The sequence below is a fragment of the Ictalurus punctatus genome, unplaced genomic scaffold, assembly GCF_001660625.3.
Source record: "Ictalurus punctatus breed USDA103 unplaced genomic scaffold, Coco_2.0 Super-Scaffold_100056, whole genome shotgun sequence".
Lineage (NCBI taxonomy): Eukaryota > Metazoa > Chordata > Actinopteri > Siluriformes > Ictaluridae > Ictalurus > Ictalurus punctatus.
The window spans coordinates 505,404-570,044 of NW_026521088.1; the positions used below are offsets into that span (position 1 = coordinate 505,404).

Genomic DNA, 64,641 nt, shown 5'->3' on the forward strand with positions numbered 1-64,641 from the left:
ACAAACATGGCTAACAAAAAAATAAAACAAAACGACGGATGATAGAACAGACATTGGATGATGATTCAGGTACTGGATGTATTTACTTTCAAAAGAGTGAAAACTGGCAGAGATTTATACTGCTAGGGTAACAAACAACAGACATGCCTCTTACAAAATCGTCTCCATTTGCAATACAGAAAATCATTACAGGCATAGCAGGAGCAGTTAAAGATGTTAAAAAAGCTAGGATCCGGACAAATCCTAGTAGAATGCTCCAAGAAAAGCCATGTTGAAAACATCATGCGTGCAAATATGCTGGCAAATGTACCGATAAAGGCATTTTATCACCCATCATTGAACAGCAGCAAAGGAGTTATATGCACTAGAGAGTGATATGACATGGATGAGACTGAAACAGCATCAGAATTCACTCAACAAGGCATGATGAATGTCAAGAGGATCATGATCAAAAAGAAGAACAGATCATTAAGACAGGCACTTACATTATGACTTAATAAACCCCAACCCCCAGAGAGGATTCAGATAGGACATATACGAGTGTACGGTCAACGTTGTCGTCTTCTTAGTAACACTCACTTCCTCCATGTTGCCCGTTGTGTCTCGCACACATTGAGAGAAAACCGCATTGATGCGTCTTCTCGTTAGAAAAAGAAAGCATACTTTTACAGTTTTAATGTGAGATCACAACAAAACCTATTTTTTACAACACGCCTTTTGAACGATGGTTCTAAAAATATGTCTATTTTAATATTTCCTTGTTACAGGATAATGTACATAATTGTAATTATATACCTGGATAAATTTTATTGGTTGTGAACTTTTTTAATGTCCTGTCCGTCTTCTTATAAACACTCCATACCACAGAGCATCACTATCAGCTGTTACATACTATCACACTTGAGTTGCATCCACGGCCATATTTCTTCAATCCTGGTGGTTTTATCGTCACAATTTTTAAAATCTATGAACGGATATTTGGAAAACATGTTAATATTAAGTTTATTATTTATTATATTTTTAAAAAGTATGTAATTTATTTATTTATTTTGACTCTTGGCTGAGGAGGAGAAAATTGTCATAATTAAGGTATAAAACGTTCTGGTGTGCTTTTATAGGAAAATGATCTACAATGGGGTGGTGTGAAACAACTGAGGCGAATCAAGCATTAAAAGGCACATTTCTGAGTAAATAGTGCCAGCAAGTGTGTGTGCTCCTGTGTCTCTATGACCAGCTGCCTTGTACTGCTCACATTATTGTGTCACTTTCTTTTCAGGATATTCTACATAACCATTAGTTGATGGAAATGCATGTTCTCTTGCCATTTCTGAAAACCAGTCAATGGAAACATATGTAGTAATTAATATTTAGAAGTTATAATCAGTCATTTTGGCAGAAGTTACCTCAAGTATGTACTCCATTCCATCCAAAACATATTACTAATGCTGTGTCACTTTGGATACTTTTAGTGCGAGTGGTGTGCTCGCACTGGGAAGTTTAGTGAGATGCGTTGTACTTCTGAGACTCGGATGATGTATTAAATTTACCAAAAAAATGAAGGGTGGGCTACTGGACACTTGTTTTTCCTTTCAGTTGTGGTTTTACTGTATATGGTGCTTCCTGTGGGTGCTGTTTTGGTGCAGTTCAGTGACATGAAATATTGTGCTACTTATTTGTCATTTCTGTTTAAGATAAAAAAGTTAGGTAACGTTTCAAATTGAACACTAAGGTACTACATACTGAAGTACACATGGTATACTATCTAGGGTCGGGCTGATTTCATGATTGTGGTGAATTTAACCCTTGTAACGCTAGGCAGAGGGTTTGCCTCACACCTCCAGGGTCGGGGGTTCGTTTCCTGCCACTGCCCTGTGTGTGCAGAGCTTGCCTGTTCTCCCCGTGCTGTGGGGGTTTCCTCCGGGTACTCCGGTTTCCTCCCCCAGTCCAAAGTCATGCATGGTAGGCTGATTGGCATGTCTAAAGTGTCTGTAGTGTATGAATGGGTGTGTGTGGGTGTGTGTGTGTATGTGATTGTGTCCTGCGATGGACTGGCACCCTGTCATCCACCATCCAGGTCCATGTTCCCCATGACCCTGTAGGATAGGTTGTATAGAAAGGTGGTATACCTCCTCACCTCCCCAGAGCCCTGAGTTCAATCCTGAGCTTGGGTTATTGTCTGGGTCTTGAGTTTTGCATATTCTCTTGTTTGTGTGGGTTTCCTCTGGGTTCTTTGGTTTCCTCCCACTGACTGAAAACATACAAATAGGTGGGTTGGTTATAGCTAAATTGATATTAATGCATATGCACTGTACGTGTGTGCGTGGTGCCCTGTGCTGGTCTGTTATTCCGTCAAGGATGACTTCTCCCACTTCACGCACAGTGTTCCCAGGATAGGCTCCGGACCCACCTCGACCCCGATCATGATGCAGCGTTTACTGAAGATGAATGAATAAATGAATGAAGAGCAAATATAAGAAAACATGCATTTAATCATTCAAAAAAAGGTTCATCCATCTCGGGCATCAATCTCATTTTTATCATGTTTCTTTGCAGAAAAATGGCTGCATTTTGCTCTTAAATGAGAAACAGGGTTGAACGCAACAGGGTTAAGTTTTGTTATAAAAAATTTTTAAATTACAGAACATGGTTTTCTTCTTCACATGATCTTCAGGAAAGTCAGATGATACAACATCCTGTTGAACATGTGACTTGTGGTATATTGCAAATAATTAATGGGGTGAATGTGAACAATCTCACACAAACTGCTTAATGACAATAAAGTGGAATCTAATCTAATCTATTTGAACTTGGGGAGGAAATTGGAGTACTCGGAGGAAACCACTGAAGCACGGGGAGAACATGCAAACTCCACACACACAGGGTGGAAGCAGGAGTCGAACCCCCATCCCCAGAAGTGCTAGGCAAATGTGCTAACCACTAAGCCACCATACTAATAATGATTATTATAATGATTTAAAGAATAAATTTCGTAGTAAAGTGTCGTTACAGTGGACTGGAACGGGTAAAAAGATTGGGAAAAAAACAGGTGAGTACAGCGGTTGTTATGACTATCTTCAAAATGTTTTTTACCGTCGCTTAAATATTTGTAAATGTAATCTCTGTGGGAATTAAATCTTTATTTATATAGCATTTTTCTAAACCTTATTTACAAGATACTTCATGCTAGATAAATCACAATTCTTCATGACTAAAACTGACACATGGAGCAGTAAAAGTACAGTAGGACTCAGATGGGGCAGAATGCATCAATGCTAATGCCTGACTGCTTGGTTTTTATGTTTTCTTACATTAAAAAATGTTTTTACTGAAAAATTCAGCATATTATATATATATATATATATATATATATATATATATATATATATATATATATATATATATATATATATACAGAGAGAGAGAGAGAGAGAGAGAGAGAGATAAATAGATAGATATAAAATACTATTAAATATAATACAATTCATTTCAATTCAATTCAGTTTTATTTGTATAGCGCTTTTTACAATAGACATTGTCTCAAAGCAGCTTTACAGAAATATCAACACGGTATACAGATATTAAAGGTGCGAATTTATCCCAACTGGCGACGGTGGCGAGGAAAAACTCCCTGAGATGTTTTAAGAGGAAGAAACCTTGAGAGGAACCCGACTCAGAAGGGAACCCATCCTCATCTGGGCAACAACAGATAGTGTGAAAAAGTTCATTATGGATTTATATGAAGTCTGTATGGAGTTAGGAGCAGCCGTAGTCCCAGCAATCTGGATTTGGAGTAGATGAGAGCTCCATCCAGAGGCAGAAAGGATCAGGATCTCTAGTATCTCCATAAATTCATGTGTGGCTCGACAGAAGGAGAGAGGGAGAGAAAAGATTATTAGGACTGTGAATTAGCATAATAGAGTCAGGCTTGAGTAAACAAATACGTTTTAAGCCTAGACTTAAACACTGAGACTGTGTCTGAGTCCAGAACACTAATAGGAAGACTGTTCCATAACTGTGGAGCTCTATAAGAGAAAGCTCTTCCCCCTGCTGTAGCCTTCACTATTCGATGGTACCGTCAAGTAGCCTGCATCTTTTGATCTAAGTAGGCGTGGCGGATCATATAAAACCAAAAGGTCGCTTAGATACTGTGGCACGAGACCATTTAGTGCTTTATAGGTTAATAATAGTATTTTATAATCAATTTTATAAACAATACTTTTAAAAAAGTTATCCAACAGCTACAGCTATCAGCAACGTGAATAATGAACTGCCCCCTGAAACTTAAAATCTGGTTGTGCCACCTTTAGCAGCAATAACTGCAACCAAACATTTCTAATAATTGGAGATCAGACTTTCACTTACTTCTAGTACTTGGACTTACTCCTATGCTTTGGATCATTGTCTTGCAGCGCTTGAGTTTCATATTATGGACTGAAGACCGAGAATCCTAATTCTCTTTTAGGATATTCTGGTAGAGAGCAGAATTCATGTTTCCTTCAAGACCGTAGGTATAATGTACAGACATATATATATATATATATATATATATACACACACACACCATACTGTGCATATATACACACACCGTACTGTACATATATACACACACAGTACTGTACAGATATACACACAGAGCACTGTACATATACACACACACAGTACTGTACATATACACACACACAGTACTGTACATATACACACACCGTACTGTACATATACACACACACCGTACTGTACATATACACACACACCGTACTGTACATATATACACACACCGTACTGTACATATATACACACAGTACTGTACATATATACACACACCGTACTGTACATATATACACACACTGTACTGTACATATATACACACACTGTACTGTACATATATACACACACAGTACTGTACATATACACACACAGAGTACTGTACATATACACACACAGAGTACTGTACATATATACACACACAGTACTGTACATATATACACACCGTACTGTACATATATACACACCGTACTGTACATATATACACACACAGTACTGTACATATATACACACCGTACTGTACATATATACACACTGTACTGTACATATATACACACACAGTACTGTACATATATACACACCGTACTGTACATATATACACACACAGTACTGTACATATATACACACACAGTACTGTACATATACACACACACAGTACTGTACATATATACACACAGAGTACTGTACATATATACACACACAGTACTGTACATATACACACACAGAGTACTGTACATATATACACACACAGTACTGTACATATACACACACAGAGTACTGTACATATATAAACACACACAGTACTGTACATATATACACACTGTACTGTACATATATACACACAGTACTGTACATATATACACACACCGTACTGTACAAAAGTCACATTCAAAGAAATGCTGTAGAGCAAACATGCCTTCAACAATAATCCAATGAAATGTTTCTATATTTTTTAAACATAATATAAAAATCAGTAAACAGTAAACAGTAAATATTTGTTGTGATGACCCTTTGCTTAAAAAATAGTAGTCTCCCATACTATTAGTGCAGTTTTATAAGGAAATGAGATGTAGGTTTTATTGAGCATCTTGTAGAACCAGTCACGGTTCTTCTGGAGACTTTGACTGTCGCACTTGTTTCTTATTTTTGCAGCAAAACCCAGCAGTCTTCATTATGTTGTTTTTTTTTTTGTCTGAAAAGTGTCTCTTACATAATATGCTGCTTTTTTTACTGACATACAAACATTTTTCTGTAACATTTAATTTTGTGCTGGGAAACTAATGTTTAGGAATCTGAAATGTTTTTTGTACTGACTGGATAATGTAGAAGACATATGATGTCTAATGTCCACCAGCTCCGTGATGTCATCATGGAGGAGTGGAAGAGGACTCCAGTGGAACCTGTGAAGCTCTGGTGAACTCCATGCCCAAGAGGGTTAAGGCAGCGCTGGAAAATAATGGTGGCCACACAAAATATTGACACTTTGGACCCCAATTTGGACATTTTCACTTAGGGGTGTACTCACTTTTGTTGCCAGCGGTTTAGACATTAATGGCTGTGTGTTGAGTTATTTTGAGGGGACAGCAAATTTACACTGTTACACAAGCTGTACACTCACTACTTTACATTGTAGCAAAGTGTCATTTCTTCAGTGTTGTCACATCAAAAGATATCATCAAATAATTACAAAAATGTGAGGGGTGTACTCACTTTTGTGAGATACTGTGTGTGTGTGTGTGTGTGTATATATATATATATATATATATAAAAATTTTAATCAGATATATGAAACAGTTTGGTTTTGTGTTTACTATCTTGGTAGAAAAGTCAGCTATTTCTATATTAAAGTTTACTACAAGTTTAACTAAAGTTTGCTACAGTGAATAGTATAATCGTATAGAATTTAACTAAAGCAAATAAAATTTCCTAATTGTTCTTGTTTCTAAGATATTTTTGAGAATGAAAAGTATTGTTAAAGTTGTTATAAGCTGAGAGAGGTGAGAGAGAGAGAGAGAGAGAGAGAGAGAGAGAGAGAGAGCTGCTGTGAGGAAATGCAGCTGACTGAGCAATAAATAAATAAATAATCATAAATCTGACCAGTGTGCAGTGCTGCTTAGGCAAAATATAAAGTAGTTTGGTTTAATTCTGGTCAGCGATGATTTGTTCTTCATAGCCGTCGATGTGTGATGAAGTTAGGAGTTGTGTGATTTAGGAGAAAGAGGGTGGGAAGAGTTTTTGGGGAGCCACAGATGGACATAAAAGGGATAAGAACCGTTAGAGATCAGAAAAAAACGGTAATAGACAGAAATGTGTTTTATTCTGTTTGTTGGCAAGGGGGAAAGTGAGCAGTGAGGTAAGTGTGTGATTATATGCCGTGACTAACGGTGAAGTCGTGACACTGTGACACCCGTATCGAACACCTCTACATGCAGCTAGAACGGAGATACTGAGGATGTATGCACCGTTATAGGAAGATGACAGTAATTTACCATTAACTTGTGTAAATACGTTTTGTGAAAAGGACAGTTTAGAGGGAGGATTTTCTGGTTCCTTTTACGAGACGTGCAGATGTGTCTCACTGTCTCTTCATCTCTTTTGATACAGGAACACGGAGGGAGGATACATCTTCTGATCCGCCGTTTGCTGCCGACGAGCTGTACTACAACACCGTGGAGAGTGACTACGAGGATGACGTCCACATGCCTGACCAGCATGAGGAGGAGCAAAATGGTGGTGATGAGCATGAGGTGCCTTTTAGAAGTCCTTCGAGAAGCCCGTCCCCTTTACCAGGCCTATCTGCTCTAAGAATCACACCCTTTCCTGTAATAAGCCCATCCCCTTTGAGAATCACACCCCCTTTTAGAAGCCCATCCCCTTTTTGAGATTCTCATCCCTTTTAAGAAGAACATCTCCTATAAGAGGACCAACCCCCGTGAGGAGGCTATCTCCTATAAGAGGACCAACCCCCGTGAGGAGGCTATCTCCTATAAGAGGACCAACCCCGTGAGGAGGCTATCTCCTATAAGAGGACCAACCCCCGTGAGGAGGCTATCTCCTATAAGAGGACCAACCCCCGTGAGGAGGCTATCTCCTATAAGAGGACCAACCCCCGTGAGGAGGCTATCTCCTATAAGAGGACCAACCCCCCGTGAGGAGGCTATCTCCTATAAGAGGACCAACCCCCGTGAGGAGGCTATCTCCTATAAGACCAACCCCCCGTGAGGAGGCTATCTCCTATAGGACCAACCCCGTGAGGATCTCCTATAAGAAGACCATGCACTACGACAAGCCCACCCACTTCTGTTACTCCTGCATCTGTTCCTCACGTCAGTGTCAACGTAACTTTGTGGTTAGATGTAAGTGTTGATTAGACTTAGATCTGGGTTATAATCTGTATTAAGACCTGTTATGTCCCCTCCATTTTCACTGAGTAGAGCTGAAACCTTTACAATGCACATCTGTTACATTTGATTTTTTGTTGTTGATATAATAACAATTTACTTTTTTTTTTGAAGTACCATTACTTTGTTCTTTTATACTGCATGAGCAAAATAAAATAACTTAATTAAATAAAATAATAATAAAAAAAATCTTTTGGAGAAATGGGGTGGGCTTTATGTAAACAAGTTAAACATCTAATATTGAGTCAGAAACATGTCAAAGAATCATATTAAATCATGAACATGTGAAACATATGATACTGAATTTGTTAGAAAAACTATTTTCCCTTGCTCCCAGCGGCGTGAAACTCACTGTATAGTGTAGCGCCCCCGTGTGTCTGCACACACAGGAGGAATGAAAACACGCTTTGTCAGGGCACTTTTGAGGAAAAGTGACTTTCTAGACTGCAAATCTCACATTTTCCCCCTTATCATACATTATCATCATATAATGGATTTTAATGTAAACAATCCTATTTCGTATCATTTTACATCAGAAACCTGCAAAGTATATTATGTACAAAATGTCATATTGGAGCAGGTCACCGTCACGTATCGTGACGGAGCAGAGATAGGACGGATGCAAGTGCAGGATGAACAGTTGTTTATTTGAAAGAGGGACAGGCAGACAAATTCAAAACGTGATCCAAAACGTAATCCATAAACATGCAAGAGATCAGGCGATTGGCAAACAAGCGTACACGGGGCAAGGCAGGTATCTAGGTCGTGGTCACGGAAAACAGGGTCGATAAACAAAACAAGAAACGAACTATGACGAGGGACTGGAAGCGGATAATCCAGCGCGAACTAACTCTAAACATGGACCGTGACTATGACTATGACTATGATACGAGCTAAACTAACTCTAAACATTTAATCTTCCGCGTTGTGTGCTGGGAGGCGCGCAGTATATATGCGGACATGATCAGCGTCTAAACCGCTAGCAGCTGAGAGCAATTCAGACCCACGGAAATCCCAGCCAATGACAGAACAGGGAGGAGACAGAAACATAAACAAAACACATGTGTCCAGATGTCATTACAGTCAACAACAGAAAAGCAGGTGCTCGCACATTCACGCTTAGAGCACGCTGCTTCAAGGGGGAATCGTGACAGAAACCCCTCCCGAGTGCCATGAGTCATCTCACTTCATTGGCGGCCCCGGCCCCCTGGGCTGAATGTCCCAAACAGAGCCAGGAAACTGCCCAGTGTTCTTGGCGGCGTAGGGAGGCTGAGCGACGACCGCAGCTGAACAGGGAGGCTGAGCGACGACCGCAGCTGAACAGGGAAGCTGAGGCTCTGAGGTTACCAGGTGAACCTTGGGCATGGGCGGAGCTTGGCTGTGCGTGTCAGCAGACTCGGGTGTCAGCAGAACTTGAAATTACATGAATTTCTCAAAATAAACAGAAAAAGCAAGCAGAAATCTGTTTTTGCCTAACAACATTACATTTCAATTGCCCAGGTGAAAATATACAACAAAACTGAAGGCATGCTGCTTAGGTATAGAAACTGTAACATACACAACACAACACCACATGAAATCTCTCTTACAAGAAATGCATAACACCATCTCTACTTGAGCAGATTATTTTTAAGTGAATGTACTCGTGCACTGCAGGCATCAGCTCCGATGTTCATGAACAGCCTCTGAATCACCTCAAAGGTGTATTTGAAGTTTGTGGGGTAGTTTATGTTACGTGCATAAAGCAATCCCATCAAGTTGACAAATGCATTTGGTACATCACCAAGATTGCGTAGAACGACAACTTCTTCCATTACAAGGGCTACATCACGGCAGTCACACGGAATAGGGTCCATCGCGTCATCCACAACTGTACTGATTCCAACAGTCACGCCCTTGATTAACTCTTCTTCAGAATCTCCCCAACACCTCTAGTACTTACGCAAACATTGATCACATTTGGAATAAAAAATAAACTATAGGCTAATGCAACCGAGGCCGAATTATGAGAAACAGAAATGATTGATTAATTGCTTAGCATTAGCAGTCTGTTAGTTCACCTCCCGATCTGAGTCGTTCTTCTTTTGTCACGTCACATTTGATCAGTTCACGTCTCAAGTTAGTTAGACATAATATAGTACTATGAAATGTTTCTGACCCAAAATATTACGAAATATGATTGTTTACATTAAAATGCAAAAGTTGATGAAAAAGTATGATAAGGTGAAAAAAGTGACATTTTATGTCTAGAAAGTCACTTTTCATCAAAAGTACAATAACAAATCTAGTTCACTTTCATCCTGTGTCCCCTTACACACTTGTGCTCTTTATCCGCTCAAAACGCTATACAGTGAACGAGAAGGCGCTAGGAGCAAAGGAAAGTGGTGTTTCAAACAAACTCATATAATCAGTTGCCCGATCTACTCCAATTCGATTCTTTTCACATATTTACACATAATATAGTACTATGAAACGTTTCTGACCCAAAATATTACGAAATATGATTGTTTACATTAAAATGCAAAAGTTGATGAAAAAGTATCTCTAAAGCGCCTGGACTCCACCAATCCACAGTCAGACAGATTGTGTACAAATGAAGGAAATTCACGAGCATGGTTACCCTCCCCAGGCGTGGTCAGCCAACAAAGATCACTCCAAGAGCAAGACATGTAACTGTCCACGAGGTCACAACGGATCCCAGGGTAACTTCTAAGCCACTAAAGGCCTCTCTCGCGTAGGCAAATGTCAATGTTCCTGAGTCCACCATAATGAGTACACTGAACAACAGTGGTGTGCATGGCAGGATGGCAAGGAGAAAGCCCCTGCTTTCCATAAAGAACATTGCTTCCTGCATGCAGTTTGCTAAAGATCACATGGACAAGACCCAAGGCTACTCGAAAAAACGTTTTGTGGACAGGTGAGACCAAACTAGAACTTTTTGGTTTAAATGAGAAGGGTTATGTTTGGGGGAAGGAGAACACCGCATTCCAGCATAAGACCCGTATCCCATTTCTGAACAATGGTGGTGGTAGCGTTGCAGTTTGGGCCTGTTTCGCTGCATCTGGGCCAGGACGGCTTGCCATCATTGATGGAACAATGCATTCTGAATAATACCAGCAAATTCTAAAAGAAAATGTCAGCACATCTGTCCGTAAACTGGATCTCAAGGGGAAAGTGGGCCGCGCAGCAAGACAACAACCCTAAGCACACAAGTCGTTCTACCAAAGGATGGTTAAAGAAGAATAAAGTCAATGTTTTGGAATGGCCAAGTCAAGGTCCTGACCTTGATCCAGTAGAAATGCTGCGGAAGGACCTGAAGCAAGCAGCTCATGTGAGGAAACCCACCCACATCCTAGAGATGAAACTGGACTGTAATGAGGGATGGGCTAAAATTCCTCCAAGCTGACGTGCAGGACTGTTCAACAGTTACCGGAAACGTTTGTTTGCAGTGGTTGCTGCACACCGAGGTCACACCAGATACTGAAAGCAAAGGTTCGCATACTTTTGCCACTCACAGGTATGCAATACTGGATCATTTTCATCAATAAATAACTGACCATCTGTAATGTTTTTGTCTGGTTTCTGTAATTAGGTTCTCTTTATCTACTTTTGATACTTGTGTGAAGATCTTACGATGTTTTAGGTCCCGGTAATGAAGATGTATAGAAAGCTCTAAAGGGTTCACAAACTTTCAAGCACCACCGTAAGTGGGATGTAAGGTCATGGCAGAAGAGCTCTTCCGCAAACACAACTCCGATGTGACCGTGGAGCATGGCGTCTTAAGCCTAGACGAATCGCGTCCAAAAGACCAGGCCTTAGCTCTGTCTTCAGCTGGAAATGGTTAGATGTCTCCGCCAGAGCCGGTTAAGCGAAAGGCACTCGAGTCTCACAACAGCCCTTTTGTCGCGCCCATGCCAGATTTCTTGTTGTCCGGCGGAATGACCCGGTCACCTTCTTCCCACGGACGGGTTTACCACCACGCCGGCCTGCGGGTAGCGTGGCCGAGTGGTCCAAGGCGCTGGATTTAGGCTCCAGTCTCTTCGGGGGCGTGGGTTCAAATCCCATCGCTGCCACGGTCGTTAGCTCACGGTGGGTGATGTCTCGTCTCCAAAGGCTTTGCGCAGGTTTTTCTCCCACGCTTTCATGCTATACACCACGTAGCATGCTGCCTCACGAACGTCGCAACTCATGCCCCCCTTTTCCACAGTCGTTGTGTATATCCAGGTAAGGATAAAAGTTACATTTCCATCCATCTTCTATACCGCGTAATCCTACTCAGGGTCACGGGTAAAAGTTACATTTTCCAAAGAAATTTAACTCGCTGGGACGGGCAGTCCATAGGTAGTCGGTACCTAGCCGCCCAAGGATTGGATTGCATTGCGACGGCTCGACTATGGAGTTGTCCCGTTCTGTGAGACCTTTGGGCCGTCTCGCCGCATCGTCACCCTTCAGTTTATATGACGGCACAGCTCATACCCCAAGACTTGAATCAGATCTATTTGAGAAGCAGTCATCCAGCCGGCGAACATGAAACCCTCATTTGCATAGTTTTCGTTAAACGGGGCGGGCCTCGGACGAGGTGGCCGAGAGGTTAAGGCGATGGACTGCTAATCCGTTGTGCTCTGCACGCGTGGGTTCGAATCCCATCCTCGTCGCAAGCTTCTCACGTTGCCTCCTCTTTCCAGCAATGTCTGGCTTTGTTGCAGTCTGTCTCACACCTACAAGGCCTACAACCGGGAAGCTTTGTACAGGTCCCTGAGCTGGCACTAGAGAGGGTGGAGAAATGTGAAGAGCTAGCACTGTGGCTATGTGTTTCGCGACCGTGAGCTGTATTTCAATGCTTTTTGGCCACAGCTGCTGTAAGGCTCTTGCGTCTCTGGAGGTCCGTCAACGCAGAGCGCATTCCGCAGTCCAGACGACAGGGGCGAAGAACCTGCACCGAAACCTCTTTTTTGCTCCACACACCGGGATGTAATTTCATACGCGTGAGCTATGTCAGCAAGAGGTTAAGGTGATGAGCTGCCAGTCCGCTGTGCACAGCCCATGTGGGTTTGGACCCTATTTTTCTTGTAAAGACCTTGCTTAAGCGCATTCTGTAAAGGAAGCGTGCATGGTGCAGACACTGTTGGCGTCTGCATGAGCAGTTAGTCTGAAGGGGAAATTAGGGTCAGGTGTTTTCAATCAACGGGATGACAATCAGGTGTGAGTGAGCACCCTGTCTTATTTGAAGAAGTGCATGGACTCCACCAATTCACAGTCAGACTGATTGTGTAGAAATGAAGGAAAATCAATCAATAAATCAGTCAGTCAATCAATCAGTCAATCAATCAGTCAGTCAGTCAGTCAGATGTTTGTTTATACTATTTAAATAGGCCCCATTTGGTGGCATCTGTTGCTTACAGCCATACCACTCTGACAAAGCCTGATCTCAGAAGCAAAGCAAAGTTGGGCCTGGTTAGTTCTTGGTTGGGAGACTGAATGGGACTACTAGGTGCTGTAAGCTTTTCATTTAGATAAGTGTTTTAAGCACTTTACTTTCTCCTGACATTGAAGAATATTCATTACTACACCAAAGCAGCCTCCAATTCCTACAGTTTTCTCCCATACATGATAGATGAACTCTAGTGCTACCTAGAACAACCTCCTGGAACTGATCAACTTTATTAAAATCCGGTGGAATTGGGCCATTTTCATGTTGTTTTTCAAGACAATTTTCATATCCAAATGTTCAGCAATTACCATGAAACAGTCCATTTCTGAAAGTCTCCGTATAACCTGTTATAGGAGATGGTGTGGAGTTCTCAAAAAAAAAAAATTATTTATCCCAGGAAGTTTTCAAACAGAAACCCAGACAAGAAGTCAAGGCTTCCATGTTTTTTGACATCCTCAGAAAGATGGGTTAGCCCATGTACATTGTAGATAACAAATTCAGGACCATACAACTCACTAAAATGGTTTACAAATGACACTAGCAAACTGTGAGCAAAGTCATTAAGAATTATACAAAGAGTGGATTGGAGAGTATAAAGATAGCAACAGATAATTAAAATTGCTGTACATTGGTTATGACAGCACATCAAGAAGAAACACTGGACTTGTGTATAACAGAAACTGTCGCAATTTTGTTGCTTTCCACCTCAGTCTTTCTGAGAATTGCCTGGGTTTCCTAGCAAAGTCCTCAGGAATATAACGTCTCAAGCTAACAAGTGTGTCTGAGATTATAACACTTTGGCGAGCAGACAAAAGACAACATAAAGGCCCTGAAGCAAGCCATAAGTCCAGCAGTTTTCACATAACACCAAGACATACAAGGTGCATGTAATCATGTGGAAAGCATGATACCATGCCAATTCCTGCAGCTTTTAAAAGAGATGTTTCAGTATGATGGTCTTCATCAGACATGTTGATAAAAGACTCATCAGTCCTACGTGGGCTGTTGATCTCAGGAAAGGTCATTCTATGGTTGATGTACACACCAGACTGGATGCACTTGTCACAACCTGAATAACTGGTATGTGATTTAATTCCCTTTATAAAAGCTCTAGCTGGAGCATCACACAGGATAGATGTGACATTTAGGAAAAATTGCTTCCCATTTATGGCAAATCCCTTGCTTAACCCTTGCAGTTCACTGACTATATCTTTCAAATTCACCAGTTTGTGATGATGGCTTTGATTTACCACAGAACAGAGCAATGACAACTGGTTTCTTAGTATAACCCTGCAGTAACCCTATAATGGGCCAAAACTACAGAGACGAACTTTTAAACAGTGGTAAGCCATCCATGTTCAGTTGAAGTTCGAATTCATACTTCTCTAGAACAATAGACCAGATTCTTTCCATGGTTTTGGACAAAGCTTTAAGAATACCAAAATAATGATATGTGCCACCAGCAACACTTTGGATATTAGATGAAGTTATCTCGTCATCTTGCACTGCAGCACCAAGATCATTTTCTCCTAAATGACTTCCAAATGAAGTGAGCATTACATTGACCTTTTTTACTGCTCTTTTTCTAACATTCCATCCATCCATAATTTTGTAATGACCTGTCTGGTGCTGGTTCCAGTGTTGACTGTCGCACATTTAAAATCTGTATCCCGTGTTTATATGTTTCTGTAAAGCTGCTTTGAGGCAACGTCTATTGTAAAAAACGCTATACAAATAAAATGGAACTGAATTGAAGTTACAGCATGGTTTTGTACAACCAAGAATATAAGTCTGTCTCCTTTTCCCTTTCCTTATCGACAGTAGGAAATGCAACATACACATACAAATATAATATTTGTACACATGCAAGACCATATAAGGCTGCTTCAGTAAAAAAAAAAAAAAAGAGGGGGGGGGGGGGGTCAATTAAAATGAAATATGCAATTACCCATTATATTCTTGGTTTTAACTAGAGATGCACCGATGTATCGGCCGATACCGAAAGGCTATTTTTCATCTATCCATAATTTAAAAATATCTGATAATCCGACAGCACAAAAACTCTAGAAATTACTCAGAAAGTATTGGCGTTTATGGCGCTTGATGATCAACCATGCTCTGTAGTGAAGGACATGGGATTTCAGCGACTGAAAAAACACCTTGAGTCTCGCTACACTTTACCGATGCGGCGTTATTTCACATTCGTCTGCTTACCGGAGTTATACAACCGTATGACAGATCATATTCACGAGCTTCTTCTTCACCACTCCGCGATGAACTTCACCACAGATGTTTGGTCTTCAGATGTAAGCCTGACGAGTACGCTTAATCTCACTGCTCAGTGGCTCCATTGTGATTTTAAACTTAAAGTCTTGCTTCATGCACAAGAACTTCCCGGTTCTCACACTTCATAAGAAACACCTGCATCGCGTTGTAAATCGCGCTGCTCGCAGGTGAACTCTCGCGATACTCCTGGGCAGAACGGGAACTCACATTCCTGCTTTTTAAAGGGCCAGCGGAACATTTTATCCCTAGATGAGAAGGACATCTGTGCATACTGCATGGACAATACACTTAATTAAGGGCTTTAATAACCAGTTTCACAATTGGAAGGTTGTCTTCTTTTTCACCTGGTTATTTATATATAAAAATATAAAGTATTTAGCATATTTGTATTGAGGTACTTCTGTTTCTAAATAAATAAGCATTATGTCATCAAATCACAAGTCTGTTTTGATTTAATGGTCAAAAGCTGTACTATTTGACGAATAACCTAAAATCACAAACATGATACTTGTAAATAAAATCATGTCATATATGCAGTTTATTAGATCCTTAAAGTAAAAAGACAGCTAAATAGTGAAAAACATAATTGTTGGATTTATATGAATGCATGACAATAACTTGCTAATAGTCCATCAACTTAATTGGCATGTGCTCCAGTCAGTGTTGTTCATGGGGAATTTATTCTACAACTTCTACAGTTGTAGTGAACTTCTACAGTGAAAAAAACCCAATCCTTTAAAAAACAGTTAATGAAGCTGAGGCTCGAAGGCGGGTCGCTGGCATAGAAAGTCTGCTGTTACCGCTGCAAGAACCAGAAGTCACTGACTGCAAAACTGTGTTTACAAGAAGAGTCACTGCAGTCATCAAAGTCGATGGGATAGAGATCTGCTGGGCTAGCGGTGTGGATGAAAGGGCTCTTGCTTCATTTTGTGCTTATTTTGTCTTCAATTCAACATATCCATCTCATTTGAAGAACACTCTGATTTTTCTTCAGCAATATGTTTTGAAACTTACTGTGGATGGTGACAAGCCTCTACCTACTCCAGTTACCAGAGTAATCAACCTCTTACAGTAATATCTGCCAAAAATGCCTCGTCTATTGTTGTCCTAAATGCTCTGGGAGAACGATTGTCAAATTAATCCAGCACATTGGTCTCATTCATGCACGAGGCAAATTTTTCAATAACTTATGGTCTTAATGACTGTCGGAGGACCTTTTCAAAGTATGAGTCCTTTAGATGTCATATTTACCAAAAGCATAAAGACACTGTATTACAACGGACTATGGCTGATGATCCTCAGCATTTGCGATGGTGCAATGACGATGGTGCTTTTGAAGTTTGCAATCCCCTCGGGTCTAAACGTAACAAGCAAAAACTGTGTGCAATTTACTATACAATTGGAAATATGGGTACAAAGTATTACTCTCAGTTAAAACATTCATTTAGCTTTACTTCCTTTTGTTATCATTATTATTCATACTGTGTGAAATGTCAGGATGAGTGGACTGTCCTCTCACCAGGTGAGGAGGTTGATTACCAGGCACTAGATATATACAATGTAGTTGACAAATTATTTATTAGCACTAGATATTATTGCTGAAGACAAAACAGCCCCACTTTATACTGATTTTACTCCTCACCCTTTAATCTATCTTTCTTCTTCTTCTCCTTATTGTTATTATTATTATTATTAGAGTAGTAGCCTAGTAGTATTCATCTTAGCATAGGATTAGGAAGTGATTTCTAAAAACTGTCAATCACACCTTCATGCTAACGCTGTACATGATGTCAATGGTTCACTACTCCTCTCTCTCTCTCCATAGATACTTACAGGGACCCTCGACTTTAAGTCTTTTTATTGCAAAAGCAACTGCTAAAATAATTATGTGCAGATGAAAAAAAAAAACGTATTAGGTTAAGCAAATGTTCTGAGTTCTTTTTCCTAGCAGTTTTTGTCGTGTATATGTATTTCATCAGCGCTACTATGAGTTTCTTTTTTTTTCCCTCCGGTAACAATAATATAGCCTTATTCTGTTTACTCAGAAAGACTATAACTTTATTTACAGTTCCTCTCCTTAACTTCAGTCACTTCCTCACTGAAACCTATAATCAGAATAACTCCAAAGCCTAAGGTCTAAGCCTAAGTCTCCACTCTAAATCATGTGTCTAGAACACAGGCTCTGAACTCTTATCTAACACATTTGGTGTTTTATCTGCTCTAAAGCACCCACCTCAGCTCGTGCAGGCCGCTTAATTAGCTGATGACTTGAATCAGGTGAGTTTGGTGCAGGTTCTAATTGAACATCCTCAGGAGTGTAAAGAAGCCTCTCTCTAATATCTTTCTTACCGGTTCAACTCCAACTTCATCACCACCCCAAGAAAGCACTGCATGTTAGTAGTGTTCAGGGTCAGTATATAAACTGATAGTCTATTCACACACACTAGCACTACTGCACTTCACATCCAGTATTTCCTTCTCTAATGTAGTAGGTTCATTGGTAACAGGTTTGTCTGATTAGTATTCTGTTAACAATGTCGGTGTGTTGGTTTGGAGTTGTAGTTTGTGTTTGCCATGTTTGTAGTCTGAGGTGCATTCTGGGAAACGGACTCGCTGGTTTGCTGTGACATGACAATGACACTTGAGAGTTTACTGTTCAAGACTCAGAATTACTATACATTACTATAATTACCATCAAGCTGCACATGACATTTTATGAAAGTAGTACTATGTTTTTTCTCATTTACGGGTACCTCATACAGTCAAAAGGTTATTGAATTTTAATTATTTTCTTAAAAATAAAATAAAAAAATGTAAAAACTGAGTTGTGATTAGTTGTGAAATTAGACAACACTTGCAGACTCGTCCTCTGAGGTGAAAAAGGTTTATTACAGAAAGATGGTTAATACAGCATAGAAGAAGTATCCCAGAAGACAAAAAAATTTACATGATCATTCTGTTTACAACGTTTACAGCCAGGCTCTTAATGCATGCTGTTACCTTCTTGAGCATCAGTGAATGTTTGCACCTTTTGGAATAGTCGTGTACGAGTCCCTCGGTTGTCCTCAGTGTGAAAAGATGGATCGGAACATCATATAACCGCTACTGGAAACGGCTAAAATATGCAGTAAAAGCAAAGTATGTGAAGGACCTGGAGGATTTTTCTGAAGAACAGTGGGCAGTTTAACTGCTCAGGACAAACAAGGGACTCATGAACAACTATCATAACACATAAAAAGAGTCCTGGATCATTCAGGTAACGACACACAATATTAAGAATCAAACGTGTGTAAACTTTTGAATGGGGGTAATTTTGATTAATTCAGCTATTATCTTGTGGACTATATGTAAACATCTGTTATGCCATACTGCCATACTGTCTGGATGTTCCAGTAGGAATATAAATAAGCTCCAATTAGTCCAGAATGCAGCTGCTAGAGCCCTAACTAGAACTAGAAGATACGACCATATCACACCGATATTATCAATACTGCATTGGCTCCCAGTAAAATCTCGCATTAATTATAAAATACTCTTATTAACCTATAAAGCACTAAACGGTCTCGCGCCACAATATCTAAGCGACCTTTTGGTTTTATATGATCCGTCACGCCTACTTGGATCAAAAGATGCAGGCTATCTGACGGTACCTCGAATAGTGAAGGCTACAGCAGGGGGAAGAGCTTTCTCTTATAGAGCCCCACAGTTATGGAACAGTCTTCCTATTAGTGTTCGGGACTCAGACACAGTCTCAGTGTTTAAGTCTAGGCTTAAAACGTATTTGTTTACTCAAGCCTACCCTGACTAGATTCTGTTCTACTACTTCGCAGTCGTAATTATCTTTTTTCTCCCTCTCTCCTTTCGCCGAGCCCCCCACGAATTTATGGAGATACTAGAGATCCAGATCCTTTCTGCCTCTGGATGGAGCTCAAATCTTCTTTAATTCCAGACTGCTGGGACTACGGCTGCTCCTAACGCCATACAGACTTCATATAAATCCATAATGAACTCTTTCACAATATCTGTTGTTACCCAGATGAGGATGGGTTCCTTCTGAGTCGGGTTCCTCTCAAGGTTTCTTCCTCTTAAAACATCTTAGGGAGTTTTTCCTCGCCACCGTCGCCACTCAGTGTCTTGCTCAGTTGGGATAAATTCACTCCTTTAATATCTGTATACCATGTTGATATTTCTGTAAAGCTGCTTTGAGACAATGTCTATTGTAAAAAGCGCTATACAAATAAAATCGAATTGAATTGAATTGAATTATGTGAAATAGCTTATTCATGGCGGTACTAAATTAGAAACTTAGGATTTTTATGATCAATCTTATTTTGTAAAGAGTATTAAGATTTTGTAGATACTGCAAGTGGTATGTAAACTTCCGACCGCAACTGTATAGCCACCCAGCTACCAACACACACACACACACACACACAAATTCAACCATTTAAAAACAGCAAGGACTTTTATAAACAATCAAAAATAGACTACAATATGTACATTTTAACAAATTAACAAAGAGTCCACAGTTAAAACACTCTAAATACCTTCTTTTTGCAAAAGTTTTCAAAAGTCTGCTCTTGCGCCCGCACTCTCGATCTGATGCCAGCTGGAGCCACCTCTTCATGGTCCCCTCAACCTCCATCTCTGCAGCTTTAGCCGTGAAGAGGTTTCTATGAACATTGGAAGAAAGCAATGCATATCGTAAGCTTATTATGAATCCTAAGCATTAATTACATTTATACCATGGTCAGTGTGAATATTGGATTCTGAATGGCTGGAAGGTGTGCATTATAACCGTTTATTGCACAGGTAGTTCCAGTCAGTTTGATCACTGTGAGCATTTCTAAATCAACGCGCAGCCTACATGCACACACAAAACACACACACACGCACAGACACTCGAGCATACAGAGACATTCGTGAACACACATTCGTACACACAGACACTTCTTGCCGGCGCTGTCTGCAACTTTGTCTGCAACAAAAAAAATAACTTTGCTGGTAAAAAGTTACATTATATTTCTCAGCAATGAGGTGTTACCATCACTGTTTGTGAAGTAATTCAACTCTCAGTTTTACTACACTACTGCTGCGCAACACTGACTATGTTTACATGGACAGCAGTAATCTAATTATTGACCTTACTCTGAGTAAGATAATAACGTGAATAAGGTGTTTACATGTGTTGCGCCACGCCGTCCGACGTCCCTCCAGAATTTCACATATCAACATACAGTTCGTCTTCGTTATGGTATAGTATACAGTTTTGGGTGTTTTTATTTAATTTTTTTATGAACGCTTTAAGCGCAGTTATTTTTTTGTCATGCTGTACGTGCAAATAGACAACTGCTTGAAGCCGTGAACTGCATCCCAAACCATGCACTTAGCGTCTATATAGTAGCCGAGATAGATGTATTTTCCCCACTACAGGCCTATAGTAGGCAAGTATGCGGATTGGGACGCAGCCGTGCTCTCTTGTTCGCCGTAAAATGTTGAGCACTGCCATGTGTGTACGTGTCCTGTCGCAAAATGCGGTGAAAACTCACACAACGTTAATAATGTGATTCAGGTGTTTACATGTCTGTAATACACGTTGATAATGCGACTAAAACAGGAGTACTACACGTCTTAATTCGATTAGTGCTTACTTCCAGTAATGACTTTAATCATGTTAAGGTAATTAAAAATTGCTGTTTACATGGTAGTTTCTTAATCAAAGTATCGTCTTAATCGGGTTAACAGTGGATTATTGTGGTCCATGTAAACGCACTGACTGACTGCTGAGAGGCACATGATGCAGGAAATTCATACATCATTAATCTCTCTGTCTCTGATAGATATCTGTCAATTCATTCAAATAAATGTAATCTCATCACACTACTTTATCTCTGTGTCTGATTTATATCGGGCAAAATTCCAGATCTTACGACCTAACTAATAGAAATTAACTGTCATTTTAAACTTCTAATCAAAGTTTGTGCTTCTAAAATCAATGACAGCTTTAACTTTATTAATTGTGGAAAGACCATGGTATAGGCGGGGTAATCCATGGCTAGGTGACGATTTGAACGAGTGGTTCATTTCCTCCACATCATGCACTAAAATCGTTTAATGTACATCTAGCCGTGGATTACCCCTTACATATCATCTGAGAGAGACAGCTAATTCTGTATGTAAACAGATATACTTACCAATCATGACCTCTCCAAGTTTGAGAGTGGCCAGTGAAGTCTTTCCATCGACTCCTGTCCAATTGAGGTTCTTTGCCAGGGAGTTAGCAATCACCCTCTTCAGTATGCGCCAGGTGCAGTCGAGCACATCCGCCCTGTCAATAAGCGCCAACCAGTTTACCCGAAACCGATGATTTTTAAAACAATAATATAATATAAAATATAAATAATTAATAAGCATGTATTGCCTTGTCAACTGTGTCAGTGCTTCTCACTACTCCTGCAGTTACCCTGCCCTGTGTGTTTTCCATGTTTTGCTCCTCTACCAAAGATTAGGTCATAACTGTTCCCTCATATCAAAGTGTGTCACCTTGAGAAAACAAACACTCTCAGTAGCTGTGTAATTGTGCAAGCAATTGTTAACAAAAAAAGGAAAAAAATTCTCACCAGTTTTTGCTTGCAATCTGGGCTCTGTTGCATCCTTTGTTCCAGACTATGCAGTTGAGGAAGATCTTGCAGGGCAGTAAATCTTCATCAATATCCAAAGACTGCACCTGGAACACCTGTAGTTGAAGCAATCTCATTGGTTTGTTGGTCCAGCACCATCTCTTATTTAGTCAACACCTCCCTCAGCATGGCTATGGTAAAGAAGTTAACAATATTTACAAATGATACACACTACAAAACTGTACAACTCCATCCTCAGTCTTATTCCTAACCTACACAAATTCCAGTAAGATGGCTGAGTGGAAATCACGGTTAATTAATACTCACAAAAGAAAGTCAATCAGAAAGCAGGAGAATACTTGGTACAGCCGATACTGAAAAAAAAAATTATTGTATCATTCTTTTTAAAATTTTAGTATCAACTTGGTACAGATACTTTTGACATCACAACTTACCAATTACAACATCCTTGAATTGCATGGATGCCAAGGATATTTTCCCATTCATTTGCAACAGATAGCTGCACAGTGACAGGGGCGGCTGTGGATCAGGTGGTAGAGCGGGTTGTCCACTAATCGTAGGGTTGGCTGTTTGATTCCCGGCCAGCAGGACTCCACATGCCGAAGTGTCCTTGGGCAAGACACTGAACCCCAAGTTGCTCCCGATGGCAAGTTAGCGCCTTGCATGGCAGCTCTGCTATCACTGGTGTGTGAATGGGTAAATGAGACACAGTGTAAAGCGCTATATAAGTGCGCCATTTACCATTTTACCATTTAGTGACGCAGAAGCGGAGTCCATTCCATTCCATGGTGTTTTAATTAACGGAAGTAAAAAAAGAGATGAAGAGAAGGGTGTGGTCTTAGGAAGCAATAAAAAGAACAGGTGACTAGGTGAGAGAAAGCGGGACGCGGAAATGAGAGCCAGGTGGGAATGGCGGAACTGATGGTGTGTGTTTGCCAAAGACCATGCTAATGCTCTTACTGTGGATTATAACCTTGTGGATATTGATTCAGGAGGCTGGCGAACACTTCGGGAATATTCTGCCAAGGTGAATAAACGAGTGAGCAGAGTTTTGAGGGTTCGGAGACACATCACGGGTTTGAGATCCTTTCTTTAATACTTTTGTGGAGAACCAGTATGTTTAAATCGTTGGATGTTACTGTCTGTAAAGAACTCCGAGTGTTAAGCGGAATCTGACTGCTCTTTCCCATGCTTTCGGGTTCACGAACTCCCGTACGCCTAAATCACCGCCATTGAAGTGCAGCTTTAAAGTGAACAACTTTTTTGTTTTGGTTAAGAATTATTTTGGGGTTAAATGTTTTTTTCTGCGTTTTGTGTGTGAAAATTTTCTTTTATGAATAGAGCCTTGTTTCCTTATGGGTGCGTTTATTAATGCCACGTAGGGGAACTTTTTGGTTTTCATTATTTAGGTTTCTATGACTGAAACGATCTGTATTTTCTTATGTTTATTGCATAAATAATAATAAACTTATTTTGTAAGAATTGAGTAGCTTTATTCTGAGTGATGTCCAAATTATAAGTTATAAGTGACTGTTAATTTGAACTGTCTGGCGTCCAAACCCCATAAGGTACCACGCTACAGAGTGGCGCCCAAATGGGGACCGAACCGTAAGATTTAGAAAGTTTAGTTGGGGTACTGAACTTAACAGACTTGGACATTTGCGTTATTGATGGACTTGACCATTGTTAATTATTGTGAAATACAGTGTGTACATATATTTTCAGTTTTTCTGGTTGATGTTTACATGAAATGTATGGTTATTGAGAACATTCAGGAGTCTGTGTAACTACTTGCTGCTCTGTATTGTTTCTCTTCTTCCCTGGCCATGTCTACCCCTAACCCTTGAATCAAGCGCATCATTACTCTTGTCTTCTTGTTGAAGGAAAGAGCCAGGCTCCCACATTCAGTGGAAAAGCAGAGACTGCCTGTGATTTTGCAAGCAGCTGTTATCTGCCTTGTACCAAAAGCTCAATGGAAGGGAAACCGCTCTCAGCCTTTTTCGGGCGTAGACCTCTCGCTGATAGGTGAACTTGGCGACCAGTACTTTATGGAAAATTTTCCAGTCACGCACAGATTCTTACTGAGCAACAAAAGAGCCAGGCTTCCACTTTCTGTAGAAAACCAGAGACTCCCTTTCATTTTGTAAGCAAATGTTAACTGCTTTGCTACAAAGGCACAAAAGAAGGAAATCTGCTCTGTCCAAGGTCTCGCTTTCCGGCTGTTCCTAGAGGACCTGATCCTACGGTGATGACAACCGGTCAGTTATTAAAGCAAAGTTCAAAATTGCTAGCTTGTTTCTGCCCAGTCTCGAACCAGGGACCTTTTGCGTGTGAAGCAAACGTGATAACCACTACATTACAGAAACCACGACAGAAACACCCTTTAGCTGTTGCCTATGGTCTGCTGATGAGAAGAGCACATAGTTAAACTTTTGTTCAGCCATCTGCTTTGAAATGTGATCCATGTCTATCTCCATGAAAGACTTGGCAACAAATGCCACACATATCTCAAGATTTTCAAAATCACTGAACCTTTCCTCAGATTCCTGCCCAAGCCTGGACAGGAGGTCACAATACTCGAGTACATCCAAAACTTTGCTTGCATTTGCATGGCTTTCTTTCTATCTTTACCAATGACGGGAAGTGTTGCAATCTTTTGTTTTTCAATTGCTGAAGGTAAAATGACAGTTTTGCTTTAAATACCTTCACAGCACTGATCATATCACATATGGTTTTGTCTTTACCTTGTAACTGAAGATTGAGCTGATTCAGTTTCTCTGTCACATCAGCCAAGAATGCAAGATCAAGCAGCCATCAGACAACAGGTTAGTGTCGTCGTCCCCCCCAGTTCCATTAAAGCCGTAATTTCACTCACCAAGGAAATAAAACGGTGAAGTACCTTACTCCTACTCAACCATCTGACTTCTGTATGAAGATCGCCATACTCTGCAGAAATTTTGAATACAAATTCTTACATTCAGCCATAATCCAGTCCAGACATTCCGTCATCTGCTCCGTGCAGCACTGCTTCATACACGCTGTAGGAGAAAATAAAGAATTCAGATCATCACCATCATCACCATCATTATCACCATCATCGTCCTCATAATCATCGTCATTGTCATCATTGCCATCATTGTCACCCTCATTGCGGTCATCATCATAGTCACAGTCATCATCGTCATCACCATCATCATAATCATAATCGTTCTGATCATCGTAATCATAATCACCATCATCGTCGTCACCATCATCGTAATCATCATCATCATCATCATCGTCACCATCATATCATCGTCATTGTCATCATCATCACCATCGTTATCATCATCATCATCGCCGTCATCATTATCTTCATCGTCATCATCATTGTCATCATCATGGTCATAGTCATCATCTATTGTCATCATCATCATAGTCACCATCATCGTCATCATGATCATCATCGTCATCAACATCGTCAACATTGTCACCATGATCATCACTCCAATGCCCTACAAAACCCTAAAAAAAGACTCAGAAAACCTCTGAAACCCTCCGAAATGCTAAAAAACTCAAAACCCCCAAAACCTGCCAAAACAGTCCAAAAACCCCTCAAACCCTCCAAACCTGAAAAAAACTCTCCAAAAAAAAAAACCCTCAAAACCCCAAAAGTTGCAGCTTTATTACAGATGTGTTGAAAATGTTTAATTTCTCAAGGGTTTACATTGGAGACCCCCTAATGGTCAAAAGTATAAAGACATGTAGAACTGCAGCACAGTAAACCTTTACTGTGTGTAAAGGCCAAGAAGAAATAAGCAGCTGATATACACATCACATAAAGTATTTCCTGAAGGAGCCGGGCCAGACTGGGACAGAAATTGGGACAGAAACTGGGTCTCACACCCACCCGGTCCTCCCCATACACAATAATACATGTTTGATGTGAACATTAATAAAACTATTGACCTGTAGCTGCATGATTTCATGTACAGTGCTGCTGTCACATGATTAGCTGAGTGTATATGGGCCATTGTTCCAGTGATACAATAGAGACTATAATAATTAGAAAATATATTTATAATTAAAATCTACAAGTTAATATAGGAAATTTAAGTAAGACTAGTGAATTTAAATTCAATTTGCATATCCCTCATCAAAAAAAAAGTTGAGCAGACACGACAGTACGTTTTTTTATCCATGAACACGCATATGTACATAAAAGTAATCAGATCTCTACACTTAAAGGTCGTAAACCCTGTTACCTCAGTGTCAAGCCTGTTACCCTTGTGTAACCAGTGTTACCTCAGTGTCAAGCCTGTTACCCTTGTGTAAACAGTGTTACCCTCACGTCAACTATAAAGTTTGTATCTCCATGTGGTATTCGTGTACTGTGAAGTATCTGGTGTTAAATTTTGGGAAAATGAAGAAAACTAAAGTACAAGTTACACTCTAAACACAAGCTCCATTAAATCATCTTCAGAGAAATGCTGTTACTACAGACTTCGTATAGTAACTGATACTCTAGATAAATATCCCCGCTCATGCCAAGGGACCAAGTGGACACACACATTCATGATAAAAAGAGACTTTATTTACAGTTTGCATTTTCATATCACTATAATTCGATTAAAATTACACCTCTTATTTAACAGTTCAGATCAGTAGTTCATAGAGTACAGAAGATACCAATAAGGCCACATTGTGAAGCACACACACATAAAAGGACACATTTTGATATTTTGTAAAATAGTTAGTAAAATTAGAATAATTTTAAGAATTTTTTTTTTTTTTTTTTTTTTTTTTTAAATAGCAAGCTTTTTGTGCCAATTGACAGGCGTGTCTGAGTCAGTGAGGGCGGAGCTTAAGTATAATCTGAACTGTATAACATCACCACTAGCTTCTGTTTTTATTTCTTTAGTATTTGTGGGCATAAAAGCCTGCCTATAATTAAACAGTATAATAGTTTAGTAATATCAGCTGTGCTAGCCCGTCACCTACCCACAGCACTAGTTAACATAGCGAACATTAACGTTACCTACCCAGCAGTCGCTATACAGCATTAAATAGATGATCAAGCTGAACAAGTGGAAAGAAAAGCTAATGGATGTCACATGATTAAGTTGAAAAAAAATTCACATAAGCTCCACCCATACTGAACCAGGAACACCTGTCACATGGCAAATTCAGTATATACTGACTGTGTGTGCGAGAAAGAGAGAGGTAATGCAACACATGTCCAGCAGAGGGAGCTGGTGAACTATGTGTTTCTCCAGTACACACACCCCAGAGATAAAAGAGAAGAGAGATTTTCCTCCCATTAACCACAGCATGAGGTCATTCATTAACTCACACACAGAAATGAAATAAAATGCATTTTTAAATCCAAACCTGTGACTGTAAATGTATGTATAGTGTATGTGAACATGTACGCATGTGTGTGTGTGTGTGTTTACAGTCACAGTGTGTTTTGCTGGTCTCCTAGCTGCGAGTTTCACTCTCAAAGGCGGGCTTATCGTAGTGCAGTGGCACTTCAAACACACTGCCTCCAAACCTGCAAGCCAATCACAGCACAGGGTACAGCCATTGAATAGAGCCTCCATATGGAAGTGTACCTCTGCACTGAGGAGCATGCCCTCCTAAACAGTTAGGGCAGCTACGAGAAAACAGGTTCCCAGTCCATCACTGATTGCAGAAATACATAACCAGAGCCATCTCTCCCTACAGCTCTTGCCTGGCGTCCCACTGAAGATAAGCGGGGTTGAGCCTGGCCAGTACTGGGAGACCTCCTGGGGAAAACTAAGCTTGCTGATGGAAGTGGTAATAGTGAGACCAGCAGGGGGGGCTCACCCTGTGGTCTGTGTGGGGTCTAAAGCCCCAATATAGTGACGGGGACACTACTGTATAAACAGCACTGTCTTTTGGATGAGACATTAAACTGAGGTCCTGACTCTCTGTGGTCATTAAAAATATAAAACATAAATAAAAATAAAATAAAATAAAAAAAAAGAGTAGGGGTATAACCCCAGTGTCCTGCCCAAATTCCCTCATTGGCCTTCTCAATCACCCCCTAATAATACCCATCTCTGAATTGGCTACATCACTCTCTCCTCTCCACTAATAGCTGGTGTGTGGTGGGAGATCTGGAGCACTATGACTGCTGTCCCATCATCCAGGTGGAGGATACGCACTAGTGGTCTCCTCCCAGTGTAAAGCACTTTGAGTGTCTAGAAAAGTGCTATAGAAATATAACTGTAACCAAGTAACTTGAAGATGCCCCACCTGCCAGAGAAAATCACCATGAAACCTGCCCTGGATCTCCACAGGTCAACTCAGTGACAAGACCAAGACCAAAAACTGTCAGCCACTGTGAAGAACACCGCTGCTGAGCTATTCCCATTAGATGGAGAAAAGTATTAGAACAGCAAGGGCAATTATTTTTGGTTTGCTATATACGGGAAACATTTGGGCTTGAGATCAAATGATGAATAGTTGATTAACAAATTTAGATGTAAATATTAGGAAATTAAATTATGGTCAAACAACTTAAAATATGGCACCTTGTGTTTAAACCTACCCATTTTTCAAATGATCGAAAATATTGGAACATGTTTGGAATGTCCTTAAAATGACCGACATATCTCAAACCCAAATGTCTTCAGTGTATAATAAAAACAAATCCTGGGCTTCAGAGGGAACTGTATTGACAGACCAGCGCATGTCCTGACACCATGTTTCCATCCAACCCAGGACAAGAATATCAGCGTTCTCACAGACCTTATGGCCTCTCGTCAATTGAGCCACAATCTTGAATCTTTTTGTGGTCATGCTAGTATGTTTAGTCCAAATACAGGTGTGTGCTTCCAAAATAATACACCCCCCCACCCCACACACACACACAGTGAACAAACTAGCTTATTAGCAGCAGCTTCTGGAATTCAGCAAGGCAGGCTGAAACACACGAAGGTGAGAAGTGCACACACACACACACACACACACACACACACACACACACACACACACAGTGTGTGGTCAGCAGGACCCAGCTGCTCTGTTGCATGCAGAGATTCATATCCTGTGTGAGAGACTCGGAGTTGGGGTGTATGCTGGAGACTGAGTCACAGTGTGTGTGAAAGTACTCAGTGCTGCTGGGAAACGAATGCAAAGCAGAAGTGACCGTCTACATGTGCAGCTCCTCAACATCCGTCTCTAGAGAGATGAGAAACTCTCATGAATCCATTTACGCACACACCTCACCTCTACTCTGAGGGATTTGAGGATGACACACGTACATCGGGCAGGTCCTGTGATCCATCAGCCATGGCTCAACACATGCCTTATGGAAGAAGTGACCACACAGACAAACAGACAGACAGACAGACACACACACACAGGGTAAGTCTTACAGGGTTTCAGAATGTAAAGTTTCGAGTCCAGAGCTCTGAGGTGTACACTGGCACACGCTCATGAGTACAGTCACAGCTGCAGGATATGGAGGAGGAAGAGGAGGAACCAGAGACGAAAGAGGAAATATGAGAGGAGTGGGAGGAGCCAGAGGACGAGCCAGAGCCTAGTGAACACATGGTTGAGTGCGAGGAGGAAGAGGAAGGTGATGGTAAAAAGCTTCACTGACGTTCAACTGGCCTCTAGTGAAGTTGTGCATCAGTGTGCAGCCACTGAAGTGCAGAGTCCAAATGATGTCACACATCAAGAGGAATCGTTTGATTCACTGGTGCATTCTGGGAAACAGTGTTTGTCTGAAGGGAGGAAACAGGAAGCACTGGACTTTTTTGTGAAGGCCACTGACATTAACACTGGAGACAGTGAGATACAACTGCTCATCAGCTTACTGTACAGACACTCGAGGCACTGACACACACACACACACACCTGCTCATCATCCAACCATACAGACACAGTCACTGACACACACAGTGTGTGGGTGGGTCTTCCAGCTAAAGTGGTTTAGAATTAGGCCTAGATTTGAGGAATGCTGTATGGTGCGTGCTCTATGCCATATGAGGAGTTTTGTACATCAAAGCAAGCACTGATCATGTTTGGGGACACAAGCTCCGCCTGCTTGCCCTTTATGTATGTTATACAACATGGCTACATTTTTTTGACTTTTTCTTCAATTAAAGCACTGAGATGAACAGCCACATCTGTTTCAGATTCATATTTACACTTACTCTTGCACTATTAACACTAAATCCCATTACCTGTATTTATGAATATTAACATTTGCTATTTTCATTACTTATGCTACTCCAATTAATAATCTTGCTGTTCATATTGTTATTTAATAATATAACTGTCAATCCAGCATCTAAAATTTTCACACTCCAACCAGACATCCCAAATAGCAAGTACGTTTGGGCCACATGTGGGTATTATCCGTCACATATGGCCTAGATATAGCACCGCTGAACAGATATGGGCCAAATTGTGACCATATTTGTCCTCGTCCTGCAAAGTATCCTCAATAGAGAACAGCAAGTCATGACAGGACACGCCGAACACATTCATGCCCTTCAGAGAGGAGATGTGGCACTGCAGCTCAGGGTCGGAGCGGCACGCAGACGAGTGGAGCGACTGCAGCTGCAGCCGAATGGAGGATGAGTACGTGTCCTCCAGTGTGAAAAGCTCCTTCAGCTCCTGCTTTGAGAAGTACCGACATGGGTTCTTATCACCCGTCCTCTGGTGGATCAAAGAGTTCTTAAACACCTATAGTAGGAAAACACACACGTGCACATACATGTGCAAATACACACACAAGCACACACATGACGAAATTATATCGTATAGATGTACCGGTTCAAGTAAGAATTTTAAATACGCGACCAGGAAGAAAAAAAAAAAAAAAAACGTTTGTACACCCTGGTGTCACGAATCAAGGATGGGTTCGGAAGCAATCGCAGATATATAACATTTATTATATGAACAAACAACAAAACATAGACACTACGACAACTAGGCAAAATACTGTGGCATGAAACAAAACATGTAACATGGTAGTCTAATACAACAAAAGACAGTGAATCAGTGCAGACAATGGCTATATATACACACACACGAGTGCTCATTAACCAAAACGTGAATCAGGTGCAGGTGGTCATGTGACATGTAGTGCAGTGCAGTGGCTGATGGGAAGTGGAGTCCAGAGCTTCCTGATACGTGACAGAACCCTCCCCCAAGGGCGCTACTCCCGGAGCGCCCAAAATTATACGTCCTCCATCTGGTGGTCCTGGCCCCCTGGAGAAAATGTCCCCCGCAAAATCAGGAGGCCGGGCGGCTTCTACAATGGCACAGGGAGGCTGAGATATTTCCTCGGCAGAGCATGAAAGCAGCGCGACGTCCCCAGCTGAACTGGAAGGCCGAGAGAAGTCCCCCGTGCGGCCAGGGAGAGGAGTGTGGGTCTCCTCGAAGCAGAAGGGGGGGAACTCTAGTTGCCATGGAGCAGGCGGGTTGAGCGACGACCTCAGCTGAACGGGGAGGCTGAGCGACGACCTCAGCTGAACGGGGAGGCTGAGCGACGACCTCAGCTGAACGGGGAGGCTGAGGCTCTGAGGTCACTATGTGAACCTTGGGCATAGGCAGAGCTTGGCTGGCCGTGTCGGCGGACTGGGGCATGGGCGGAGCTTGGCGGTGCGTGTCGGCGGACTGTGGCGTGAGCGGAGCTTGGCGGTGCGTGTCGGCGGACTGTGGCGTGAGCGGAGCTTGGCGGTGCGTGTCGGCGGACTGTGGCGTGAGCGGAGCTTGGCGGTGCGTGTCGGCGGACTGTGGCGTGAGCGGAGCTTGGCGGTGCGTGAGCGGCATTTGGTCATTTGGGTCAGTAGGCCTGAACGTGAACTCAGGGACGCGAGGCTTGATTTGGACCTCAGGGACGCGAGGCTTGGCTGGGACCTTAGGGACTTGAGACTTGACTGGGACTCGGACACCAAAGCCTGGTGCTAGTGCCTCCCCGCTGACCCTTTGCTGGAGCTCGGCGGGTGAGCCCACCTCGTGGAGCTCAGGTTCGAGCTCTGAGGTCACCCTGTCGGTCCAGGGCTGGGTCTCTGTACTGAACACAAACTCCCCCTTGTACCTGGACTCCTCCTCCTGTTGGCGTAGCATGGCGTAGTCCTGCATGAACATAGGCGGTAAGTTGAAGCCCAGGTAATTCCTGGCGTCCTGCTGCTTTCGTAGCGCAGCTTGGTAATCTTCCGACTGTTGGCGCAACGTGGCAAAGTACTCCACTAACATTGGTGGCATCCTGACGCCCCAGATATCCATCTTGGCGATCTGCTGCTTCTGATTGTTGGTCTTTCGTTCTGTCACGATTCAAGGTTGAGCCAGAAGCAATTGCAGTATATAACATTTATTTAAACAATCAAAGAACAAAACTAAGACAACTAGGCAAAATACTATGGCATGAAACAAAACACGGGAACACAAAAGTCTAAGACAACGAAAGACCGTGAATCAGTGCAGACAATGGCTATATATACACACGAGTGCTCATTAACCAAAACGTGAATCAGGTGCAGGTGGTCATGTGACATGTAGTGCAGTGCAGTGGCTGATGGGAAGTGGAGTCCAGAGCTTCCTGATACGCGACACCTGGCACATGTGTTTTTTTTTTTAAAGTTTTTAAATAATAACAAGAACATTAATACTGAAATAACACACACACAAATATGCTGTGAAATCTTAAACTTTTTAAATGTTATATTTAAATTTTTTGCACATACTCAACATCTCCCAGATTCATCAAGAGCTTCACCCAGGTTACTTTTCTTAAAGTTCTCAAATGAACAGAGCTCCTTACTGCTTCCCCTGAGGTCCACAGGAACACTGCTCTTTTTAGGGCTTCAACAATTAGTTTTATAAACAAATACTCTCGACTGTTTTTAATCAACTACTCCTGGGTAGCTGGAGTACTACTCCACTAAGCTTTTGTGGAGTGCCTTAAGCAGAATGAACTTAAGAATGCATTTAGGCGACTTATTAGAAGGAATGTAAAAAGTGAGTTCTTAAAAAAATAAATAAATAAATAAATGAAAATAGATAAATAAAACCTGAGATGTATCTTGATCTCAGGTTTCCCTTATCGATGGCTTGTAACTTGCTTATCCAAGTCGATGGATGTAACTACCACCCCAAAGTGACAGAGAAAGGATACATGGCGTAATGGACTATCAAATATCAACAGATATTAAATGAAAACCTGACTGCCTCTGACAGAAAGCTTCAAATTGGCCGTGGTTGGATCTTCCAGCAGGACAGTGATCCAAAACATACATCAAGATCAACACAAAAACGGTTTACTGTTACTGTATTTGTTACACAAATACAATCACACACACACGTTTGTAGTGCTTGTGTAGTTTCAGTTTGAATGTGTAAGCTCTGGGAGATTCACACACTACAGGGTTTGAGTGGTTTCCCCCTGCAGTGTCTCCAGTTTTACAAATGCAGTAAAAATGGGAGACAGGAGTTAAGTGGTGCAGAGATATACACACATACACACACACACACACACACACACACACACACACACACACACACACACACACACACACACACACACACATACTGACTGGTATGTAAATACCTGTTATATTTCTCCTCCCTGTTTGCATCATTGATATTCAAAGACCTGCAAATAAACCAGACACAAACACACATAAGCTCAATGATACACACCTCTCAGCTCAGGGGTGCATTAACACAGCAGCCAGCACTCTGACCCCCACCTCATTATACTTTAATAATGTCCAGTGGATATATTCTGATGTATATATAACAAGTTCAATCACCTGATTTCTTTAGCTTTTGATACTCTACGGCTGCTCCTAAGGCCATACAGACTTCATATAAATCCATAATGAACTTTTTCCACACTATCTGTTGTTACCCAGATGAGGATGGGTTCCCTTCTGAGTCGGGTTCCTCTCAAGGTTTCTTCCTCTTAAAACATCTTAAGGAGTTTTTCCTTGCCACCGTCGCCACTCAGTGGCTTGCTCAGTTGGGATAAATTCACACCTTTAATATCTGTATACCGTGTTGATATTTCTGTAAAGCTGCTTTGAGACAATGTCTATTGTAAAAAGCGCTGTACAAATAAAATTTAATTGAACTTCACTTACTCCTAAGGTCAGATCAGGTTAACGTTCTTTGCTTCCCCATGAGGCACAATAAGTTTACAGACTTTGAAAGTAACACTGGCTTGATCTAAGACAGTGAAAAATAGTCAAGTGCACATAGCAAGCTTTGTTTCATGCTTTGTGTCGATGATCAGCTCACTGTATTGGGACAAAAAAAAAAAAAAAAAAAATATATATATATATATATATCTGCAGATCGCATGTTTAAGCCAAACACATCCAATTTCGATCTACATCTTATCGATCACCACACATCCATGAAGACTTTCCTGTACATCACAGATTAGGTTTTTGACTTTTCGGTCACAAAACATCCAGACTGATTGATTAATACTAGCTAATTTATTGTGATTGCCCATATAGAGGTCATATTATTTTCTAGACAAACTATTTACTGTTAGCTGCTGATCTATTGCCTATATGCACAAACATTTGAAAGCAGCAAAACTTTTTATTTGGGATTAAGTAGAAGGCTGTCTAGAAGTAACATTCTGCCCAACTCCTCACCTCTGCCAGCAGTGAGAGTGCATGATGTGGCCACAGCTGCCGGTATGGGTACCAAAGGACAGGTCAGGGTGCATGAAGAGGGGATCACAGCTCTCTGTAACACACATGTATCCTTCAGAAATAAGCACACTGGCTACTCAAACCTATCCAATTACTTGACTTGCACACTGTAAACCATAACCTTACCTGGATTGTGAGGGGGTCTTTTGCGGTTCTTAGACATGACCGGAGAGCGTTGGACAAAGGCAGCGAGCACCATGGCGGTGCCATCAGGTAGGATCTCCTGCGCTTCGTGACACAGGATACACATCTCCATCTGCCTCCTCTCTCCTCCTCTGGCACGCCAACGACGAGGTCCCACACACACCAAAGCACTGTCACATGAACTGGGGCTGTACCAAGCAGAGACGGATGGTTACAAGTACACTATAACCTTAATTTTATGTTAAGGTACCTCTGAATTTGTTAAAATAATCAATGTTGAATAAATGGGTTCATCTTTTTTTAATCACCAGGAAATTGCTAAAAATGGCCTAGGATCCTCTCTACTCATTTACCCCAACAGAAAATGCTCTAAATGAATATGCAAGATAAAGAGTTTAAGGATGCATTTACTGACATAAATGTACTGATTGGATATTGAAAATACAATACAAGTTGACTTATTAAGAACACTGCGTCACTACGAGCATGCTTAGGTACCCATGCTCTGCTGATGTAGAGGCTGAGGCGTCCAGATCCTCTGAATCCTGCGTGAGCAGATCTATGTACTTATTGATAAAATGACTCTGGCTCTCTAATGTTTGAGCCATGGTTTTTTTCCAGCACAGTTCAGCTTTCCTTTTTCTCTCTGCTTTGTCTTTGTCCCACACAGTCTGCAACACACACACACACACACACGTAGATTTAAGCTCTTCAGCACTTTAAAGGGTAATGGTTAATATGTCAGTGGAATGGAAAGTTGCTCAAAGTGTGACCTCCATGTGACAGTGCCCTGTTCCTTCACAGGGAGGTGCAGCAGCTGTGCACTCACGCATCGTTTTAATGCTAACCACCATCTGTGTAGAAAAAGATACTTAATTTAGGAAAATACTTCTACAAGAAAACGATACAGCAGTGCAGTTAGAACTACATGCACACACAATCAAAGTCTTGCAAAACTAAGCATATGTTCAATAGAACACATTTGTGCACTAAAAAGTATACACACACCATACCATTAAATACTGAAGATGCATTACAATTTTACTAACATTTAATTTGCCTGTTTCTCTTCAAAGTACATACTACAATACATCATTAGCCTTGGCCTACACCATGGCCTTTATATGTACATGTTCTGCCTGGTGCAGGTGTCCTGACAGTTTTCACTATATGGAAAGTAAAATGCACACATCACAGTGCATGGAAGTTCAGTTTGTGTAGTAAGCAATACTTACATATCATTTAAATATTCATGTTGACATACAGCTTTTAAGTAATACGCACAATAAGCCACATCAAAACACCCCTAGGGCCACCTACAGATGATCAGCAGCAAAATCGCTTTGTAACAGTTTTATCTGAGATACAGGCTGATTCTGGGTGTGGCCCATAATGACTAATTGGCCTTCTAAACACAATATTCAAACTTCAAAAAATGTGGTAGACATGGACAACAAGACATTGAGTAAGCATGTCATGTTTCATGGATTTCTGATGCTCTGAGCGCCAACAATAATTTTTAAAATATCAGCCATTCATATCAATGAGAATGAGAGAAGAAGGCCATAACACTAATGTTGTCCACCAGAGGGAGCCACATGATAACAAATCCTTTCAGGTCTCATAGTTTAAAATCTCAGTATAAATAGTTCAATTGGTCCACTATGCATAAAATTCATTATAGTTTCATAAAATTTAATAAAGTCTAAAACCATCTAAGCCTAATCCGTTTGCAAAAGAAATCTGTGATCTTCAAAATATCTTCATTTTTATATATCCTAAATACTGAAAACATATTTGTTAAGTTGCTAGACATGACAATGCATTGCTGTCCAATTAAAATGAAGACAGTATTATTTGTATATTGTAATATAGTACATAGAATAACACTTCCATGTAGAGACACTTAAAGACTTGTATTATATTTGAAAAGAGACATGGTCAATCGTATAACTGTACACAAGCAGTTTGTGCTTGGATCCCGATAATCACCGCTTGCGGCTATATCTATATGTTGTCTTTCTTGTAAGGTTTCCTTGAGTGTTATGAAAGGCGGCGACAAATAAAATTTATTATTGCATAGTTCTCCCATCTGACCATGCAGAGTCCATCGGTGGTGTTGTCCCAGTAATAGCAGCTGGCTGTGTGTAGTGCCGTGTTAGTCTTCTGTATTGTACCCCACTACCAATGTACTTAAATGCTTTTCCATGTCTGTTTTTTTTAAATGAGAGTGCGCGCTGTGATACTCTCTGTCCACTGGTTCAGTTTGTTCCGACTTTAGTTCAACCCGACACCTTCACATTCATCAGGCACTTAAAGAGACGTTTTAGGCTGAGCTGGCGCTTTGGGAAATAGTATTGACACTTTCCAGTGTGCTGTTTCTGTGAGCAAGGGGTCTCACTGGGGACACTATTTGGAATGCTATTGTGCAGCTGTGCCTTTCCCATTTTGACTCCTGTCCTGGAGTCAGGATCACACTTCTGGTACTGGCAGTGTCCAGCTCTTTTAATAACTCACTTACACATGACATGTCACACACTGTAGGCCAATCAGCCACCCATTACCATTCTGTTTCTTTCCAACAAAAAAAGCTTTTTAATGCATTAAAACTCGTGTTGTGTTTCGCTAAAAGGGAATGCTGCATCCATGGAATTGTCATTGCCATATCATGGCACATAGGATTAAAACAAATGCTTCATTTCTCCATATGTTGCTTGTAGCATTTTAAGAGGTATTAAGGCACAAGTGAGGCGTAAGAGGCTGTGCTACACCCCGCACAGCCAGCAGAGGACAGCAGCAGTGCACCGCAAGAGTTGCCGTGTGGGGGAACTCGGTTACCCAGAATACTCCAGGCTGATTAACTGGGATTGCCTGTACTTGCCAGGCCGGATGCTTAAAGCCAGACTTTGAGGCCACTCTTTGTCATACCTTTGTAGAGGGGAGAAAAATTGCCTGATGTGGGAACTACTGGGGAAGGGAAGTTTGGTCAGAGCCACTCAAATGGCTCAATCAGTGGACAACAATTACATGGACAACAATAATCCACTCTTAACCCGATTAAGACCATACTTTGATTAAGAAACTACCATGTAAACAGCAATTTTTAATTACCTTAATCAAATTAAGCTCTAATCGAATTAAGACAGGTGGAGTATTCCTGTTTTAGTCACATTATAGACGTGTATTACAGACATGTAAACACTTTAATCACATTATTATCTTAATCAGAGTAAGGTCAATAATTAGATTACTGCTGTCCATGTAAACGTAGTCAATGCCAGGTGCCCCCTCAGGAAATTCTTTGAGGAGGGGGCTCACAACTTAGGTAAAATCATCTCCCACCCTCCCTGCTCCACTTTGGTTGCTCTGCTTCCTTACTCAGCTGAGGTCATTACTCCGCTGCCTGGTTCTACTGAGGACATCCCCTACCCCTCTGCACTGCAGAAGATACCATTACAGCTCATGGCCTCACCACTCTGTCTCTCTGCTCTGCCTCCAATGTCACTACACCACCGTGTAAGGCCTGACATTCAGTGTATTCTACGTTACACCCATACTGTTCCTCATTATCTCAATATCATTCAAAAATCGACTGTTCTGTCTCAGATGAGTGATGAAGTTGATTTTGAAGCTGTGTTTCCTGATATTGGTGTTGCACTTCCACCAAAAAGTGTTAGTGAACCTAGTAATCATGTCTACATTTGAATATGATCATGAGGCACATGGCACTCACTTCACTTATTCTACAGGGTTTGGCAGTGATTTGGTTCAACCTACTATAGAGTGGAGAAGCGGATACCAGAACTTTGCATGCTGCATGCCCAGTTTTTGTAGGCAGTACGTGGGGTAAGTTTCCAGTAAGCACCTCTGCAGAAAATGCTTGGCGCATTTGGTTATTTTTATTAATGTACTCAATTTTACTGAAAATTGGAAACAAAATCAGTGCTCACTGATATCCAAGCAACTTCATAAATCTTTTGTAAATGTTTCTTTTAATCTTTGATTTAGTTGCCAATAAGTGGCTCTGCTGTCGGGGACAAGAGTTCAGGAGAAGGTGCACTCTGTCCAGGTCCGACTGAGACTGAAAATTGAAACTCTACCTAACTCTACCTCTCTGTGTTTGTGACCATTGCACTGTATTATTTAAATATTGAGACTTGTGTTTCGTATACATTGTATTACATGTCCATAGCACACAGTATATAATATATATTTGTATATTTTCACACATTACTTTATTCTATTCAACAGTCTACGGTTCATAAAAATAACAAGTCACTCAAACTACACTGCTGCAAAGAGACTGTAACTGAACTAAACTAACAAACATGTCACTGCAGTGAGACCCACATCAGCACAACAACAGGCCACATCAACAGCAAAAGAAACCATCACGTAACATGCAACACTGTCCGATCCAGACACGTCATCCATGCAAATCCTAATTCAACATTAACTATTCATCTTATTCTAATGTGAAGGACTCAACACATCTGTAATAGACAGAAAACATGTTACAAAAAGTTTGAAAATAACTGTAGACTAACATTACCATCAAATCTTACTAATTATTCATCACTGGACATAGGCACTGTTTAAAGAGGAATATACAGCAAATTATTCATCACTGTGCAACACAAATACCTCACGCCAAAATAACTCACACTTACACTGCTCAACTTAGAAAAACAGCAGTTACATTATTATTATTATTATTATTATTATTATTATTATTATTATTATTATTATTATTATTATTATGTATTTATTTTTTATTTTTTTTATTTGAGTTCATTGCAATCGTGACGCAAGTGACCAGTTGGCATGGCAACATCAGGGCCCGTAAAGATTTATAGACACATACAGGAATCAAAGATACACAAATTAGTGATTGTTATTCCAGCTCTTTTCAGTGAGTCAGTTCATTTGGCTCAGCAATAAACTCCCAAACGACTCTTCATTCAGTACGACTAATGGCTTTTATAATTCAGCCAAATTTAGCAATATTTGGTGGATGATTAGTATGTGTGCACATATATCACTTAACTTGTTCAGTGTAGGCTAATTATACTAATCTTTAATTGTACATCATTTTGGATTATGTTTAGCATAAAACCTTAAATAATATAAAAACAGACATTATTACCCAAGTGTATTAAGTGTTTTATTTAGCTTGATCTATCCAAAACTCAAACCATTCCAAACAAACCACACTCACTACACTGCTGGACTACAGGTAACAGCAGCGCACCCCTCACTCACGTACTCCAGTTTTAATTGAAGGTTCACATTTCAAATTCCTGTTGGAATCTTTCTGACCATGTTCATGTACAGTTTGTACAAGATTTAGTTCCACTTATTCCTACTGATTATTGTGAAATGTTTAACAGAGGTACAGTATATTTTAAGATGTTTACATAACCTTTGAAAAAAAATTATTGGTTTTAACTTTGCTTTCTGTTTCTGTTGTAGAGTTTTAGCTTATTTATTAAATGATCTGGCAGACAGAAAATGGGAGTGAGAAATTTTTGGTAGGTTTAGTATTGAGCCATAAGTTAAAAAAAAAAAAAAATGTTGCAGTGGCACGAAGCTCAGTAGAATTTTCTGCCATAAGTTTAATTTCCCCAAAGTTCTATGATTTTGCTGTAGCAGTGACATTGATTTGGGACATCCATCCATCCAGCCATCCATTTTCTGTACCGCGTATCCTACACAGGGTCATGGTGGAGCGTGGAGCCTATCCCAGGGGACTTGGGGCACAAGACAGGGGACAGCCCTGGATAGGGTGCCAACCTGTTGCAGGGCACAATTGCACACACACTCACACACATTCACACACTACGGATCATTTGGAAATGCCAATCATCCTACAACACATGTCTTTGAATTGGGGAGGAAACCAGATCACCTGAAGGAAACCCCCGAAGCATGGGGAGAGCATGCAAACTCCATGCATATGATAGTTGTTGTTATTGTTATTATTGTTGTTATTATTATTATTATTATTATTATTATTATTATTATGAGGATCCCGTTGTGTGCTGGAGAGGCTTTTCCAGCCTGTCTCTCTACCACACCTTAAAGCATCTTAACATCACAGGACAACAAATGAAAAGAACTATCAGGAACACCACAGAGGCTGCTGAGAGAGCTTCAAGAAGGCTCTGGAGGGTGATCAGTAATTTGGACATAGGCCAGGTCCAGGGAGTCTTAGGATTAAAGACCCGAAACACCCAGTGGCTCCAGGTTCCATCAATAATGTGTCCAAAAGCACATTGCAAGATGTATGAAAAAAACATGAAAATATTAATAATAAAAATTCATTCATTAATTCCATAAAAATCAGAAAAGTTGGCTGGACTAGAAAAAACATGCACAATGACCATCCAAGCTATTTTTTATTTTATTTTTATTTTATTAATTACATTATTTTTGCAGACCCAGCAGATACAGTCAGGTTCATAAATATTTGGAAATTGGCAAAGTTATAGTTTTTAAAAATATATATTTTTACCACAGTATATTGGAGTGGAAATAAAATATCAATATTCATTCTTTCATTCCAACTCCAATATACTGTGTTCGACAGCTAAAATAATAACTTTGTCAAGTAACGAAGAGGAAACATTAGCATTGTCTGTACACCAAAAAAAAAAAGAGAACCTCTATGTTATGTTAGTATCAGGGTACTGGTATTGTACCTCCCCATAGTCCACCTCCTCTGTATTAAAGGTCATTTTAGATAGCAACTATAGAAAATATAGTAGTTTAAAAAAACAACACCCTACTACACACTCGTCTCCTCATGCTGCAAGTGCACACTGGTTTTGGCCTAGTAGGGCGAGTAAGGGAAATTGAACACAGGTTATTGGGAAAAAATAAAATGTAAAGCAAGGCAATGTTCCTAAGCATACCTCCAAAGTTGTAACAAAATGGCTTAAAGACAACAAAGTAAATCTACTCGAGTGTCCATCAAAAACACCCTGACCTGACTCCCAAAGAAAATTTGTGGACTGAAGTGAAAAAGCATGTCTGAGCAATGAGGCCCTCAAAACAGTTCTGTCCGGAGGAATGAGCACAAATTATAGCAAATCATGAGAAGCCTGTGGAAGGCTACCCCAAGTTCAATCAATGAACAGGCAATACCACTAAACACTAACAAAGTGTATGTAATTACTGTAAACATTAAGCATAAGGGTTAATAATCTGTCATGTACATATGTTTATAGTTGAATCATTTTCAGACATGGGTTGGTAATTCTAGACAACATGGTCCAAGTTAATTGGGAAAGACTGGAAATACAGTAAATGAAGAAAGGAAAAGTGAAGGGATTTACAGGAAGAGATGCATGAAACACCTCACACCTATGGTTAAATGATGGGTTGGTGGTTAAATGATGGACTGATGGATTTTATCTGTATTAAATGGTGTTTTTATGAAACATCATAATAAGCAGGGAAATGAGGTAGACTGGGAAATATAGAAGTTGCCTACTACTTATTTGTGGAGGCGGGGTTTGGTTGAACACCAGTTTGTGAATGGGAGGGCGGAGCCGGGGAAAAGTGAGTGGTAAGGATCTACACCTGTGCAGGATTTTGTAACAGGTGTTCTATGTTTCAATGAGCAGGATAAAAGGGGGAGAGAGAGGACAGACACAGGAGACCCACGTGTCTAGATATTTGCATAGTGAAATAAAATTCCTGAAAAGAGACATAAATAAAGAAGGAAAATAAAGAACTGATTTTTGAGCCTGCCCCATCTCCTCATTTTTGGTCCACCCATATGCAGAGATTTTTACTTAGTGTACTGTGTTCACGTAACCATAGAGATTAAAGCTGTTTATTTTTAAATCCACATTCATACCCAATCTTTTATAGAATTCACTGTAAACAGATTATGTTAAAACACACACACACACATACACACACACACACACACACACACACACACACACACAGACACACAATTAGAAAACATCATTAAAAGGTAAGTAGCATTTATAATTTATTTCTTGCCATACCAGCATACCATAGAATAAAAAAAGTAAAATAAATGAGAAAACAAAACCAGCATGAATTCATAAAATAAATAAAACTCTGCATATTCAGTATTAGGCCTATTAAGTAATGTTCTATATTTCTCAGTCCACCTTATTCCACTGCTTCTTACAATGTTTCATAAAAACACACACTGTAATGCACAGAAAATCCATCAGTGCATCATTTAAGCATGCAGCCATTATATCCTTTTACTTTTCCTCTCCACTTATTGTATTTTATGACTGACAATTAACCTGAGCCATGCTGTCTAGAATGATCAAACCCTCTGGTAATTTCCAAACCAAACTAATGTTCTGCTTCAAAAGTTTGGAGTCACTCAGAAATTGCCTTGCTTTTGAATGAAAATCACAATTTTTAAAATAACATTGATCAGAAATACAGTCATTATTATAGCTGGATTTTTAAGGGAATATCTATGTAGGCATGGAAAGGCCCATTTTCACCAACCAGCAACTCCTGTGTTCCTGTGGCACATTGTGTTAGCTAATCTGACATTATCATGGTAAAAAGTTCATTCATCATTAGAAAACCCTTGTGCAATGATCTTAGCACAGCTGAAAACCGTTGTGCTGTTTAAGAAAGCCTTACAACTGGCCTTCTTTGGGCTACTTGAGAACCTGGAGCATCAGCATTTGTGGGTTTGATTACAGTCACAAAATGGCCAGAAAGAAACAGCTTTCTTCAGAAACTCATCAGTCTATTGTTGTTTTGAGAAATGAAGGCTGTTCCATGTCAGAAATAGACAAGAAATTGAATATATCTTACAAAGGTGTGTAGTAATGTCTTCACAGAACATGACATGAATGAAGTTGTTACTTCTATCATGCAGTTCCACTGCAGTGGCTTAGTAGGTGGCTTTGTACTCTACCTATTTGCATTAAAGGAATTAGATATCATTTTATATTAACAATATTTTCCCCTTCACATATTGAAGCCATGGATTTCTAATAATCTGACAATTATATGAGTGTACGATATTGACCCATAGAGTAGATACAAGTAAAAAGCAGATGCAGTTTGTCAACTTTGCTCATTTATTTATCATCAGTAACCACTTCATTCTGCTGACGGTCGAGGAGGATCCAGAGTTTATCCAGGATTAATGGGCAAGAGGCAAGAATATATCTTACATCAGTCCATCACAGGAGACCACGGACACACACACACACAGAATCACAGACTCATTCACTCCCTGGGGCAAGATAGCATAGGAGATTCACCAACCAGTAGGTCTGTGTGGTGGGAGAAAACCTGGAGGAATCCTGCACAGACGCAGGGAGAAACTGCAGTTCCACATAAATAGTATCCTGAGCTCAGGATCGAATCAGGGAACATGGAGCTGTGAGGTAAACTGGTCTGCATGAACCATACTCATACACAATATATGGTAAATCCACTTGGAGGAAGGAGTGGGGATGATTCATTCATTAATAATTATTAGGGCTGCAACTAACCATTATTTTCATAATCGATTAGTTGGCCGATTATTTTTTCGATTAATAGGATGGGGCGGGGCAAACTTTCAGTACCATTTCTTCTTATTTGAAATAAAATCCACAAACTGAGTGTTACTTCAGACTAAAACTTTACACAAGTGTTTGTCCAAAACAGAAAAGAACCCAATTCAAACACACACACACACACACACACACACACACACACACACACACACACACACACACACACGCAGCAGAATATATATTATTAATTAGGACTGTAGTTAAATTCAGTGCTTTTTGTGCAGCCATGAAAATAATGCATAAATACTATAAAAATAAATTATATAAAATTTTGTGTTTGAATTAGACATTACAGATCTTACTCACGCTACACTCTGTATCAGCGCGTCTACACCGCGCATGACCGCAACGCGGCCTCGTTACTAACACATCACTTCCGTTATAATAAACAACAGAATTTACACTGCAAGTGCGCAGATACAGCATATAATGACAATAAACTTAAATTAAACTAAACCTTTTAAGCAGCGTGCACCAGTTTCCCCTGCCTCTTACACACAGTGGATATGAACATAACTTTGTGCTTCGCGGTATTTAATATAAAATGCTCCCTGCATTTCTGATTTTCTTCCTCAGTGACGTGATGATTTCTCCTCCATCTGATGGAGACTGACGTCATGTTGGGAATAATAGGTAACGCTGACAGAGAGTAAACTAGAGAAAGTCAGTGTCGGTGTCTCTGAGTGTTTGCTAATGCTAGCGTGCGTATGACGTCATGCGTCATCGTGACTTATACTACCGGTTAGTAAAAAAATCGCTAGTGATACATTTGAGATGATATTACCTTTCTAAAATCCACACAGTAGAGTATACAGACAGTAGAGTACACAGTGCATAGTGTAAGTGTACAGTACTTCATTTGGGACAGAACTTTAGTATTTACTCACCGAAGCGTGTTTTCTGAACAGAAGTAAAGTAAGGCAGACCATCTAGTCCATAATGACTTTTTGACTTTTTTTTGACCCAGTGTAAAATGTTAAAGAGCTATCTCTATATCTCTAGATATAACCATATATATCATGTTAGATGGTATGTTAGATGGTGGTATGCTGTGTTCAATAGGACTATGTGAGCACAAACAAACACTGAAATCTAAGAATGTTTTTTTTTTTTTTAACAGATAATTAGTAAAAATGTGTCCGCACAGGTCTGTTAGATCTTTAACATATAACAGGTAGTGCAATAATGGAAAAATGGTGTAAATGTAAACATAACACACTATGACTGAGTATTCAGCAAATTAGCTTATACCAAATATGATCATAGCAGTTATAGTGATAGCAGCCAGGTAAAGTGTATATAAAGTGTATATAGTGACAATAAATTAGATACTATGTTTTTTTTTATAATACAGTACAGTATAATTCAGTTGTTCTATTAGTGCAATTTCAACCAAATACAGTGAAGTGTAAAAGTTTGTACCCCCTTTTGGTTTCTTTTGGACAGAAGGGTGTTAAGTGTCCTAAACACTACAATATTTGACTGTAAGTAGAAGTTAATTTTATTATCAGACTCAGATATCCATGTTAATATTTTTAATACTGCTCATTACTGTTAAATGACTTGAAAGAATCAACACATCGGATGGTCATGGCAGGACCTTGATTTTGTGGTCAGTAAACCAATTGTGTGTTGATTTTGATGTATGTTTTGGATCACTGTCCTGCTGGAAGATCCAACCACGGCACATTTTAATCTTTCTGGCAGAGGCAGTCAGGTTTTTATTTAATATCTGTTGATATTTGATAGTCCATGATGCCATGTATCCTAACAATATGTCCAGGTCCTCTGGCAGAAAAACAGCCCCAAAACATTATAGATCCACCACCATAGTTAACTGTATATATGAGGTACTTTTCCATATGGCTAGGGTGAAGTCAGCTAACATGGGCCACTTTTTGGTAAATAATTTATAATGCCATCAAATAAGCTATCATGTCTCATCATCTCATCAAATCATTATCTATAATGATATTTTTATAAATTAGCATGGGCCTCTTCAATATAAATTTCTTTTAAAAATATGAAAAAGTATAATTGTTTTAAAATTATGAGGGTTAGAGTATTGGCAGGAACCCTCTTGAGCAACAACACAATGTTCAGGCAAATTGGGCCGGCTGTTCAGTTAACATGGGCCAATATAAAAAGATAACAGGTAATTTCGACTGAAACCATTTTAATTTTAACAGTAAATTGACACTATTGTGTTCAGTGTGCCATAGCAGCAACACCGTAAATATATTTCATTTAATAGAAAGCGCATCTTCTCCACAGCTCTCGTGGTACAATGAGTTGCACTGACAGCAGCACACCCTAAATGTTCCCGCTGCATTGAATGCTGAAGGACTGTCGTGGTCTCTCCTTTCTCCCCAGCAGTAACCTCTACACAGGGTTTACCCACCTCCCCAACCACACGAGTAGAGTAAAACTGATCTTGTGGGCCAAATACATCACAATTCCACAGATGTGATGGAACATTTCTGATTGCATGTTCCTCCAGCAGGTCTTCATACTGTGGAAACCACTTTCCTAACACACTACATTGCTGTATGGTTCAAGCTGCTTGGTTTGTTTCCTGCTCTCCAGGTCCTCCCTCAGTAGAGTAGAGGTTGATGGTAAACTGACTGGTTTCTCTTCCATTATTATGTGTAGTTCCTTAGTTAAATCTGTGACCATAGGCACTTCTACTGTTTGTTCTGCATGTTGTTTTAAGTTCCTTTCTCCCCTTTTTCCTTTAGGGCCAGCCTGTGTTGGGGTAAATGAAAGTCTGGCTTTCCCCTCTCTACCGAACCCCCTATTATCCCTTACGGTCCCCACATAGGAACCCATAACAGGTTGCGTACTCGGTTTAAGAGGTGGAAACGATTCAGGGTCATTGAAGGATTCAGCCAATGGGGTGAGTGACTTTTTTGGCATTTCTGTTAACATTGATTTCAGGGTCTGTGCTGAACTCGCTGTGAATTTCTTTCTATATCTTGTTTTGCTCCAGGTTACTGCGCTGTTGAAAACCTGAATGTCCAATTCCCTTATTTCAGACAAAATGGTTGCTATTACTTCATCGTAGTGTTCTTTTAAGATCTCTATATTATTGTACATCCACTGTTCTGTGTTTTGTTTGACCTTTTCCAGTGTTGACTGGTTTGGAGAAGGTTTAATGAAAGATGTGAATTTTGTGACCTGTCTCAACACACTTGGTGGATAAGGATTAGCCGGTGTTGTGGCCGCCAGAATTTCTGAATGATGTAGAGCCTGTAAAAATTTGAAATATTTTGTCAGTGTTAAATCTACAGCAGTTTTTGATTTGAGAGACCTTGAATTTGGTTTTCACTTACATTTGCAGGTTCCCTTATCGGTCCAGAGTCAGCCAAGACTTCAAATCTGTTGTGCAATACTACAGACATATTGTTAAAGTAAGTTCACTTTAAAAAGGAAGAAAGATGGAACAGCCTGTGCAAAGGGGAAGAATGAATAGGGGCAGAAAATCCTTTAAGATGAAAAAGAATTCAGAAAGGAGAAACAGTCAAGGAAATTATTCAATCAACACAACACCAAATCAGAAACAAAACACATACCTGTGTACGTATAGGGAAAATGTAGAAGTGATGCCATCTGGTGGATGAATTAAGTAATCATTCCTTTGATGGACATCTTGGAACATGTGCATAAAATATGTACAGATATCTGGATATATTATTTCAGTGTCCATTCTTCAACACGACAGATGAACAAACAAAGAAACTAACCACATGAAAAGGTTAGATAGACCAATGATTAAACACTACTCCGTTCAAATGAATACAGAGGCCAGCTCAGATACCACAACGTTTAAAAACCTCAACATTTGCGGCGTCATAAACGGAACAACCGTCAAGCATACCATCAGGAAACTTATAGAACTCTGAACGTGACGTCATAACGGATCTTATGGCTCGCTGCTCCGATTTGACTATATATGTCTGTGCGCGCGCCGGGGAGACTGACCTAGACACGGTATAAGGACAGCACACAAACACATTTAAAACATATTAACATTATATCATGTACATAGCAGTATAGTTATAATAATAAATTACACAAATTAATTGCTAATATTAACATTATTAATGTCTTTCTTAATATTATTAGTCATTTCATTCTCATCACTGCTCCTACATAACTTCATGTGTTCCCTAGGTGGCCTCGTCTATTTCGCTCGAGAATATATATGGTTATTACCATTTTATTCCCTATTTATTCATTTTAACATGAGCTCATGTCTACAATTGTTAAATAACAACAATAATTATCATGGACGGGTCAAAAGGGAAGAGAGAGATTAATAATAATATCATGTAACAGTTCTTGCCCAGAAATCCGCTTCTAGAAAATCGCCGTTCCCGAGTTTGGCCACACGAGGGCAGTCAAGCTCCAGCTAGCGCAACACACAACGCCGCCTGAAACTGAAGGTAGGTTTGGGCTATTTTACTTTTTTTTTTTTTTTTTTTTTTAATGAGTTTTATTGAAATTATGCAAAATTCACAATCTTACACAAGTCATATTCAGAAAGAAAGGGAGAAAAAAAAACTTACATAGTTAAAGTACAATTACACGCAAATGTTGTCCCACACAAGAGTCTTTAAACCAAGATGTGCTGCTTTTTAGTCTTCTTAGCTCTTTTTGAATGTCCTTGAATACAACATCACTGGATATAAACGTTTGATTTATAGTCATTTTGGCTCTTGTTTTCCAGAGTTTAGATTTAGTCAAACATATTATGAACCAAATGAAGTCATGCTGAGTCTTGCTACAATTTTCTTTAAAAATGCCATAGAAAATTGAGTTCATATTTATTTCTATATTGAGACCAATGATTTTTAATTTAGCCCATGTTTCTTTAGCGCGATAACACTCTAACAGGAAATGTTCGAGTGTTTCCTCTTCATTACAATTAGGCATCGGGCATTTACTGGTTTTTACAAAACAGCTCCATTTTACAACCGCTCTTACTGGGAGCCTTCTTACAGCGACTAACCAAGTTGTATCTCTCAGGTGTTCAGATAGGATTTTATTCTGTAAGTTTTGGAGACATTCTTTGTTTTGGTCTTCCTCCAAATTTCTGAAAGCCACAGGGTTACAATAAACTCGATCAACAATTAAAAGATATATTTCTTTGCTCGAGTCTTTCACCCAATCGATGTTTAGATCTTTAAATTTGTTAGTGAAGTCGGAAAACATCAGTTTATAATACGGAATTCCTTTCCTCGATGGACCTTTTTTAGATTTCCAGTTAGAGATGTTCCCTATCCATTCGGTTACTGTGCATTGTGTTGTTCGGACATAACCACAATTAACGGCTCATCTATATAAACAAACATTAATATTCATAGCATTATATTTAATATAAAACCTTGTACATCATTTAAACATATATATATATATATATATATATATATATATATATGTATATATATATATATATATATATATATATATATGTGTGTGTATATATACATACATACATATATACATACATATATATATATATATATATATACATATACATATATATATATATACATATACACATATATATATACATATACACATATACATATATATATATATATATATATATATATATATATATATATATATATATATATATATATATATATATATATATATATATACATACACACACAAACATACGTATATATATAAATAAAAGTGTCATTTTATCTCTGTACCACGTTCTAATATTGAGACTGCCGAAGAAAGAAAATTTTCCGTTTTCTGAGACGATGAAGTGGCTCTGAAAAGAGCCTTTGTGTTTATTAGACGGAGTTGTGGTTTAAGCGCGTTCTCCGCGAATACGGCGGGCCAGCTGAATATCCTTGGGCATGATGGTCACTCTCTTGGCGTGGATAGCGCACAGGTTGGTGTCCTCGAACAGACCGACCAGATATGCCTCGCTCGCTTCCTGCAGGGCCATGACGGCCGAGCTCTGGAAACGCAAGTCGGTCTTGAAGTCCTGAGCGATTTCTCTCACCAGCCGCTGGAAGGGCAGCTTGCGGATGAGGAGCTCAGTAGACTTCTGATAACGACGAATCTCCCTCAGAGCCACGGTGCCGGGCCTGTAACGGTGAGGCTTCTTCACGCCGCCGGTAGCCGGCGCACTCTTGCGGGCAGCCTTAGTGGCGAGCTGCTTCCTTGGCGCCTTGCCACCGGTGGACTTACGGGCGGTCTGCTTGGTTCTTGCCATAGCGTCAAACTCTGCACTTCGCGGATAGAAAAACAGAATAAACTGCGCGCGCGAACGCGGCCTTTTTAAGCCATAACGCCGCCCTGCGCTGATTGGGCGTCTCGAACGCGCTCGTCTGCTATTCGATAGAACGTTTTACGTCACCTGTTGACTATTGGACCGTCTTCTCTGCCACCGTTCGAAACACAAGTCGCCCGCCACTATTCTATTCTATTGGCGCTCTCTGTAACACAAATGCTTTGTTCATTAGGAACACACACAACGCCGTCACAAACCATTTTCACTCCTCAGACTTCATTTAACCAGCACGCTAACTGCTATTGTTCTTATAGTCATTACTTAAATATGGTATCAAATCATGACTACAAAATTATCGTCCCATGGATAAGAAATGGTTTTCTGACCTGGCTTTCCTGGTGGACGTCACGGAGCTGCTCAATGTTTTAAATGTTCAGCTCCAGGGAAAAGACCAGATTATCACTCACCTTTTTTATCAAGTCAGAGCCTTCAAACAAAAACTACTGCTGCTCAGAAGACATCTCTCAGCAGGTAACATTCACAATTATAATATTCACCATAGTTTTATGTGCAGTTATTATTATTAATACTTATATTTAGTTAGCATTTATATCCAGTGGTGTCAGCTTTGGGTTTTTTTGTTAATCAAGCTGATAAATTTTGTGTCAAAGTTCTCTTAAATTATCATGATTTAATTTCCTTGTTTTGTCAGTTATTTATTCTATTTGCCTCCCTCTCTCTTCTTTCACTCCCCGTCTCACACTGTTCCTCTCTCTCTCTCTCTCTCTCTCATCTCGACATCCAAGAAATTTAGCCCATTTTCCCTGTTTTAGAGAGGCAGGCATGGTGAAAGAGGAGGTACCTGAGTATGATGCTGTTTTCAGCAACCTTTTCCAGGAGTTTGACAGTCGCTTTGAGGACTTCAGACACAATGCTTCTGACTTTGAGTGGTTTGTTCAACCCTTCACCATCAGTGTGGACACAGTTAGTGATGATCTACAGATGGAACCAATTGAGCTTCAGTGTGATTCAGAACTCAAACACAAGTTCAGGTCCCTTCCCTTGACAGACTTCTACAAATGTGTCCCAGCAAACAGGTACAGATGGGCAAACAGGCACAAGTGATGCTGTCTCTGTTTGGCAGTACCTACCACTGTGAACAGACTTTCAGTCTGATGAACTTAAACAAGTGTAAACTGAGATGCAAAGTAACTGACTCTCACCACCATAATATCCTGACTTTGACAGTAAGTCCACTGCATCCCAATTTGGAATACTTTTGAAAAATAAGGACCAGCTTCATGTGTCTCATTAAAGGTCACTGATATTGCAGACACGTGGCTGTATTGCTTATAGCTTGAATAGTTGTATGAGGTATTGAACATGTATTATAAATGGGATTGGTTCTATGTTTTAATTAAACTATCAGTTTCATTGAACTATAGAACTCTGAAAATAAAACTGCATTAGTGAAGCAGATACAGACTAACGTTTTCTATTAATTTATTTATTTGTAAATATTATGAAATGATAAATGAGAACCATGGCAACTTTAATTTTAATATAATACAGTTTGGTATAATGCAACATTTACTTTTGTCCCACAATCCTCAATCAAGTTTGATTTTTGGCCCTTCACAGGAAAAAGTTTGAGCACCCCTGATTTAGAATGATTATGTGCTAGTAGAAAACCATTTTCAACTACTTCCTGTTGCTACAATCTTAATACGAATAACTTTGTGCTGCTAACGTCCCATTTTGCATTGCTCAGATTATACAACCCCCGAAACCGTGCTACAACCCTGTTTAGATTTACTCATCTCTGCATTTAGCAGACTGCTAGAATTACCAAAAAGACTGAACATCCGCGGGAGTGCAGCGCTTCAGAAGTCCCCCTCCCGCTCGCTCTCTCTCTCTCACACACACACACACACACACACACACAGCGAGAGACAAAACGAAAGAGAGAAAATTACTCTTTGTATGAAAAGTGGGTGGCTCTTAAAAGAGCCGTTGGGTTGATGAAGACGGCTGTAACGCGCTTTACTTGGAGCTGGTGTACTTGGTGACGGCTTTTGTACCCTCGGACACGGCGTGCTTGGCCAGCTCGCCGGGAAGCAACAGGCGCACGGCGGTCTGGATCTCTCTGGAGGTGATAGTAGAGCGCTTGTTGTAATGAGCCAGACGAGAAGACTCACCGGCGATGCGCTCAAAAATATCATTCACGAAGGAGTTCATGATGCCCATGGCCTTGGATGAGATACCGGTGTCAGGGTGCACCTGCTTCAAGACCTTGTACACGTAGATGGCGTAGCTCTCCTTCCTGGACTTTCTGCGCTTCTTGCCTCCTTTGCCGGCCGTCTTGGTCACGGCTTTCTTTGATCCCTTCTTGGGCGCGGTCTTGGCTGGATCGGGCATGATGCTGCTTCTCGAGTAAACGAACAGAAAATGACTGGCGCCCGCCTCGCGCCCGCTCTATTTACAGACCCACATGTTAATGACGAACAGACAAGACACCTTTTTTTGATTGGCCAAAATTCAATACCTCCTCCTGCATGGCGCCTCCTACTGCACTCTGCTTCCTCCCTCCTTCCATACCTCCTCCTCGTCCTCTGCTACGCTTTGTTTCCCTTCCCGCCCTTGTACTTTCAGTACAACGTGCACTTTGAAAAAACAATTGGCTTGCGAAAAAATCGTTTTATATTATATATGCATGTGTGCGTGTGTATGAGAGAGAGAGAGAAATATAGAAGTAGGTTTCTACTAAAATCATCTTTTAAATTGTTTTATAATATTGATATTATATTGATTTATAGTTTATAATATTGAACACTGCATATATGTTGTTTATTACAAAAAATACAAATAGATCTACCACTTACGCTACTTCTACAGCGTTTGATGCCTTATGCTTCATGAAAGAAAAAGCCTTTCCCCCCCCACGGAACAGCTCTTTTTCTAGACATGTGGGTGGCTCTTAAAAGAGCCGCTGTGTTCGCGTCGTTCGGTGTTAGAGCGTTTAACCGCCGAAGCCGTACAGGGTGCGTCCCTGGCGTTTCAGGGCGTACACCACATCCATGGCGGTCACGGTCTTTCTCTTGGCATGCTCGGTGTAGGTGACGGCGTCGCGGATCACGTTCTCCAGAAACACTTTCAGCACACCGCGAGTCTCTTCATAGATCAGACCAGAAATACGCTTTACACCACCACGCCGAGCCAGACGGCGAATAGCCGGCTTGGTGATCCCCTGGATGTTATCGCGAAGCACCTTGCGGTGACGCTTAGCACCTCCTTTGCCGAGTCCTTTACCACCCTTTCTTTTTTTTTTTTTTTTAATGAGTTTTATTGAAATTATACAAAATTCACAATCTTACACAAGTCATATTCAGAAAGAAAGGGAGAGAAAAAACTTACATAGTCAAAGTACAATTACACGCAAATAGAGTCCCACACTGAAGAGTCTTTAAACCAAGATGTGCTGCTTTTAAGTCTTCTTAGCTCTTTTTGAATGTCCTTGAATACAACATCACTAGATATAAACGTTTGATTTATAGTCATTCTGGACCTTGTTTTCCAGAGTTTAGATTTAGTCAAACATATTATGAACCAAATGAAGTCATGCTGAGTCTTGCTACAATTTTCTTTAAAAATGCCATAGAAAATTGAGTTCATATTTATTTCTATATTGAGACCAATGATTTTTATTTTATCCCATGTTTCTTTAGCGCGATAACACTCTAACAGGAAATGTTCGAGTGTTTCCTCTTCATTACAATTAGGCATCGGGCATTTACTGGTTTTTACAAAACAGCTCCATTTTACAACCGCTCTTACTGGGAGCCTTCTTACAGCGACTAACCAAGTTGTATCTCTCAGGTGTTCAGATAGGATTTTATTCTGTAAATTTTGGAGACATTCTTTGTTTTGGTCTTCCTCCAAATTTCTGAAAGCCACAGGGTTACAATAAACTCGATCAACAATTAAAAGATATACTTCTTTGCTCGAGTCTTTCGCCCAATCGATGTTTAGATCTTTAAATTTGTTAGTGAAGTCGGAAAACATCAGTTTATAATACGGAATTCCTTTCCTCGATGGACCTTTTTTAGATTTCCAGTTAGAGATGTTCCCTATCCATTCGGTTTGCCTGGCAATAGCACTCGCGATGATTTTGCACACTGCTATTTTAGTTTTTAGGGATATATCGACAGCCCCAAGGCCTCCCAGTTCCCTTCTCTTAAAAAGGAGCTCACGTTTTGTAACCTCACGAGTCGTATCCCATATGAAATTACAGCATATTTTATGAAGTCTTTTTACCCAAACTTCTGTCGGAGGTAAGATGCATGATAAAAACAGTATTTTTGATAATAGAAAAGTTTTTATAATATTTATTCTAGTTTTATAACTTAGATTACATGATTTCCATTTATCAATTTCATCTTGTATTATTTCTTCTTTTTTTGACCAGTTATGGTCGACACAGCCATTATTATCTATATATATACCTAAAACCTTTAATTGCTGAACTTCTGGGACATCTATGGGAAATTTGTTTTTTTCATTTCCAATCCAGACACATTCCGTTTTAGCTTTATTTAAGGAGGCTCCAGAGACTTGCTCATACTCGCTAAAATATTCAAAGATGATGTCTAGTTCTTGTTTAGATTTCACAAATACAGTTATGTCATCAGCATAAGCAGAGATCACGACTCTGTTCTTTCCTATTTGAAGACCTTTAAGTCTATGATCATCTTGGATTTTTTGTACAAGTGGGTTTATAGATAAAATATATAGGGCTGCACTCAGAGGGCACCCTTGCTTTACACCCCGCATAACTTCAAATGGTTCAGTCAAAGAACCGTTAACATTTACTTCAACCGTCGATTTAACATAAAGGCATTTAATCATGTTTATGAAATTTTCAGGGAATTGATACAGATTTAAAATCTCCCACAAATAGTCTCTTGAGATATAGTCAAATGCTTTCCTTTGGTCCAAAGCCACAATGTAAAAACTGTCACCATTTTTATCAAAAACTAGTTCTCTTAATGTGTTCAAGTTGTCCCACATAAATCTTCCCTTTATTGCACATGTTTGTTGTTTAGCTATTATTACATCCAAATAGTCACTCATCCTGTTCATAATGGTCTTTGCAAAAATCTTATAATCGACATTCATTAGGGTGAGATGTCTCCAGTTGTTGATATCACACATTTCACCCTTTTTATACAACAAGGATAAAACGCCTTCATAGAACGAGTCATGCATGTAACCTCTAGCGATCCCATCATTGAAGGCTTGCGTTAATATTTTAGCCAAATCTATGGCGCATGCATGATAAAAATCAGACGGGAGACCATCTTTCCCTGGAGACTTTTTTAGATTTAATTGTTTAATGGCATTAACAACCTCAGCCTCTTTTATTTCCTCACCTAAGCTCTTGGAAGGCGGGTCAACACTATTTTTTACATTCAAAAAGGTTTTTAGGAGTTTATTATCTATTTCAATTGAGTTGTACATGTTTGAACAAAGGATCCGAACAGCATCTCTGACGTCTTTAGGATTTTTCACTATAGTTCCATTATCTGTTTTAATGGCTTCGATATATTGGGCTTCTTTCCTTTTATTAAATAGTGAAATTGCTTTTGTTTGATTTAGAAGTTCATCGGAAATTATTCCTGCTCGGACTTGAATGTTCAGTAAAAACTCACTATTTAAAGTTTCTATCTCTTTTTTCAAATCCTTTAAGTTGTTTTCCTCACTTTCATCTCTTGTATTTTTCAGTTTTAGGTTTATATATTGTGTCATAATTGTATTGTACTTCTCATTTTTTTCTTTATTAAAACATAGACATTTGTATTTAAGAAATTTTTTAATCTGAATCTTAAAAACTTCCCACAAATCACAATAATTGGTAGTGAGGATATCTAAAGTTTTAATCCTATTAATTTCTTCTTTTAATTCTACAATCAATAAAGGACTTTTCAAAATTTGTGTGTTTAATTTCCAATAGTTTCTTCTTTCTTCATTTTTAAATCTAATGCCACATATAACTGTCAAGTGGTCCGACTCAACCAAGAGTTTTGTTGTATAAAATTTTGCCTCAAAATTATTATTAATATATATCCTGTCAATTCTAGTTTTACATGTTTTATCAAACCTTGTAAAGTCCACTTTCTCTGGATATAATGTCCTAAATATGTCGGTGAAATGCTGTTCATTCATTATGGATTTAAGGACACCACCTTCTCTCCTAATTTTACATATTTTGGAAGAAATTTTATCATTATAATCTGTGATTGTATTAAAATCACCGCATACAATGGTATAGAAACCGACACACAGGAGCATTTTAAGCTTTTTAAAAAGCCGGATTTTACCAACAGTATCCTGTGCTGTGTATACATTTATTACTCTAATTTTTTTTGTGCAATAAAACACATCTATAAACATTAATCGACCAGGAATTATTTCACGGCTCTTAATTATTTTAAATTTATTGTTAGAAAATAAGGTCGCAATACCATCAGCTTTACTTTCACCTATTGAAAAGATTGAAGGACCTTTGATCCATAAACTTTGAGCGTCCTGTACGTCTGCAAAACTGCTTAATCTGGTCTCTTGTATACATAAAATATCAACATGTTCTCCACTCAATATATTTAACTTTTTCACTTGATTAATTTTTGCCTGAATCCCTCTAACATTACATGTGGCAACAGTTAAATTTGAAAAAACCATAGAAATTAAGATAAGAATCTTCTCCGATAGATATTATTGCATGTCCATTAGTCCACATTTTCTCAACATTATCCACATCATTTAACCTTAATTCCTGCAGACATATATCACATTTCTTTTTAAATGATATAGGAATTGAAGTTAAAATCAAAGACATTATGTCAAAAAAAAGGGAAGAAAAGTAGGCGATATACATCATTCCTTAACCTTTTTTGCATTGTCAACATTTCCAGGAGAATTCCTCTTTCGCCTTTGGCGTTTATATGGATAGTCTAAAGTGTTTTTACCTTTCGCCAGCGTGGGAGTGTCCGCAGTGTCACCTGTGTTGTCGGCGATTGTCTGAGTTGTTCCACTTTCACCAGCTGGATGCGATGATTCCTCTCGGCCCTGTAGGCTTCCTGCAGGTGTAGAAATGATCTGGGTCGCTCCGGTCTCTCCCTCTGAGCACGTAGGCTCCTCTGGGGCTTGTGGACCTCCTTCAGGGGTTGAGCCGATCCGAGTCTCGCCGACTTCTACAGCTGATAGCGCAGGAAACTCCGATGCTTGCCGTCTCTCCACAGACGAAAGACTGGGCGGAGATGCTCCGCTGCTTCCAGCAGGTACTTCCGGTGTCTTCCGTCTCCCTTCCGGGATCAGAGATTCGGCGCTGCTCTCAGAGTCCTCGCTGTCTTCGCTGTCGCTGGTATCGGTGCTGCTTGAGTCACTCCCAGATGTCGAGTCGTCCTCACTTGTGTGTAGTTTATTTTCTTCCCAGTTGTTATCCTCTTTATCGTTTGTTTTGGTTTCTGTGTTATGTGCGTTTTGTGTTGCATTCTGGTCAATGTCTTTTTGATTTTTCGGCAGTCTTAGTTTATAGCTGTAAGAATTTGGGCATTGAAAATATATATGCCCAGTTTCATTACATAAATTACATACTTGTGTATTTCTACAACTCTTTCCTTTGTGGCCAAAGCTTCCGCATTTCCAGCACTTTGTTTTCTCACAGTCCTTTGCCTGATGGTCGGAATCGTTACATATAAAACATCGCTTTGTTTGGCCGGGGTATGTAATCGTTCCATTGTATGGTCCCATGGAAATGGAATTTGGTATCTGGAATATACTTCCGTCGGGGTTTTTCTTGAGTTTTATTTTATATCTCCTGACTCCATACCATATCCCTAACTGGTCCAGCGGCTTGTCAACAGGGTTCAGTATCTCACCAAACCTTAAGAGATATTGTTCTACATCCGAGTCAGCGATTCTCCCAGTCCAAAACTTGACTACAATGCTCTTTACGTCTTGGGGAGCTGATGTAGTCATCTCCCAGTTTTTCCAGAATTCACTTCCTGTATTATTATTAAAAATTTGAGAAAATGTTTGAAGTGCCTGTTCTTTGGTAAAACATATTTCATACTCTTTTCTGTTAGGCATTGCAATAAAAGAGTATACATCTGCAGTCGATATCCATTGACTACTTAAAAGGTTTACTCCGACTTCAGCCCTGTCTGGCGCTTCTCCTTCTCCACTGTAACGTAGTCTGACCCAGTGCCTCCCCGCCGACGGCGAGGAGGCCACACGGGGTGACATACCGAACCCCGGGTGGCGATAATTATCACCTCGTTAAAGGTGTTTTTGTTGTTGATGTTGTTGTTGTCGTTAAAGTCTTTAGTTTCAAATTACGAACGAGGGTACCACTTGCAAAAAGAGAGTATTAATTACCACCCTTTCCTCTGCCAGACATGATGCTGCTCTCGAAGTCAAACCACTCAATAAAAGTTCTCGCGCAGCGCCCACCTATTTATCCACACTCGACAGGACCTAGTTGAGAACAGGCGAGGAGGCGGGCCTTACACCAACGGTCACACAATAGCTCTCTTTTTCGAAAACAATCACTAGGCACTGCTTTTCACCTGCTAACGTCTTCTTCTTCCCCATTCTCTCTCTCTCTCTCTCTCTCTCTCTCTCTCTCTCTCTCTCTCTAAATACACACATACAGATACAAAACAGTAAAACATACATAGTAAAGCATACAGCCAAACACTCATCAGCATAAGGAGGTTAGAAAAAGCTGTCTGTGTTTGTACAACATTGACATTACTGTTTCAAACACAAGACGTTCCTTTTGAGCACGTCCTTGGACTCGAGGCCCGTATATACTACAGTCCTACGCCCACTGCAACTACAGGTCACACATAGTAGCACAAGCCTTTATTAGTAGGCCCAGCATTCAGCGGATCAGCACTAATGTCTGTGTTCACTTTGAAGCCAGTCCACATTCTACCACACAAGTACATCACTAACTGACAAGCACCACAGAAAGGAATGCAAACACAACTATCAGGCCTTGCTTTATCAGCTCTCGCAAATGCACGATATAATGGACTCTCGAAGGTCGAAATTAGCTACATTGTCTCAAACACTCATCTCATTCTTAAAAAGTGTCACTCACAAGGAAAGCATATGCACTTCGACAGTTGTGCAAGAGAAACTAACATAACAAACATCACACACAAGTAGGAATACAAAGTCAGCCTTCACACTGTCTAATCACTGGCCTTCTCTTTTCCCATACGCACTGTGTTTGAACCTAAATGTCATGCATCAACCAAAACTGCACCTCCAGAATGACAGCTGAGTTTAAGATTGGCAAAATATGTCACAGCAGTTGCATTCGTCAAATAAACTATGAGCAATTAAGTAGTGCCAATGAGATAATTACAGCAACGTGTAATGTCCAATAAGCTCAAAAAGAATGGGACACTTTATTCTACTTGGCCAATCAAACACAATTATGAACTGGGATTCTGATTATTGTGCGCCTTTAACTCACTGTGTAGGAAAATGAGGTCAGCTATATAGACAACACCTTTTTACGTATTTAATTACTTTGATTGACGTCATTACTAGAATCAGTAGTAGTAGTACAATACCTACAACCTACCTTCTGTTTTAGGCGGCGTCGTGTGTTGTGCCGGATGGGACATGACTGCCCTCGTGTGGCCAAACTCGGGAACGGCAATTTCCCAAAAATTGCAGTATTCTGTTATTAAGCTTTTATTGGCGGTGTTCAGAAGTCTATATTTGTAGTAGTTAGAAAACAGTGGGGTAAGAAGTAGTAAATGCTATGAAAACTAACTCTCTCTCTTAATGTAGCTAGTTCGGTCTCTCTAAGCGGAGCAAAACACTCTAAACATTGATCTGATTGATCGATCTCTCTATCTCTCTCTCTCTCTCGATCACATCTCTCACCCCATACCCTGGGGCAGTGGTGGCTTAGCAGTTAATGCTCTTGCTTACTGATCAGTAGGCTGGGGGTTCAATCCCCAGCACTGTCAAGCTGCCCACTGAGCAAGGTCCTTAACCCTCTGCTCCTGGGGTGCCATATCATGACCCTGCACTCTGACCCCAGCCTCCTGACATGTTGGATTATGTGAAGAAAACAATTTCACTGTACTCTACTGTACATGTGACCAATAAAGACTTATACATGCCTTTTTTTATTCTAAAAAAGCTGCTAAACTAATAATTATGTGCAGATGTAAAAAAAAAAAAAAAAAATGCTAAACACATTCTCTATTTGTGTGTGTGTTTTTTTTGTACTGTATGTGTATTTCATCAGTGCTGCTATGAGCTTATTTCTCGTAGTAGCAATCTTCTTATAGCCTAGGCCATCTTTATGTAGAGCAACAATTATTTTTTTCCAGATCCTCAGAGAGTTCTTTGCCATGAGGTGCCATGTTGTATGAGGTACCATACCATGTACCAGTATGAGAGAGTATGAGAGCAATGACACCAAATTTAACACACCTGCTCCCCATTCACACCTGAGACCTTGTAACACTAACAAGTCACATGACACCGGGGAGGGAAAATGGCTAATTGGGCCCAATTTGGACATTTTCACTTAGGGGTGTAATCACTTTTGTTGCCAGTGGTTTAGACATTAATGGCTGTGTGTTGAGTTATTTTGAGGGGACAGCAAATTTACACTGTTACACAAGCTGTACACTCACTACTTTACATTGTAGCACAGTGTCATTTCTTTAGTGCTGTCACATGAAAAGATATAATCAAATATTTACAAAAATGTGAGGGGTGTACTCACTTTTGTGAGATACTGTAGAAGGGGAAAGTAAGAGAAAGAAACTGAAAAAAACCTCAGTCTTCCACGCACGCTCTCACCAACACGCTTCACTTGCTCCACTGTACTCACGCATGCACACACACACACACACACAGAGAGAGAGAGAGAGAGAGAGAGAGAGAGAGAGAGAGAGAGAGAGAGAGAGAGAGAGAGAGAGAGAGAGAGAGAGAGAGATGAGGGGAACTGTATTTAGTTTTACATATTAAGTTAAATCCAAAGTTAATAATGTTTAATAAATGTGTCACCACCCTGAAGTTGATTATTTTCATACCAGAGTGTGCAGAAGAATTTCTTATTTTATCAAAGAATGACACACCATACTTTTTCTCAGTTTATAGTCATGTTTAATGTTACAGAACACCTGTGAGAAAAGTTAGTTCCTGTTATCCCTTGCATTATAGCAGCTATAGACGGTCATTCATGCACCACCCTCTATTTTTTTTCTCCCCCAAAGTTAATAAGAAAAATGCAGCCCTCCATTCTAAAGAATTTCCCATGAAAGGAAAATAAAATGAAATAAAAACCTTCCTAATTAAACCCTTCTGTGCTTCATACTGTGTCACTATTCATCCATCCATCCATCTTCAACCGCTTACTCCTTTTCAGGGTCACGGGGAACCTGGAGCCTATCCCAGGGAGCATCGGGCACAAAGCGGGGTACACCCTGGACAGGGTACCAGTCCATCGCAGGACACTGTGTCACTATTCCTTCTAAGAAATAGACAGATTCCCCATTGACTGGAGGGAAGATGAGAAAATTTATTATTTAGTTAAGTTACTATGTAGTTACTGTACAACACACACACACACACACACACACACACACACACACACACACACACACACACACACACAGAGAGAGAGAGAGAGAGAGAGCAACAGACATACTGCAGTATTCTAATATCCATCCATGTCCTTGTATAAGTTTTAATTATAGGACTAACGTGTTAAAGTGAGAGCATTCATTTAAACCTGCAATTTGGCATGTAGCCAGAACGACTTTCAGTAAGTAGTAATTCATTCCTTGTAAATTTACATGTCAGAATTACACAATTTATACAATTAAAAATGTCCTTGCCAATCAGATAAAGATCTGCAGTAATATATTTTACGTAGATTTTCAGTAATAAGTTTGTTTAAATGTTGCTGAGTCATACTTCAGTAAAATAAAGTGTACAGTACTAAATGAGCAATACTACAATAAACTTATTAGTGACTATTTAAGCATTAATTAATGCCATTTAAAATATTTCACAATATATTTATTAAGTCTTAAAGTGCTTTATAATTATGTATATTACATAAAGAACAATTTTACTGGAATGTTGTAATGCCTTATTAGAGTTGTAAATATATACAAATATTTGTTACCAAATTGCAAAGCCTTATATTCAGCAAGCTTTTTAAAATGTTAATAAAATTCTATAAATAAACTCTTACTCATTTAGGCCGATATTTTTATATAAATTATTTTTTTTATATTTCACCTGGGGTTGTTGTTAACCAAGGAGTTGCCAATGTGAATCTCAGCACCATTTATCTGTTCTGAACAGCAGTCGCCTCTGTTAGTGACGATTACACTGCTAATATCATACACCGCCAACAATCCACCCTCCACCATGGGTTATACTGAGGATTTATAGCAGTACATGAGTTGAAATTCATGTTAGATGCTTTGTTGTCATCGATAGCAAAGTAAGCAGGATAATTGTTAGTGTAAAGAAGATTGTATTGCTATTCCTCCTAAGGCCACATGGTATGAATGTTGGTGCCAGACGAGCTGGTTTGAGAATTTTAGAGGCTGATCTGGGATTTTCACAGACAGCAGTCTCTTGAGTTTACACAGAATGGTGGAGAAAAACAAACACCTTGTTGATGAGAGAGGACAGAGGAGAATGGACAGACTGGTTCGTAGGTGGGCGTGGACTCACTGGAACGGGACAGTTGAAGAATGGAAAAACATTGCCTGATTTGATGAATCTTGATTTCTGTTGTGACATGTAGATTATAGGGTCAGACATTGGCATCAGCAGCATGAACCTGCCTTGTGTCAACAGTCCAGACTGCTGCTGGTGGTATGATGTCCTGTGGAACTATAGAACCCTGTGTGTGTGTGTGTGTGTGTGTGTGTGTGTGTGTGTGTGTGTGTGTGTGTGTGTGTGTGTGTGTGTGTGTCTGACTGAGTGTGTGTATGTGCTGTTGTTTGTTTCCCTCCTTCACCGACTACACCCACCTTGCCACAAGTGTTTTTCCTAAAAATGTTTGTAGTAGGACAAAAATAGAAAGAATATGGCACAAGCATTCTACCTAGAGTACGCCTACCATCAGAAGTCAGTGACTGGGTAAGAGTCCATTAGTCAGTGAAGCACTAACAAATTCTGAGAATTTAATCAGTGAAAATTCTACACTTTACATTCGAGCACATTTAAAAACTTTCTGCATTCCTCAAAATCTGCATACCTGATCTCTAAAAACATTTCAGAATATTCCTTTTGGCTTCATCACCACCCACCATTTTTTGGGGTTGCCACATTTAAATGAGTTAAGTAACAAATTATGTTTTGTAAAATATATTTCAGATATGTTTCACATTCTAGACCCGGGCTTCCAGAAAAGTACTGTAAACACATAACGTAACACATAATCCAGTATGATGAAATTCTTTGCTTGGAATTGTAGGTTGCAGAGTATAAATGATTAAACTTTGGGTTGTTAAGCTTCCTATGATTTTGTTTTGAAAGTTCAGTTCCATATAGTAGACAAACATCTGCTTCTGTTTGAATCAAATAACCAAATATTTTAT

At 39.9% G+C, this 64,641-nt stretch overlaps 3 protein-coding genes and 2 non-coding genes across 6 annotated transcripts; 2 read left to right on the forward strand and 3 right to left on the reverse strand.

Moving 5' to 3' along the window:
* The first annotated feature begins 11,934 nt into the window (after positions 1-11,934).
* trnal-uag (transfer RNA leucine (anticodon UAG)) lies at positions 11,935-12,016 on the forward strand. The gene has a single exon. It is a non-coding gene; the product is annotated as a tRNA-Leu (tRNA).
* Positions 12,017-12,516: 500 nt separating this feature from the next.
* trnas-gcu (transfer RNA serine (anticodon GCU)) lies at positions 12,517-12,598 on the forward strand. The gene has a single exon. It is a non-coding gene; the product is annotated as a tRNA-Ser (tRNA).
* An 18,250-nt stretch (positions 12,599-30,848) lies between these two features.
* On the reverse strand, positions 30,849-35,128 carry LOC128630385 (amyloid beta A4 precursor protein-binding family B member 1-interacting protein-like). Of its 2 annotated transcripts, XM_053678895.1 has the most exons (3): positions 34,934-35,128; positions 33,874-33,918; positions 30,852-32,590 (listed from the first exon to the last, which is right to left on the reverse strand). In XM_053678895.1, the coding sequence occupies exons 2-3, from the start codon at positions 33,902-33,904 to the stop codon at positions 31,557-31,559; spliced, it is 1,065 nt and encodes a 354-aa protein (XP_053534870.1). In that variant the 5' UTR covers positions 33,905-33,918; positions 34,934-35,128; the 3' UTR covers positions 30,852-31,556. The 2 variants fall into 2 exon arrangements, with proteins under 2 accessions (XP_053534871.1, XP_053534870.1); XM_053678896.1 differs by lacking the exons at positions 33,874-33,918; positions 34,934-35,128 and adding an exon at positions 33,442-33,758 and having other exon boundaries at positions 30,849-32,590.
* Positions 35,129-50,388: 15,260 nt separating this feature from the next.
* LOC128630400 (histone H3) lies at positions 50,389-51,433 on the reverse strand. The gene has a single exon (XM_053678935.1). It carries the CDS (start codon positions 50,957-50,959, stop codon positions 50,549-50,551), a length of 411 nt encoding a protein of 136 aa, XP_053534910.1. The 5' UTR covers positions 50,960-51,433; the 3' UTR covers positions 50,389-50,548.
* Positions 51,434-51,557: 124 nt separating this feature from the next.
* LOC128630407 (histone H2B-like) lies at positions 51,558-53,634 on the reverse strand. Its single transcript, XM_053678942.1, has one exon. The coding sequence runs from the start codon at positions 53,393-53,395 to the stop codon at positions 53,021-53,023; it is 375 nt and encodes a 124-aa protein (XP_053534917.1). The 5' UTR covers positions 53,396-53,634; the 3' UTR covers positions 51,558-53,020.
* Between the last annotated feature and the right edge of the window lie 11,007 nt (positions 53,635-64,641).

Coding starts and splice junctions, on each gene's coding strand:
- LOC128630385 (XM_053678895.1), bottom strand. CDS start 33,904: ATGATGCAAACAGGGAGGAGAAATATAACAG. Junction 32,591..33,873: donor AGGGAGGAGAAATATAACAG/GTATTTACATAC, acceptor GAATCGTGACAG/AACGAAAGACCAACAATCAG.
- LOC128630407 (XM_053678942.1), bottom strand. CDS start 53,395: ATGCCCGATCCAGCCAAGACCGCGCCCAAGAAGGGATCAAAGAAAGCC.
- LOC128630400 (XM_053678935.1), bottom strand. CDS start 50,959: ATGGCAAGAACCAAGCAGACCGCCCGTAAGTCCACCGGTGGCAAGGCG.